The sequence below is a fragment of the Brachyistius frenatus genome, unplaced genomic scaffold (assembly GCF_029030835.1).
Source record: "Brachyistius frenatus isolate BFR_SWC_R1_liver_20210118 unplaced genomic scaffold, ASM2903083v1 Contig_12, whole genome shotgun sequence".
In the NCBI taxonomy this organism is placed as follows: domain Eukaryota; kingdom Metazoa; phylum Chordata; class Actinopteri; family Embiotocidae; genus Brachyistius; species Brachyistius frenatus.
In genome coordinates this window covers 4,993,880-5,065,463 of record NW_027210611.1, presented here as the reverse complement: position 1 = coordinate 5,065,463, position 71,584 = coordinate 4,993,880, and the positions used below count along the sequence as shown (strand labels likewise).

Below are 71,584 nucleotides of genomic sequence, written 5' to 3'. Positions count from 1 at the left end.
CCTGCATCTGTAGATGAGGTCAATCTAATTTCACTCTGAACCGAACCCCCATTGAGAGGAGATTATTCCATTTCCTGAGGAGCCACCATCACCGTGAAATAGCAAGTGAAAATTTCCATCTGGCCTTGAAATGAGATGACGTTTTTTTTATGCTAGGAAACAGAGTGGCCAATGGTCTGTGTAAGATACCAAAAAACGGTCACAATTCACACTTAATCATGCCGATTCACCTTCAGTGTCTCCTTAAATGTGTTTAAATGTCCAAAATCCTATTAAGCAGGATTGAACTCTCTTAGACACGAGAAAGTGGCTTGAAAAACTGCAGTCAGGAGTGATATCTCCACCGTGGGATAGTGACAGTGTCAAACATATTTTACAGAAGACCACGTTCGATCTAACACCCATTAGGTCATGTCTTATATAGGTGTTCGGTGTGTTCGAACACGTCCTGCTTTTAAGGGAACACAATGGTTACGTTGTTCCAAAGAAGATTATGAAACAATTCCTTTTTCCAAGCCAGGAAACCTGATTGCATCACGTTGCCACAAAATGCTGTGTCATGCAATTCATTCATATGATAAGTTATTCTAGGTTTTAGGCTGACACTGTGTTCTTGCTTTAAAGGACTCATAAGAACACCACAAAACAAATCACAGATTTCCTTTCTTTGTGCAGGGCTAGGAAATGATGGTCAGAAAGGGGAAAATTAGTCCATGTATTTTCATTTCCTGTATTAAAATTATAATCGAATTCCTTGCTTCAAGTCCTTGGGATGACTGAACATGGTCAGTCATTCTTTCATGTGACTTATTTCACAATACACTATACAGATAGTGAATCTGCACAGACCATAAAGGTCCTCAGGGTGCTGTAGCTAATTTTGCTTTATGCATCTAGCATCAAGGACATAAGAAAAAGCCTCAAATCCAAATGACAACAGCACAAAGCACTAATGGACAGGATAATGACGGGGGAGAGCATGTGTTGCCTTGAGAAGTACAGCTGAGATGGCTCACAGGAAGCTGTTGCCATGGCTGAGAGTATGAAAATGGGAATGAGATGATTCATTTTGCTGTGTTAGCATGAGACTGCAATTGCCGTGGGGAAAAGGACAGGGGAGAAAAAAAAAACTACAAAAAAAAGTTTGTTTACCTGTCTCTTGAATGGTGACAAGGGGGAGAAAGAGAGATGGATGGTGTGAACAGGAGGGAAGTTTTATCAGCTTTGCACTGACAGCACTAAAGAACACGTTACTGTGAATGCAAGGCCATGTTCGTGGTGAAGACGGCCTCAGATCGGTGGAAGACAAATCTAAGACCGGATCCATGTGAGTGGAAGAGAAACCACGTGAAGAATAACCTGGTGTGAACAGACCCAAATTCACATCGTGAACATATGGACCTGGCCACATACCACTGGGCATCGTTTCCAGACGTTGCATCCTAATGTGCGTAGACCTCGAGGTAATTATCACACTACTGGAGCAGCCTTTAACCAATCAGCAGTGACCACCATATGACTTATGTTGTGTGACAAAACTCATTAAGCTGTAAACAACAGAGAGCCTTGCCTAATGTTAACCGAGTGCAACGCCGTGTTGGTAAATGACCATTGCAGACTTAAAATCTTCTTTTTTAAAGTCAGGTATTGTTCTTTCTCCGGCTTCAGTTCCTCGATATTTGCTGGCGTTGCTACAACTGTTCGTATCGCTATATTTAGCTCTTGCACCGCTGCCATTGTTGGAACTACATTTTGAAACTTGGGTGCAATGACTTACCCACTCCTACTGTTCGCCAATTGATGTGACCCTCAGACTGCTTCAGCAAACCTTTATGTGAACAGGGTTTCTAGACTGTAATCACAACAAACACTGAAGCTGTGAGCCATAGTCAGGCTACGAGCTAATTAAAATTAAACACAAGGTACAGCTAGTGCTGCAGGCGTTGTTCTTTGTTTTGTTAGTTGTAAACCAAGGATCAACAAAGTAATTAAAATGATCCTGAGGTGAATTTTTATTCCAAGCTTGTTTATTGGCTGTAGAGATATCACACTCCTAACCACAAATGTATAGCTCCCGTTGGTGTTACAGTTCAGAGGGATTCATCCTCAGAGGACTATTAATGTACGTACAAAATTTCACTGCTGAAATTTCTATTCGGCAAGAGACCGACCAAGTGCCTGACATGAGCATCATAAAGGCACACTGCTAGCATGGCTAAAAGGTCATGTGAAGAACCAGAAATGTCCTCTGGTCCAAGTCCTGTCTTACAGATATAAGGTCAAGATGTCAGCGTCAGTGTTTACAGTCACTGCAGCCCTGACTAAAACATGACATAAGAAATAAAAATGAAAACATCCCCATTGAAACGTCTGGCTTTTACCATCACAAAATTTGATCTGGGAAGTAAACAGTGTGTCACGTGGCCTGGCGGCGTCTCGCGACGTATAAAAGCGGAGCAGACAGTCAGACCTCTTTTCACTCAGACCTGAGCTGCAGCAGCAACATACAGTATTCTGACCCAGATAAGCCCACATCACATTGTTCATGAAACAGTATGACGCCACAGCCGTCGGCCATTAGTCCACAGCTGCAGATTTGAAATGACTTCTGCCAAATCCATTGACTGTATGTATAGAACATTTTTCAAATGGTGGAAGAAGTATTCGGATCTTTTACTCAAGATTATGTAAAAACACTCAATTACAAGTAAAAGTCCTGGAAATAAAAAGTATTAAAGTATTAACACTAAAATGCAGTTGAAGTATAAAATCTAGTTTTTATTATTCAAAAAAAATTAACCCATACTTGAGTACATGTGCTTAAACTAAGAATCAAGTAACTGCTCTATATCAATACTACATATAAATTATGATTTATTATATCCTACAAGTGACACAACAGTTACTAGCCAGTGTTCCATGTAAAATTGTAATCCAAATTTGGTGTATTTCTGAACATTTTACAACATTTAACTGACAGAAGCAGATTTTACGGTGTCGCCGTGCAGAATTTTTTTTCCCCTCGGGGATTAATAAAGTAAATACCTACCTACCTACCTACCTTAATATTTAGAGAAATGCTCCCTCAGAGGCAACAGTGTGAAGGTCAGAATAGTACAGACAGATGTTCAAAGATCCAGCTGTTAAGGAGAAGCTCAAGCGAAGACCTTTGAAATTGTTCCATAAAAATGGTCCTAATTTTCAACATTTACATAAGTGGAAGCAATTTATTCTCTGCTCCTTTAGTGGCAGAAAGCACTTTTAAAACAGTGAAGAAAAGGAATACTACACCCTTTTTTACCTATAATATCTGCATCAATCTAAAACTGGTACAGGTGAATATTGTCTTCATCAGCTACAGTGTCTGTTGAAAATATTCATATATTTTTTTGTGACGGTAGGGGTGGATGTCACAACACTGTAAGAGTCGATTTAAAAGAGAGACGATCTGCAGCCATGACAGCGGCTCTGTGAGGCTGTACCTGGGGACAAAGCTACTTTGAGCTCAATGCTAACATGAGCATGCTAACTATGCCACAGGCTCTGGAGGTATAACGCTTATTATGTTTACCCTCTAAAAGCAGAATGCAATCATCTCGAGTCTCTATGATTTGGCCTCTGGGAACCATGAATATCTAAAGAAATGTGTTGTGCTTTTTCAGAGGATAGTTAGTGGAGCTCAGATCCACACAAAACCTGCAAATCATTAGAAGCTCTGTTCATTAAACTCTGTACCCAACTTGTTCAGATTTGATTGACTCATTCTCCAGTGCAGACTGCACCGGAGAATCAAATTTTTGTGTCTGTGCCTGTTGTAATGATTATTTTCCAGGGTTCCTGCAGCTCTCTCCATTTTGCCATTCCACTGACGTTCAAGTTCACGGCCGCCCCTTCGATTCTTAGGTAGTGATCTCATGTTTTCCCACAAATGCTTGTTGAATCTTTTCATTCGGCTGACCGAATACAATATGAGTGGAGTTCTTTTGTGGATGCCAAGTAGCTCTCAGGGTCTATTATTTTGAAGATAATGGGAATGTACAGCAGATGCTTAAGAAAAATCATCATCTGATGTACTCAAGAGCTTCTTGAGAGCAATAGTTTCTTGCCTTGGAGACCGCTACTTGGTTAACATCTAATCAGAGGGGAAACGTGCCAAGACGGATCGAGCATCATTAAAAAGACTGGTGACCTCATTTGGAGGAAGTTTGCAAAGACGTCCTCATCTAGTCCAAGAGTTAGAAGAGCTACTGATGGTGAGCGGAGGTGTTGAGAGGGCTTTTATGCTTCGTAAACAGCCATTAAAGAAAGATGGGCATTCCTGAAAGACCTGGGCTAAACCAGCTCCTCGTGCAGCCAAGCCTGGGAGTGTGGTTTCACACACTGTGCTGACACAACGTTCAATCTTGGCTCCGCCTGCGCGACCTCTCTTATTTTCCTAAGTGGTAGTGTCTTATTTAGTGCCGCAGCTCGTATATAGCATTGTCTGTGAGCACTGAGACTTTTTTTGTCCTGTAAATCACTGACAAAACTGGAGGGGAAGATCCTGTGAGGAACTTTTAAGTAAAATGGTTTAGCTCAGAATTAAAAAAATAGTTCTTTACTAAAAGTAAAGATAAGACATGTGTATGAATAGAGCAGGAATAACCAATCTGAGACTTTATCAGGTGTTTCCCTCCAGCTGGACAACTTTTCTCAATGATATTGTATGATATTCTCAAAATGTATATATGATTTATCTTTTTGTAAAGCATATCTAATTGAGTGAAATCTTTCATCTTTAATATCCATTAGGAAATAATGTGTGAAATTAAAAACAATCTCATGTACTTACAAAATAAAAATAAAGCAACGAAATAGGAAAATAAAATATAAAAACAAACTAATACAGGGAAGAAATTCTCCTGCTGCTAGTAAATGAGGTACATCAAAGAAAACATCTAACAAGGGAAATTTACTAATTCAATGAATGAACCTTTAAAGGAAAGCAAAACTAATGTTTTTCTTTGCAGTCTCTGAAATTGTTATTGATGCCAAACTTGCCAAACTTTCTCAAACTATCCAAAATATTGTGTCTTATATCAGGAACATGGTCAGAAATAGAATATTATACATTCTGCTTGTCTGTAGAAGAAAGAGAATAAAAATGCTAAGCGTAAAAACAAAAGTGTGCTTCTGTGCCATTTGAGAGCATAATTTCACGTAAATAAAACCCTCTCTCTTTCTGCCATTGTCTACCAGTGGCTGGCGTCAGTCAGAACAATGCTCGCACTAAAAGAGCTTTTGGATGACGAGCATCAGATTCATCAAACATGTTGGATGAAAGCACCTAGTAGTTACCGTAGCATTTTCTGAAGCATCACAAAAACACTTGGGTATGAGGTTTTCAGACTCATGGCTATTTCTTCTTTCGACATGCATTTCTTTTTAAAAAGAAGATATTTCAGTTTTGACGTTACAGATCCGGTATTTAATGTATTATTTCTGCAAAAGTGTCAAAATTAAGTATACTTTATTTAACATACATGCAAAAAATGCTTGATTTTCTTTTGGAGAATGCTGAACACATTTATGTAATGCAGGTTAGTGAGGTGGTGACCAAAGCACCAAAATGGTGTTTAGATAGCTACAGATCAATCTCTGGACAAAAAAATACATATATCATATACAGTATTGCAAATAAAATGTGTTATATATTAAAAAAAAGTGGAAATCCATTTATTCACTTTTTGTCCAGTTTAATCAATGGTGGCATTGCCATTAAATGGTGCAAGTATTCCTGTATTTCCTGTTAGGGAAATGATAAAGTATGTGTTAGGGCTAAAATTTAGTGCACTGAGTTAGTATGTAGTAATTATTATGCAATTATTAGCGGATTGATCAATTAAACTGACTGATATTTTTGGACTTTTTTTTGGAAATTTTCCACTATTTTCTGATGTTTTTCCAACCAAATAATTTATAAAAACAGAGATTATGTGATTATGAAAATAATTGTTAGTTACGGGCCTAATTGTGAGAAATTGTGAGACAGCTATGATATTATTGAAGATATTCCCCCGACTTCAGTTGTAGTTGTTGTAGTAGTAAAAACTCAGCTCAGATTTTTATTCAAGAGGGAGACATCCACCCTTTTTTTTTTTCCTGGATGATACTTTATTTGCCTTTAAACTGAAACTCTTTAAGGTTTCACTTGAAATCCACTGACTGTACATAGCTCGTCTTCATTTCCTGTGTGACACCACTTGAACCACAGAGAGGAGCCTTGCTTGCAGCCGACTTGACAGCTCGGTATGCAGAAGTGTCACTGTGTCCCACAAACGACTGCGAGGGCCAAAGGTCACCCAGCCATTTTCACAGATGTTGTTTTCCTATTATAGGCAACAGGATATCTACTGATCCCTCTGAGAGTGCAGGGTATCAGGATGTTGGATTCGTGTTGCACATTCTGCAGCTGCCTACGAAGTATATAATTTTGCTTGTAGAACACTTTTAAATAGTTCACATTTTTATCCATTTTTTAACCAGACAGCCATGAAATGTATTGAAATGATCTCCTGTGCCTCTGAAATATATTCTCATCATGATCAATAGGTGGCACTCACGGCTGTTGACAGTTTTGCAAGGTCATCTGCTTTCAGGAATAAATTTGAGCTGCAAACAATGAGACACTAACAAATTAGTTTATTTCTTCACAAGATTTTACCATTTTTGAGACTGTTTCATTTAAATCATGAATAACACTTCCGTGATGTTTGTTATATCCTAAATAATTCAATATAACCAAAGTTCAAACACAGATATTCTGTTGTTCAACTGTTTTATGTTTGTCTGAATAATCCCTTTGAGTGAATCAACATTCTCTGTCTCTGTCCTTCATTTTAATTCTCATTCTTGGCAGGTGAAACTCTTATTCAGGCATTTATCACCTCCAGATTTGATTAATGCAACAGCACCCTCTACGGCACATCCTCCAAAGTCCTGCACTACATCCAAAAACCCTCCGCCTGAGTGCTCTCTCTCACTCCAGCTCTATTACATTACTCCCTCCCTCCAAAATGCTTGTTGGCTCTGCATGCAGCAAAGCATGCAGATCAGTCCTCTTCTCTAAAGAGCTGTTCAATGTCAGTGGCCTTTTTAACTATCACACACCTTCTTCTAGAGCTGTGCCAAAGTTCTGAACCTCACTGCAAGGACAGAAACCAGACAAGTGTCTCAATTTCTGACCTTTAGTCAAGCTGTTAGCGGTCCTCTTTTCTGTCACACAGGGATCATTTCAGTCTTTAAGGGCTAGTCTGATTCATCCAGACATTTCTGCGAGTGTTATATGTAAGTAATTAAAATGACTTACTGGAATGTGTTTAGTATAGACAGACAGACAAAATGCTGTTATCAATTGCAAATCTTGAAATGAAAACACTGACCTGCCAGAGGCGCAATGAAAAGTTGGAGATCATAAAATACAAATTGCTGTTGAGGCATTTAATTTTGGATCGAAGTAGTGGACCAACCAACCAACCAACCAGCAGACCAACACTGCTATCCCTAGAGCCATGTGGTTATAGCTTGGTTAAAAAACACAACAGCTCAACAGAAATTAAATAATGTAAACAGAGTGCCAATACAAAATCTGTGTGCAGCAGAAATTACACAATTTTAAATCAGCATCACTTCATGGTATGAGACTTGTGGGGTTTGTTGGACATCAAAACAGTCAAAAAGCAGTTTACTTTTAAACTCCTCCAGCCGTAGCTGCACATAATGGACAGGCAGGCTTCTCTGAGCCAGCTAGCCCATTAGCCTGGGCTAATGCATCCAGGACTCCCTGCCATGCGCTGCCCATCACTCCAGCCTGGATCTGGTTTCACACAGAAGCCGCCTCATCTCTTTGTGCTCGGAGCAACGATCGCTCCAAAACTATGACCCCTGAGAATCCACACAGATCAGAGAACGTGCTGTTTCTCTCTCGTAATAATACGTTTGTGTGTTTAGTAGCTGAGGTGAAGGTCAAATAAAGGTCTTGCAGGGGATTTAAAGTAACCGGCAAAACGATCAACTTTTTCAGGGTTGTTACAGACAAATATGTTGTGAAACGACCGGACCAGTTTAGGATATGCTCGTATTATGAAAAGCAGAACTTGTACATGTACAGTAGCACATATCAGGTTTCTGTTTCTCCTCAAAATGTAAAGTGGATATTGGCTCAATCAGAGGGTGAAATTGTTTTTGACCATGCCTGTGATCTTGGGTTTCACAGCTCTGAGTTGCTAAATGGACCGGGTGCATTAGGGGCCATGAGGAGCGCGCTGCAGAGTGCTCTTAAAAGGCGAGGGGAGAAAAACAACTCGAGACAGCCTCCCTGTTTTTCTCAGCCCCGCCGTGGAGGGACGGCGACCACCCATGTATGGGAGCGCGGCGTGTCGGGTTGCGGCCATCAAATCAAAACAATCATCCTGATGGAGAGAGGGCAGAATGTACATGGAGGGTATGTTGACTGACACGAGGGCCCTCGCGAGTAGGACGGTGAAAGTTTTCCAATTCCTCGGCTTTGTTACAACTGCATGAAGATCAAAAAGAGCTTCCAAGTACCAGACACGTTTTGTTTGCCACATGAGGAAAAAAAAAAGGGATTTTTGATCTTAGGTTTCCTGTGTTTTGGCCATATGGAATATAAAGAACATCCCCAGACTTAACCTTTAAAGTCCAGTTGAACATTTTTAAAAGGACTTTAAATTCAGTTTTCAGTCAGCATCTTTGACATTATATGCTATTTCCAAACTCATTAATCAATATCTATGCCCACATTTTGAATATTATTTGATTTACTGAGATAATGAAAAAAAAAAAAAACATTTGGAAGCTTTTTCTCCACACATTTCATGCATAGTAAAAGCCATTTTGGGGATTTTTTATTTTTTTTTCACGCTTTAATTAAATACTGCTCTCAAAAAGCTAATTTATTAAAGTTTAATATTTTTGATTCTTGCACCCACTACCTTGGGATATAATGCTTTAGTAAGTGTTTGAATTTACTTTGAATTGAATCTTTATTCATAGTTTTCAGTTTAAGGAAAAGACATAAAACAAAACCACCAGAAATCAGAAACCTTAAATGTTCAGTGGGACCAATAATGAGAAATTAGTTGAGCTTGGATCCTTTTTCTGCGATTGCTTAGATTCATGCAAATTGCATGTTAATTCCCCAAACAGTCTTAATGTTGCACACTTAAATCAAAAGGAAAAAAAAACGTCATTTAAAACTTAAAACTCAAAGAACATGGTCGGACAAACGATCCTGCACATCCTGCAGACTTTACCCCACATTATTTCACAGTAAGTGTCTCCCTCTCACTCAGAAACCCACATTTTCTCTCACTTCCACCATAACAAAGGTGACTCATCACACTGAAGCAAATATGCCAATAGTGCACGCTACCAGCAGGGTGTGTAAATTCCACACCTGTCCCATCATCCTCGCTCCTTTCCTCCCCTCGTGCCTCCCTTCCCCTCTCCCCTCCCCTTCCTCTTTTGTGCCTTCTCTCTTTTCACACATGCTCCCCCCTCTCGATCACCCACACCTCACACCGAACAGCTTGAGGAGCAGAAAGCAGCGCTGTCTTGCAAAGAACATGCAACAGCAAGCAGAGAAACCAGCCGAGTGGCCGCGGTTTGAAGGCGCCGAGGGCCTCTCTCTATTTCACCATCCCGCTTTTTTTTTTTTTTTTTTTTCCTTACAAACAGGTAAGTTGCAGATTCACATCTTTAACAGGTACTTTTAGGAGTAGATCTGCAAAGGTTGGTGGAGGAGGAATCAGTCAAGATCGGATGCAACAAACAAATCTATATTATGTGTTGGAATTGCAGTTCAGAGCATTTTTCTTTTCTAATTATGGGAGTATTTTTTTCAGAGTGCTGCCAATTACAGGATCGACTGTTTTTGACCGCACACGCTCTTTCCGTCTTTCCGTCTTTCCATCCTCCTCTTCCACCCACTTTTTCCATAACAACTCTTAAATGTGTTGCTTGGTTCACCCCTCTGGGAGAGACCATTAACCAGGGCAGAACCAGTCAGGAGAAGCTGAATAAACTCACGTGTAAAGGTGATAGCGGAGGCTTTGTTGTCCTGCTTATTTAATACATCATCACACTTTTTCTCCACAGGAGAGGAGGAGGAGGAGGTGGTGGGATGACAAAGGCTGCAGCTGCCTTTTCTTCTCCTAAAGCAGGGTGAAAAATGACATAATGGCACTCAAGCTCAGGTAACTTCCCTCAGATACTGATATCCTTGAAACTAATCCAACTATTGGGTTGTTTACACGATTTGTGCCACTGTGAGAGTAAAATCCTAGTGATTTAGAAGGCACAGTCTGCGATGACAACTTATTTGGGTATAAACAATAAAGAAGTGATGAAGAATTTTAAGAATTCTCTCATTAATACTTACATCTAGTTGTATTTTCCTTAATTTACTGTGATTAAACAGGTGAATTTTTGGGTAGTGGAGAGACAAAACATGATTATTTGACCCTTCCAGTCAAATTTTGCCATTTCATTTGCAGAATTAAGTCAATAGTAGAATATCAGGACAGAACTGATGCTTCTCTTTGTGACAAGTTTCAGAGTAAGGTTCCAGATCGAGACGGCAACATCATGAGAGTAAGTTGTTTTCCACTGAGCGGTGATGTCATGACACCACTATCTGGGCGGACTAAGAGTTTATTCTGAAAACTGAGACTGTGTCCCGAGGCTCAGACAAACTATACGAGTACAAACGATGCAGGTAGAGACTCCTCACAGGAGAGGAGGGAAAAATTATACCCATTGTGTGAAAAGAGAAAGCTGATATCTGCATTTTTAAGTTTATAAAACACTTAGTCGTCACTACATTTATCTGTATTGAAGTAATAGTTAGTAATTACTTAGTCTTAACATTTTATAAAACATAATGAAGTGTTGAACATTAACCTTCCCAATGAAAGTGGTTAAAATATTTTCCTCTTCGATCAGCTGCAACGTTAAAGTGCAGCTAAACATGTTTCTGCAGTAGAACTAAAAATCCACCAAAATCTGACATACTATAAGACTGTTGCCTGATGCCTAATGTTAATTTTTATATCATAAGTGCATTCTGCTGTTGACTGTCTGTACTTAAGGTAGATTTTCTGTGAGGAACTTTTATTTGTAGTGAAGTATTTTTACATTATTTTAATCATTTTATTTACTCTAAGGACTGAATTATTTTTCCACAGCTGCTTTTAAGGATTGATGTGAAGCTATTTTTCTCATTGACATGCAAGTCATGAACACAGCTGTTCTCTTATTGTATTTGAAAGTAAACTCTGGTCTAAATCTTCAGCGTCCCACTCATCTTATGACATATTAGTGGCCAGCGTAATTTATTAAACAAATACAGTTTGTTTTTATGAAAATTACCTGCTTTTTTGTTTTGCTGGCAGTGAAGCTGGATTTTTCATTTAGATAAATGAAACAACCACCGGATTACACAGCAGGTATTATACTTTTTAGAGGACTGTAACATAAATCCAACCCATGAGGTCCATTACAAAATCTATTTATAAATCGTACAAAGTTCTTTATTTTGCAGAAAGACGCACGCAAATCTCAGACTTTCTGCCCCGAATGTCACTCCGGGATGACTTTTCTGAAGGTGCAGAATTTAGCTCATTAGTGAGCATTGACCCAAACAGGAATTGTTCACAGTGGCTAAGTTCAGTGTCTGACATGAAAGAATGAGCTACTGCATACCTGAGAGTCATGGCCGTCCCCAAACAGACAGCCGAGGGAAGGAGGAAGCACGGGATGAAAAAGCACCTGTACTGTGAAACAAGGAGGAATGCTGTAAACAGTCTTTGCATGTCCAGACAAATATAGCTTCTTCTGATTTATGAGGGTTTCACAAAGTAGAAGAAAAAAGAGCAACGATGGATGACGGAAGGTCTCGTCAGTGTGATTTGTGAAGCACAGCTCTCAGTTTTAGAGTTTTGTTTTTTTCAACACTATATGTCTATTTCAGATGAGTGTGTCACTTGTGTTTGTAATATTTGACTAAAAATACAAAAATGTTATTGGTGTGTCGAATCTGCCCTTTCTCTGTTTTGCAGAGTTTAAAATCGAATGACGGCTTATTAAAAACCTGTCCTTTCAATCATTTCAAGAAGTGCGATAATGAGGCATTTTGCTGGTTGTGTACTCATGTGCCTACTGAACTGGATTCAGTGTGTCTTTGCAGAACTGGCTCAGTCCAGCAGGAACAAGAGTGACACCTAATAAGACCACGTCAGTGTTAACAAAGCCGTCATCTGCGTCCCCATTAAGATGATCACAACCAACTCACCAGAAATTACCACAAACATGTTTATCACCACACTGAGCAGCAAATGTTTGTGTGTGTGTGTGTGTGTGTGTGTGTGTGTGTGTGTGTGTGTGTGTGTGTGTGTGTGTGTGTGTGTGTGTGTGTGTGTGTGTGTGTGTGTGTGTGTGTGTGTGTGTGTGTGTGTGTGTGTGTGTGTTCCAATTTGGCTTCCTGTGTGGGTGAATCTGGCTGCCTCTGCAGGTAGTCATTATCAACAGCAGCTGATTTGTGCTGAGTAACACTTTATGTCGCCGCTCTTCATTCCTCACTCTATAATAAGCTGTCAGTGTGTCTGCAAGCGTCTTCACCAAATTGGGATACACCGGCTCCACACCTCTGCAGTCATTATATAGCTGAATGGACAGGCGCTGCATTAGCATAAGCAAAACTAGTCATCATAAGGCATGTTATTGATTTTGGATGTCCTCAGTTGTTCAGGTGTCGTGTGAACAATTACTTTTCACCTTTGGGCCATCTTCCCGTGGACTCCTTCATTAAAAAAAAATCTGCAAAGATGTGCAAAAATGAGTATTGCCTGCTCGAAAAGAAAAGAAAAAAAAATCTGCTGTCATAAAATTTCATATTGATTTTCTTTAAATTCAGCTCACTGTACATATCTGTGGTTCACAACTAAACTGCAAGAGAGCATTAAAAACTGGACATTTTTTTTATTTAATCACTGTGTGGTGACTTTTACTTTCACATTGTAATCTATGTCATTATTTATGTCACCTGATGGTGTAAAGTGCATCTAAAAAAGGGCACAAACTCTGTTTTCTCTTCCTGTAAAACTGTGGTTAACAAGCTGAAGAAAAAACTGGTGCATATTTGTCAAGGTGAGATAAAAACAGGCCGTCACAGAGCAGCCGTAGCACCAGTGATTCATTAACTTGTATTGAGATGTAATGTGGATAACATGATGATAAAACTTTGCAAAGACAGATCTTGTATGAACTCTGTGCAAACATTCTTTTGCATAATGCCGACACGTCCGCACCTCACAGGCAAATTTGGGTTTAGTTGAATGAACATATCTTACCTAAAACACAATGAGCCTCAGAAAACACAACAACCTTAGTTCTAGTCTTCATTTTTAGTTTAAGATGAAAAAGAAGCCACATTTATGTTTTTATACTTAACATAAAGTGTCAAAAATTGTGTCAAAAGTAATTAACTAGTAGACATCTGAAATGTAGCCCCAACAAGACACCGCTGCATCAAATATATCAAAAGTGTCAATTTATTGATTTAAAAGAAAATTAATCTTTGGCCATATTAAGTTAAATCACATCACATATTTCTAGAGCACATTTAAAAACAACAGAGTGTCGGCCAATGTGGTTTACAGATCATTTGGATTAATGTAGGGCAAAAACCAAACCATGACGAAGAAGACAAAAATAATAATGATATGCTGATTTATATTATGTAATCTTAATCAATCCAGGATTTGAAAGGTTGAGATAGTATTTGTTAAATGGGATTACAGTTTAGAAAAAAAAAGAAATAAATATTTAATAAGAAGCCTAATAGAGGTAGATGTACTACAAAATTTGTTTTTTAAATCTAAAAGTGAGTGTACCTGGGCTGGAAACCGGTTTCAATACCTAAACTCTCCACTGGGGGGCGCTCGAACCATTTGGCTCACCTGTAGCAACAAATTGAAGCAATTAAACTACTCACTATTAACTTCTCGTCGGTAGTGTTGAAAGTGTCACCATCTCTCGTTCCTGTCTGTGTTTTTTTCTCAGCAGTTTGTATTTCCTGTTGTCGGAAGGGGGACATCCTTCAGACCTGAAGTCTGTGAGTGGGGGGGGGGGGGAAACCATCTATTTATTTCCACCTCGTCGACGGGTGTGTTCTGCGGAGAAATGTAGGAAGTAACGTTAACCTAAACACTTCCCGACTAGGGACGACGAGGACGCGTAAAAATCTTCCAATTCCTCAAAGAAGCTGTGACTTATAAGAGCCATGACGACGCCCAACTGTCGGGAAATTACCTTTTCATCATTTTAAACTCGCTATAAGCAGTTTCTTGGCTCACCTTTTTTTTTTGGGGGGGGGGGGAGCTCAGGTGAATCAACTTTTTTTTTTTTCCCTCGGAAGTTGTGTGATCGGAGTTTGCAACGCCAGCCGGAGGAGCAGAGATCTTATTCCTCTCTTCATTGTCAGCGGTTTTTCGGATTTTTAAGATGAAATGAAAAAGTTTCCTTCGATAGGTGAGACTTGTTTTGACATTTTGGTCCTGTTTGACACTTATTACTGTTTATCATTTGTCACCTGGGCGGTTGTAAATGTGGGAATTTTTTGATGGGAATAGCAATAAATGTGGATTATCGTTGATACTGTGGGTGGTAATGAAGCTTTCAAACAAATTCATTTTCTTTTAACGTAATTTTCGATGTCTTTTCTTGATTTCTAAACTGTATTTGGTTTCATTGTGTGTGTGTGTGTGTGTGTGTGTGTGTGTGTGTGTGTGTGTGTGTGTGTGTGTGTTTTGTTTCTGCAGTGGATGCTGGCAGAGAGTTAGGGCAGTAAGTTATGCTGAAGCCTGTCCCAGAGTATCAGGATGAGCACCACAGATGGAGCCGGGGCCCCTGAACAAGATGGAGAGGCCCGTGTTGTGCAGATCTACCCCAGGCTGTCCCAGGACACGCCTACCTACTGTCCCCTGCAGGTCAGCGCTGCGGACACGGCGAGGGCGGTCATCCACAACTCCATGGTCACGCTGGGCCTGGACTCCAGCCTGACGTACAGCTTGCTGGAGGTCAGGCAGAGCGGCGGAGAGGAGAGGCTGCTGGAGGCCGGGGACTGCCCTCTGGAGAGAGTCCTGCAGTGGCCCCCACAGACGCAGAAGTGGCACCCGAAGAGTCACGGGTACTACTTCATCCTGCAGCAGGCCAACGGCGGAGTAGAAACCAGCAAAAAGGACTACGATGACCTCTGCGGCCTCTCCGCTGTGACTGAGGAGCGTGTTCTGCAGGCTTTACGCCAACGCTTCTCCAAACGCAAGATCTACACCTACGCCGGCAGCATCCTCATCGCCATCAATCCCAATAAGTTCCTGCCGGTTTACTACAACCCTAAGTATGTCAAGATGTACGAGAACCAGCCGCTGGGCAAACTCAGCCCTCACATATTTGCCATAGCCGACGTTGCCTACCGTGCCATGCTGAACAGGCAGGCCAACCAGTGCATTGTGATATCAGGTGAGAGTGGCTCGGGGAAGACTGAAAGCAGCAGTTATCTCATCCACTGCCTGACTGCACTCAGCCAGAAGACGTACTCCGGCGGGCTGGAACGGACCGTCCTCGGAGCCGGGCCGGTGTTAGAGGTAGGTCACGTTGACATGAAACCACTGACATCAAAGTCTGTTGTGGCTGTCCACAGCGTGACGCAACCTCAAAGGGTCTGACAGATCGCCTCACATCATCAGTGGGTTTGACTTTGAAGGTCTAGAAACACTGTGAAAAATGCCCATTACAACAATTGTATACTACCAAATGTCCAAAACAACAAATTTTAACATCAAAGAAGCCAACTGGAGTTCTTTAGTTTCTTGAAGACGTTTTGCCTCTCAAGAAGCCTTTAGGATGAAAATTCAAACATCTTTAAAAAACTAAAGAAGTCCAGTTGCTTTTTGGATAAACTTATCAAAGTAGTTACTGATGAATGTAATGTCAGGTCACCAAGTTAATGGGTTGGGCTCTAATTTTGGTAAATAATTCTGAGCAAATTGAATGTTTTTCATTTTGGCCCATTGGTTGTTCAAAACGAGCAGTTTAAAGATTTGTTCTTCTTTCAACACATGACTACACATGTAATCAAACAGCAAATGACCAACTTCCTGTCATGAGAAATGCAGCCGCACTCCGATAGTAGGAGGTGTTGCGCTGTATAGAGGGCATCATAGTCTGCCTTCTAATTTGATTCATTTATTGAAAACATTTTTGCAATATTTCCAATATTATTTTTTTTCAACCTCCAGGAACTCGCATGTATTAGAAACCCTCAAATAATACAAGTGTTTTTCAGTTGAGTTGACACAATGAGCTCCTTGGTTGGTTTAGAGGAAGATTATCTTGCTGTCAGATCATCTGCTTCTGCTGCTGTGGTCTGTGAGGTCAGGACATCAGCTCCTTTCTCATGCTCATAGGAGTTTGCTGATCACCAGATGGATCTGGGTGATGTTTTTTTGTTTTTTTCCTCATTTTGTGGCTGTAGTTTGGGGTGCACCTCCAAACTGCCCATTTTCTCATACCTCTCATCCTCTTTCTACATGCAAATCACTTCTGTTTAAAAACAGAAAGCTGAAAATAATCAAACCCCTCCCGTGTGTTTTAGACTTCCTGCAATAAAAACATGACCGTAATTGACCATAACCATAAAAACCCTGTGATCTAAATCGTGACAGCTGTTTTGCCAATCGTAGATTTCTGATAAACCGCATCAAATGACAGGAAATGAAGAGCCATTCACATGTACGAGTTTGACTCAGAAGGCAGCAATCATGTGCTGACAATGCGGCATTTTTATTCATCTCTAATATATCTAAATATCAGTGTTTTCATCATTTGTTTTCCACAATTCCTCTCACATTTGGATTTATATATAGCTCAGATGTTTCCTCAAATGAAAAAGCACTAAATTACAAAACAGGGTATGTCAGTCGGGAATTCATTTTCTTTTACACATAACGTCAGTTTCACAGACATCTTTCTTTGTTTCTGTTGTGTATAAGTCGTCGTGTCAATGAGTAACAGGACGCCACATTTCCCCACGCTTTCAGTTTCAGGTGTCTGTTTCCCAATGTGTATCAATGACAACAGACGTGAAATACAGACGGTTTTAAGGGAAATACCCGCCTCTTTGAAACTTCTCTTACACTTAAGACTTAAGTTTGTGTTTTATGGGGGAAAACCCTGTTCAATTTATCTAAAGAGTCCGTTTTTAGTGCTCAGGGCCTTGGAACAGATCGGTAAAGTTGGCATTATTGAGTTTCACTTCGTTTAAAAAGTTGTGTTTTTCATGTTGCGTTGGAAAAGTGCTGCCTGTGGCTTTTCACTTTGCACCATTTTAAATCCGTTCCAGCTACCAAAATGTGCTCGAACACTCGGTGTGGAGATTGAATTCTTCTGCACGTTTTATCTTTCTATCAATAAGGCAAATCGCCTTTTCCACGGAAGATCTTGGCTCGCTTTGTTGCTGTTGACACCCACCCACCCACACACCCACACACACACACACACACACACACACACACACACACACACACACACACACACACACACACACACACACACACACACAGTCCCAAAGGACCAGCCTTTTGTGAGACAGCGACTAAATATGGATTCTTTTCCTCTCTGAACGAGTTCAGCAAGTTTCTCCTTGAAATAATCAACAGATTAAGCATTTTTACTGTGAACTGATCTCTCTGGCATTTTATTGCTTTGTGCTCTGCTTCCATTTGGCTTTTAAGGAACCACAGATTCAGCTTGAGGAAAGAGAGTGACTTGCTGACCTTGTGTGTTTTTTTTGTGTGTTTTTTTTTAAACTAAACTTACACAAGACTGAGATTTCACAATGGAACAAACAGCCCTCAGCTATATCCAGAGAAGGCCAAGTGTTTACACCTGGCCCCGTAGTTAAGCTGCTTTTTGCCATCTTGGGATTTCCTTTGTAGTCATGAGTCACAAGTTGTTAATTTGTATCTGAAATCATAAACACTCCCTTTTCGTCCTTCCTAACGTTTAATTCAGTGTTATCTGACCTGCCATCAGTACATAAAGGACGCTACACTTGATTTAGATTTCACTGGCGCTCTAAAACAGCCACTGACTGGTGTATTCAGTGCCCATTTTAAAGTATTGAAGATATCTTAAAATACGTTGTTGTGAATCTGCGGTCAGTAGCCGGCAGGTGATGGCACCTTGCTCTCATCAGGAGCGGTGAATGACGGAGTGGTTGCTGCTCGAGGTTCGTGTCGGGTGTTGGGTGATCAGGAACCAGGAGGGAATGTGCAGGGCGTTGTCTGCGAGGGAACACCAGCGAGAGAGAAGTGAAACGGGAACGTGTCAGAACAGGCTGAGCGAGGTCGGCTGACAAAACCCCACGCAGCAAAGTCTAAATTTCCTCCTTTTTCTCTCTGCTCAAATCCCTCCCACTTTGTTCAGATGGGTTTATTCTGAGAATCATGGATCTTCATAGGTCTGCGTTTGAAGCCAGATTTCAGTCTCATGTTTCAAATCTGACCCCAATCTTCATCCCATGTCAACATTTTGTGATCTGAATCTTTTTTTAGTTTCCCATAATCCACCTGTTGCATCATTTCTGCTACGCAACTCGCAAAATCAGAAAATATGGCATGATTACATCATTAGTGTGGTCATTGATCACTGGTAAATATATTCAACATAAAATAAGACCAGTGTTTTCCAATCTGGACCTTGTGACCAATTTCAAGAAGTTGCAAGATGAAATCTGAGGAACCACAAAACAAAAACAAACCTTTTTTCATATTTGCTGTCATATTGTTGCCTTTTTTTTTCTTGTAAATTATAGGGTTTTTGTTCAAATTTCATCCTCTGTGAATGTATTGAAATATGAAAAGGGAAACGTTACTCTGTGGTTGATATGGTAAAAAACCCAATATCCAAATTCAAACCAGGGGCAAGCTGTTTTTCATACAAGTTGGGAAACCACCAAACTTGATGACGCAAAGAGCAGCTGCCAGATGTTTTTTATTAATTGAATAATCACGAAATACATTTTTCGAGTGATGGCAGAAAATGGTGAAAAAAGTAGCGATGGCTTCAAATCGCTTGTAACACTTCAATTACTGCCATATAAAGCAGAACATAGTCATCATGTTTGAACCAACGATTGGACACGCTTGCTTGATCGTTAAGTGAAATGTCGCAGCTCATTCGTTTAACTCATCAAACTTGTCTGACTTCAGGTGTTTCCAACTTTCTTGATAGTTTTTTATAAATTTTACAAGGGGTCCTGAATTTATTGTAAGATTTGTGTCTGGAAGAGCAGGTTCTTCTAGGGCTTATAGTAAGAAGTCTGAAGGGCCGTCCATCATCACCATCATCATCATCGTGTCCTTCCGCACTTACCGGACATCACATTTGAATGCATCACCCGCCGATATATCTGCGGCTTGAATTATTTCACCAAGAATTGAATGTTTTTTTTCGTGCCCTCTCTTTTTTATACACGCACAATAAACATAACAACTTCAGTCCAGCAGCTGTATGGTGGTAAAAAAAAAATTTTTTTTTAAATTGTGTGGTGTTCTGCAACAGCTGCTGCAGCTTCCTCAGACATGTAATTTCAAAAATACTTTACGTCGGCGCTCCCTACCTTTCCGCTACGTAACCAAGATGGCGACCGCTGAATGTGAAAGGAGACCATCGTTTCACGCTCTGCGGTTTTTCTTTTTGGTCGCGTTCAAACTGTTTTTAAGTGCATCGTCGGGTTGTTGTAGTGCTCTGCATGTTTCCATCCTGGACAGAGTGAATGCACTTATGCACTCAGAATAGTGAGTGTTAGTACATGCGTAAGCCTTTTTGAACACAACACGGGTATAAGCTGCGTTTCCCTCTCTGTGCCACGTACAGTACCATCTGCACTTTCCTCTGTTTGTGTCTTTCATTTCTGTCCTGCTGCGTCCAGGTTTTTTTTTTTTTTTTTTGCAATATGATTTTGACTGATGTGGAATTTGAAGGGAGACGTGTGCGTGTTTGAGAAACCCTCCACTGTGTTTACAGAGGCTCACTGGGTAGAAACAGTCCAGTGATTTAAAGCTGTTCCTGCCAGCGTGTGATCAGTGCAGTGCAGCTTGGTGTCTGCGCAGACAAAGCTCTGGCCCGCTAGCACACAACCCTCGCGTTGGAATGAAGCACAACCTTTTCTTTTACAGGCTGACGTGAGTTCAGTTTGGTTTTTTTTTCTTTTTCTTTGAGGAGGGTTAATTCTTAAAAAGTAGAAGCTGATCTTCAGTCAGCAGCAGCTGAGAAGTGTTCATGATCATGTGCAAGTCATTTTGGCCTGTGACTTCACCTGTGGAGTCTGTTTTGTGTCTGGAGGGGAGGCCATAAATACTGTACAACTATTAGATGAATCAAAAAGTTTCCTCTACGGCCGCAAATAACGATTATCTTCATAACCAATTAGTCTAGTAGTTTCTTCTTTTTTTTTTATTCCCTTTGTAATATGCTGTGATTGGTTGTTCAACTGTCAATCAACTGGTCTTTAACTCTAAACTTGACTCTCAGACATCGTAGTAACCAGGCACAGGCAAGACGTCCCCCCCCCCCCTCTCTCCCCGCGCTGATCCAATGTAGCACCCCAAAGTGTCTTTAAGTTTCTTACTTTGTCCAATCAACAGTTGAAAACATTAAATTTATATTCACATGAAACTGTTTACGAGCAGTTGAGTTGTGGGAGCAGATGATGAAATGATAAATTAAAAATGCTTATGGCCACTTAATCATGTGCACAACAGATGTGAGTCTCCTCCTCAACTGTGTTTAGATGATGATGATGATGATGCTGTGATTGAATTGTAACTTGCTGTATGTGACAATTAGGAGTAAAACAACTTCAATAAATGCAGGAAAAAAACACACAAACACATAAAAGTACTTTATTCTAATCCCTTAAGAGATTTTTATTTTTTTTATTTAATAATTTAGATTATTATTATTATTATTATTATTATTATTATTGTACTAACTTTATTGTTTAATTTTTCTTCATTGTGATTCATAAGACAGAAAATTTGTTTACATTCAAACCTACTAATTCACTTTCAGTGTCCTGCCATCCACAAACCGCAGTGATTTATTCGCTCGCTTCTCTTTGCAGAAAACATTACCATTGTTTACGTATGGGTGCCAGTGTCCGAGGGAAAGATGCCTGCAAATTTGTCTGTTTATTTTAGTGAAAAATGATGTTCCTCGTGTTTTAAACAGGCCTTTGGCAACGCGAAGACAGCAGAGAATAACAACTCCAGTCGCTTCGGGAAGTTTATCCAGCTCAACTACCTGGAAAGTGGTGTCATCAGAGGGTGAGGCGTCACGTTTTAGTTTCATTCTCGACTTGTTTAGTGACAATTAATGGCTTCAGCAGCACAGATTTATTTGTTTTGTGTTACAGCTCATTTTTCTTTCAGTGTCAGAACTGGTCAGTGTTGTCGACCCGCTCGAAACCTTCGCCGGTTTTATTAATATTCTCTTCTTGAACTTTTCTTGCAGGGCAGTTATTGAGAAGTATCTACTGGAAAAGTGCCGCCTGGTGTCCAGAGATAAGAGTGAGAGGTATGATTAAGACTCAAATATATGACACTTAAAATACTCACGGGAACAGTTCTGATTCATATTTTAATCCATAATCCGGGCATAGAAAGGAGTCTGTGCCGACATCAACGCTACTGACAATGTCACCCATTTGTACCTGAGCTCTGACCTCTAATACGAGCCAGTTAAAGCGGACCGCACTCACAGTTCAGAGAAATGTTCAGTCAATAACAAAGTTGAATTGAAACTTGCATATGCCCCGATTAACTGTTTCAGCGCTCTGTGACCTCTGACCCCTCAGGAACTACCATGTGTTCTACTATCTGCTGATGGGTGCGTCCAAAGACGAGCGCGATGAGTTTTCCCTGTTAAAGCCACGGGATTATCTCTACCTCAAGCAGGTACCTTTGATCGACACACTTTACAGCAGCGGTGAAGGAGAAACAGGGGGACTAGCATGAGATGAGTCATTTCATCTTATCAAATGGGGACAAATCGGTAGTAGATGTTTAATAGAAACACACAGGATCTAGAAACTAGTCAATGCTAGTCCAGCATGTCAAAGCGGCTGCTGTGAAGCAAATAAATGGACTCTTAAATAAATTGTACCTGCTTTCAGTCGAAATCATTTTACCGTATTATGTGGAGAAGTTAAGAACGTGTCGACCATGTTTACTAAGCTTTCAGTGAACACAATGATACACTTACCCGTTTCATCTTGTTTATGTGTGCCTGGTGTGTTTCTGTTTACTGTCACAGTTCAAGTATTACCAACCAACAATTTCTTCCATCATATTCCGCTTTCTCTTTTAGCATTTTTTTTTGTTGTTGTTTTTTTTGTTCTTCTTCAATATTTATAACAGATGCAATCCCGTTCCGATTCACAGTTAATTTGCCTGCGCGGACGCGCATAAAGAAAGCATGAGAACTCCGTCAGGCGCGGCACGATTTCCTCACTCTTTCTCTTCTCTGCCTGTTCTGCAGGAAGACCTCCATTTAGACGATGAGGAGAAACTCAGGAAGGAGTACAAGCGGCTGCATCAAGCTATGGAGATGGTTGGCTTCCTGGCCTCCACTAAGAAACAGTACGTGTCTGTCTGAAAAATGTGTGTCTGCTTGGAAATATCTATAATTTAAGGCTTTCTTCCTGAGATTTAACAGAATTAATACAACAGCTTCTACCATAAGGTTTAGACTGTTTCATGACATACATTATTAAAGTGAAGCTCCCTCGTTAGCTCTTCTGTAAGGGTAAAGAAAACTCGGATTTACCGAAATATTTTGAGTGAGAAAGTGTTTCCAGCGATATTGTGATGTTTCCCAGCTCTCAGTTGCAGCAGCTCTACAGTTGTAGAAGTGCCCGATAATTTAACACTATTGAAGAGCTTCTGACTTCAATATTGGTGTCAGTAACAGGTCAGAGCTTGTCAAGTCAAGCAGAGGGAAAAATGCAGCAACTATGTTGGCAAGCATCAGACAGCCTCAGGGCACAGCGCTCAACATAAAAGCCCTAGCACTATTGTTTGTAACCTGTTCAGGTCTGCTTCCCTGGTGAAGAACCACACACAACAACATACAGGTGGAAACAGAACTGGAATAAAGTCAAAGAAGAGAATCATTTCTTCAGTAATAAAAGGTTTCATAGAATATTTACCAAGCAACTCAACTGCAAACTGTTAGAGAACCTCTAAAAACTTTTCCTCCATGTACTGTCGGTTGGAACAGCTCCTGACCTGCGTATCCGGCTTGTTTTAAGGCTTTGTTTCCCAATGAGACATCAGTGTAGAAACCCAGATCATGTTAATATTAACTATCAGCTGCTGTTAGCTTCTACATGTCCTTGAAGGCACTGCTGGTGTTTACATCAACACAGCAATGTTTGACCTTGCTCACACTGTTATCCGGCTGCAGATGCACAGGTCTCACATTAACTTTGACCTACTGATGAACGAGTTGTAAGGTTTGAAAAAAAAAAAAAAAAAAACAGGGAAAGAGACGTAAAGGAGACACACAAATGTCAGTTTATATCATAAATACATGAGAGAATTATCAATCAGTGTTACACTGGCGCCTCATTTGAAAGGAAAACAGTAAACATTATTCAGTGTCATAAAGACTAGACAGACTTTTATTTTTCTTGTTTGAAATGAATATTTCTCTTCTCAAGTAAAACTCCACAGTTCCACTGAACGCAAATAAAAATCCAGTTTTTGTTCTGCTGCCTCCTGAAGCTGCCAAATAAACTTTAGATACATTTGACTCATCTTGTGTTTAAATATCGGAGAAAAAATGTCAGTCAAAAGCGTTTTATTGAACTTTAATGAGGTGACCTCTGTGGACATTTAGCTCTCATCTCTATTATGGCTGCCAAACCACTTAATGCCATCTCTGTGTGTGTCTGTGTGTTTCCACTGTGCAGTATATTTTCCATCCTCTCTGCCATCCTGCTTTTGGGTAACGTGACGTTCACACTGTCAGAGGAAACTCAGGTCCTGGAGGCCGGACCTGCTGAAGTCTTGTCTACACTGTCAGACCTGCTGAAGGTACGTTTGTGCTAACCAGTGATAACACTACACGCTGCTGCATTTATAGTGTTCACAATTGGCATTAAGATTACTGATGACTGCAAAATGAACCGTATTGTCTTCGTGGCTTAGAAAAGAACATGTTTCAGCCTGTTCTTTATGTCTAATAAAGTTGATAGTCGTGTTCTTTTGTTTTTGAGGAGGAATAATTTGTTGTAAAATTTTCTTAACAGTTTTTTTATTTCTTCTTATTTCTAGGTGAAACAGAAACTTCTGGTGAAGACTCTGACGAAGAAGAGAGTAGTGACTGCCAACTCCACCGCAGTTTCACAGTACACATTAGAACAGGTATAAAGTTTAAATTTACTATTACGGCTGCTGAAGTTAAATTTTTCAAATTTCAATTGTTCTATTAAGCTTTTAAATTTGATTTGTGGAAATTATGAGTCAGTTATGTTTGGTATTTTGGTCTTGTTGTGCATTATATGTAGAGTTCTGTTCTATTTGCGTTGTTTTATTTTCTGGTGTTTTCAGGCCACCACCATGCGGGACTCCATGGCCAAGTTTTTATACAGCGCTCTGTTTGACTGGATCGTCCTTCACATCAACCACGCGATGCTCAACAGACGAGACATGGAGGAGTCCGTCTCTGTGAGTCACGACATTCAATTTGGTGTTGGAATTTTTAATAAAAACAACAATACTGTCTGCAGAGCGCCTGACACATCCTCCAAAAATGTGTCTTGTTTTCCAGCTTTCACATGTGACTTGATGTAGCTCAAAGGTTTTATTATCAGTTTTCCAGGATGCTGCCTTTTAAAGTGTCCCGATTGCTGTTCTGTTTTCAGTGTTTGTCCATCGGCGTCCTGGACATGTTTGGGTTTGAGAACCTGCAGACAAACAGTTTTGAGCAGCTGTGCATCAACTACACCAACGAGACGCTGCAGTGTTACATCAAACAGGACATCTTCAAGCGTGAACAAGTGCGTCACTTTTCATTATATTTGCATACATTTTACATCACTGACATCTCACATTTTCTGAAATGATTTTATCTAAAGTCAACATGGATACTATATGAACTGTTTTGCAACTACTAATACAGTCCCGCATCCATGCCACAGAGACAAGTTGATTTAAATCGAATTACTGGAGTAACGTGATTATGTAATTGTGATTTAACTAAATTCCAGGAAGACTACGTGTCTGAGGGCATCGCCTGGCAAAACATTGACTTCACTGACAACAGTGGCTGCATTCAGCTCATCAGTGAGAAGTCGGTCGGAGTCTTCGACCTGCTGGATAAAGAGAGCAGGTAGGTGAACCGTGTTCACAGCATGGTTGCTATGATCATTTCTGTCATTAAACATTTGATGGGAATCTTACACACGTAAAAGTAAAGGACCCCTTCACTTAGTGTTTCTAGGCACCATATAACCAATTAATTAAACGTCAATAACATTATGTAGTTGTAAGATAAAATAGCATTCTATACTCTTTGTCAACAATTATAAATTCTCCAGTGAGGTCTTTTTTTTTAAAATATATATTGTTATAGATCACACTTTACTTGTTGGTGCCTACTGGCAAAATTATGATCACTTGTTCTGTATTAGCGGATCAGTTAAACTCTGTTTTGTTGGATTTCAGCTTCAATATTTCATCTGGTTGCTTCAGACAAATACACTTAAAAAAAATAACTGCAGCGTCCGTCCTGGGTTTCTGTAACGCTGATTAAAACAAAATAGTGACTCAGGTTTTTCAGGAAAATCAGAGCCAGACAGGACAAACTCACAGCAGGATCCAGTTCATGATCCAGAAATCATTATAACATTTAAATATAATGTCAAACACAATTCTCTATCTCTGAATAGCATCACCTTAATCAGTACAATACATTAAACTCATCTACCTTTACAGTTTGTCAGAATGTTTAGCTGACACGTGTCATTTCTGCTGGTGTTGGGTCAGTCTCATGTTCTTTCCATGACATTGTATGTTGAACCTGACAGTGTGCCCTTCTCCCTGTGTCTCTTCAGCCTCCATCAGGCCACAGATGAAACCATGTTGGACAGGTTAAAGAAGCAGCATGAGTACAACCCATTCTTTGTCCCGTCTCTAAATAAAGAGCTGACGTTTGTCGTTCGGCACTTTGCTGGGAGGGTTGAATACCACATCAAGGTGGAGTATAATTCCCACACTGTTCTAAAGTTTTCCCTCCTGCATTTGAAATGAGGTAAATGTCCTCTCCATCATGCAGCTTGACCTCTGTAACATATTGTGGATCTGCAGTAGCCTTGTTAGATAAGCCAGTGTGGGAAAAATCTCTTAACTTAGTGAATGATTAATTCCCTCCACTAAGAAGACAGTGGATGTGTTGTGAGTGCATGTAAATACATAAGAAAAGATCTGATGAATGCCGGAAACTGCAGCTTCTCTCTGTTGTATAAATGCAGCGTGAATATATACACCATACTAATCATAATTATTTTGTTTTTTTCAGGATTTCCAAAAGAAAAACACAGAGCACATGCGTCCTGAAGTAATATCACTTCTCCGGAGCAGCGAGCGCTCGTTCCTGCATCACTTGGTTGCATCGAGCCCAGAAGCTTTGTTCAGATGGGGCATCCTCCGGGCAACCATCCGCATCCTCACAATATTTAAGAGCATGGGACGCCAGCGGGCAGAAATGAGTAGGTATTTTTAATGGGTTAGTGAGCTGCGTTTTTAAATTCCTCAGTAGGTTTCTCAGTCCTAAAAACATTTTTAAAAGATAGTACATATTTCTTTGGTGGACAAGAAGGTCACATCTTATCATGAATGACTCAGTCTGTCTCTGTCTTCACCCCTCATATAAGAAATGCTCTGATTATTATATAAAACTGACTTTCTGTTCTGTCACCACAGTGGCTGCAAAACGAAGCTCCTTCAAGTCCCTCAAAGAGATGAAACAGCGCAGCAGTCCTTTGGGCAAGCTGTCCAGGTAAATATAATGTAGCAGATGTTTGGGGTCGTAGTTGGGCTGCATGATACATTTAGCACTGATTAGACTTCTCAATGATGGTACTGCGTGATGTAATTGAAACCAAACATCTTCAGTCCTAAAACATTTGCACAATACTCTACTTTAAATGTATTTATTTTTTAAACCTGCTGTTTGCTGATTAAAATTAAAGCACCTCTCTGACTCTTACAGCACCAGCCTCACTCTGGATTTCTCCTTTGATCGTTCTGATGAACATCCTCTTGATGTGTTTGAGGACATCTTCGCCAATTACGAACAGACGAAGTAAGATAGATAAGATAGATAGATAGATAGATAGTTACTTTATTAATCCCCAAGGGAAATTTTTTTTTTTTCGCTACAGCATCATTATAGGTACAGGAAGCAATAAAACAACAGTAAAATATTAACTATAAAAATGCACAGTATATACAATAAATAAAATAAAATAGAATAATTTAATTAAATTAAAACTAACTAAACAATAGTGCAAAGTTTAAAAAAAAAAATATTTAAACAAACAAGAAAAACAGACAGCGGTGTTATTGTTGTGTGATGGATTTTGCCAGAGGTGAGTTATTGTACAGTCTTATTGCAGTAAGTGGGCTATATTCCTTTTGTTTAATCACACTCGCATCTTCTGTTATGCAACTTTTCACTTTTTATGTTCAGACCTCTGTGTTTTATGGAGCCTCATTTTTGTCTCTGTTTTCTGCAGGAAAAGTCGAGGCGGTCGACAGAAGCAGCTAATTCCAAAGGTAGAGTTTGGATGCGGCGTTGATAAAGCTCAGTGTCATCAAAACACTTAAAAAGCAGATACGCATCTTGATTGAATGATTTTATAATACACCTGCACAGTCCCATTGTTTTAATAGTCTGAAAGCTCGTGGCCTTATTTGTTTTCTTCAAACAGAACCTCATGGATTTGCGTTCACTCCAACACATTGTTGGTCTTATGGCGCACGACCGGACCAGCAAATCCATCTTCCACCCTCACCGGACATCAAAACCCCCGACAGTTAGTGCTCAGTTTCAGGTTTGTCTCCGGTGTAACTTTGCTAAATATAATTATTGTATTTCATCAGCATCGCAACTGCTTTCCAGATTAATAGGTATTTTAAAGACATGAAAATGTATCTACATTTCTCACATCATTTTCTTTCTGTTTTCTTATTCTCTAACAGTGGATATTTAAGCTTTTACACGTTTTTTTTTTTAATATTGTGCTACTAGTGGTAGTTTGACCGTCGTCTTAACGATTGATATTGTTTGGAATTTACAAAGGCTGTCCCCTTTTTATGCTGACTGTACTCATGTTGGACATGATTACTGCAGGTCTCAGGGTCATACACCAGGAGTTTAATGTGTTTGGTGGGAAAATATAACAACAACTAACACTCGTATGCGTGTAACTTCTGGGGTGGTAATTTAGTGAAGCAGGCTGAGCACAGGCATTAAACTACCGTGCTTGTCTTACCTCGTTAAATGATGACCTACAAATGAGAATCAGAAAGCCTTCAAAATAGTCCGAAGTATTCAGTTTGTTGATAAAAAAAAATTATAATGCAGGTTTTTAGTCTAAAATGTTAGTCACTCAAATTCAAATCTGCTCACTGCATGTTATGTGTCTCACAGGCGTCACTCAGGAAACTGATGGAGACGATTGAAAAATCCGAACCTTTCTTCATTTTTTGTGTTTGCTCTAATGCTGAAAAGGTAACGTCATCTATGAATCTGTAGCTTCATCCTGGCAAATTTAGTCCCACACATATAACATACACGTGTATAACGCAAGTATATCACTTCGGAAATGTTTTCTTTGTTCTTACAGAAGGAGCTGCACTTTGACGATGAATTTGTGCTAAAACAAATCAAATACACCGGCATCCTGCAGATGGTTCACATCCAGAAGTCTGGCTACAGTGCCAAATACACATTTAAGGTGGGCACTCCTTTTAGAATGATGTTGAATATTGTACATATACAACTATATACATATATACATAGATGTCCTACTTTAAGATATGTTTAAGGGACGTCCTATTCTTGTCAATGAGATAATTTGCACCTTTTGATCATGTTGATGACAGGAATTTGTGGAGAAGTTCAAGATATTGCTCCCAAAAGGAACCACTGCGACTGTGGAGCACATAACTCAGCTGTTTGAGAGGATGAAGTTGGATACGACCACCTACCAAATAGGAAAAACCAAGGTTACCATATAACTAACTATACCAGTATCAGTGCCCACATTTACTACTCATGTTTCTGTTAGTCTTTGAATTCAGTTGTTGACATGCGGCAATTTTGTAAATTTATATGTCTTCTAAGGTAATGTTTATTAATTAAACAAACTGTCACTTACTAATAACACACTGCAGATTTCGGTTATGTATAAAGTAATATTTCATGCTCTGTACGCCATCCTTTTCTCCACTCAGGTTTTCCTCAAAGAAAAGGAACGACAGCTGCTTCAAGACACGCTCAACAAAGAAGTGATGCGTCACATCGTCATCCTGCAGCGCTGGTTCCGCGTCTGCTTGATGAGGCTGCACTTTCTGCAAAAAAGAGACGCCACACTGATCATACAGGTGTAGCTCATTTCCTGCTCATCACTTCTAGATAAGAAAGCTCCAAAGGTTTCCAAAGATGTCTTAGATAATGTGACATCAACAATCCACCCTCACAACTAAATAACAGCTCACGACTGAAATGTGTAACATGAACTAATCATTTGCACACCGTCTCAGACTTATGGCTGTGTAAAAACAACCAGCCATTTCCCAGATTCTCTGAATCCATATCTCGCTCACGTGTTGTTCAACGTTGGGGGATCAGTCAGTGAGAGACATTCAGTCACTTGTGTGCCTGTTTATTGCCTCAGCAAAGGAAATGTTCCCAAAGTCAAAAAAATAAAATAAAGAGCCTAACAACGGAATAAAGCTGAAAGAACATTTCTGGTTTTTCAGAGGAGCTGGCGTGAGTTTTATGAGAACGAAAACCGAGCTGCTACAGTGATCCAGATGGCGTGGAAGAGTTCCCTGAAGAGGTCAAAGCAACAACAGGAGAAGGGCGATGGGAAGTCCAACACGCGGCCTGGAAGAGACAGGTAAACACACAACTGTAGCTGTGTTTACTTTGTAGGAGCACCATCTCTGCTAATTAGAAATATACCAGTTTCATAGAGTTCAATTTGTTTAAAAGTGTGTAAGTGTGCTGTCTCTACCCAACCTGACCAAAAAACAGGACTCAGAGACGCTGCATTATGATCATAGTTGAATGAATGGTGTTTGTGTAAAGCCACAGAAACAGTTGGATATAATTAAACATCTATGAGTTGTTGCAGCGTTAAAATCAAACCTGCATGAAAGGCTTTTTCTCAAATCCCACACACTGCAATGATAGATTTAAAAAAAAAAAAAATTTGCATCAGACTTGCCTATCTGGTAGTAAGTGTTGTGTTCAGGGTCATGTATGCAACAACACATGTTTTTAACCACATGTTAATTTTTTTTAACATTTTTATTAAGGATACCTTAGAGTTAAGAGCTTTACTTGCCAGTGCTCTCTGGTGGCCAAATATAGAGGAAATGTGCTGTATCTTTTCAGCATTTCTGTTCTGGTATTTCTTGCTACCTGTAGGCCAACATATGACACCAATAAGCTTTAATGGGGATATATCATCTCTGGTTTTATTCAGTGGTTTTGAAAAACTAGAATCCAAACAGAAAACACTTATTAGTATTTATGCTATGAGTACAGTTGCTGCCATACCAGTCTGATTTAAAGCTTTTCACACAACAGCTTGACAAAAAAAGAGTTGAAGCGGCAGCCCAAAGTGGAGCTCAGCCCCAACAGGATCCCGCAGCCTGGCCCGGTCCACAGCCAGTCGGCGCCGAGGGACAGGAGCAGGGGATCCCCTCCCCCTCTCAACAGACCCCTTTCTCTGCCTCTGGACCCCAAAGTTGGCAGTGGAGATCTCTCCATTAGCCCCACGAGTAGCAGCTCGCTTCAGCGCTACAAAGACATGGGCGGCATCAAGGAGAAGGCCGTGAGGTGGAAGGAAAGACAGAGTGAAGGGGAACCGACGGACGAATCAAGTCCGGAAATACGGCGGCGAAAAGATAACAAGAAAGAGGAGTTTCAGTATGTTGTTTTTTTTTATTTCCGCATCCATCTGCCACGATAAACTCATAAACTTTTGCCACTTAATAGCTCTTCTGGTAAGGTCTCAGCCAGCTATTTTGATAATATGTTAAACATCCTTTTTGTCAATAATTTGAATCCATTGAATCTACTCAATGATAAAATGTTTACCAGTGATTTTAGTTCCACAATAGTCCACAGCCCTGCTCTTATATCTCTCTACAAAACAGGCGCAAAGGGAAGTCCATGTCTGCTGATGAACTGTCCAAGATCAGCTCATCAGGCTCTGACAGCTCTCCTTCTACCAATGAGGTAACTTTTATCCACGTTATTACATCATCTAAAGCATAATTCAAAACAGTGCGGATGCAACGAGAACAATGAATCTTTGAATCTTTATTTTTGCCTCTTATAAAGAGTTGCCATTGTCCTTTACAACATAAATGTTGGTGTTGGTGCTGTATGTGTGTGTACTGTAAGCTTATGTTGTGCTGATAAACACATGTATGGAGGCTCCTCACACATGAATTAAAGAAGGCCTCCCAATCTGTGCCTCATCACTTTTCCCGGCCCAAATCAGGTCAGGGTGCGTATCCGCAAGCTGAACAAACGCAAGCGGCGTTTAGCCTACGCCCGCAGCGGTTTGGTGATTAACTTTGCGGCCTCCAAGGAAAACGATTACTGGAGCTTTCCGCTGCCTCCCATCAGCCCCCACGTACCCGGCCTGAAGAGCTCGGCAAGTAACATGGACATCCAGTCCTTCAAATCCCAGGTCAAGGTACTGACCGGAGGGATGCTTTGCCTGAACGACCACAACTTTCCTCTGCATGCAAGCCTTGCATGCGTATGTCCCAGATAGACAGCTTGCATTGTTTTGGGACTTCTGGTTTGTGCTCTGCAGCCCCGGACGATGAGCAAATGAGCTGCTGCTTGCAAACAGAGAGGAAATATTAAAAGCCCATTTCCAAAGCTCAGTTATGATCTTTCTATTCTCTTCGCCCCCAAATGAGCAGCAGGTCCCAAGGTACAGAATAAATCAACAGAATTAAGATCAGTAGCTTCGATGATCACACATGGAACGAAAGCTAACCGTATATCTTATCATACCAGGTATTGTTTAAAAGAGTTTTATTAAACATCTATGTAGTCTTTTGATTTATAAAGGCATAAACACACTTTCATGTCCTTTTAATTACAACTTGCATAGATCTTAAACTACATGGAGTCATACATACAAACCTACCACTAAATTAACTTGTTTCCCAGGTTATGACCAAAGTATTTCCTGTAAGACTTCAAATAATGTAAATATCACTTTGGATGGGCGACACCCAAAAATGATATCACGATAATTCGGGCAAAATACTGAAAACATATTGTTAATGATTTCAAGAACACTGAATTGCAACAAAACAAGTTTAATGGTTTTCATGACGGCATAATCGTAACTGTTTTTCTTCAAATACTGACTAACAACTGACATACCGCTGTGGTTTATTGAACATCTGATCTTTTTTAACACACCTCTCTTTCAAACTAACGTCTTCACCTTTGAGCTGCTTTCAGCTGTGCTGGTTGTTGCCGTGTGTCAGTTATGCATACATACCGTACATCGTGCATAACAGTAGGACCATATTACATTAGGTTGTAATATGGCCATTATCACAATATGAATTTTATTTAATATATTAGAAAAGTATTACAATATCATTGTGGACAATATGAAATGGCGCAGCCTTAAATATTCACTGCCGTATTGTTGATTACAGAAACAGTATAAACACACATTTCAAATCCTACTAACCTTTGTCAAATAACACATTTTCATAAGGACAGTCAAATAAACTAATTAAAACAAAACGGAAAGTCAACTGGTGGGAGGAGATAGTGTAACTTTGCATGAGAAGTAAAAATGGTGAAGGACCATTAGTATTGTGGTATTATTTTCTCATGTTTATATGGGGTGTGGATTGGTGGTGGAGGAGCTGTGGGGAAGTTTTTTGGAAGAGACGGGTGCGACCGCTGCAGGGGAACTTGGTGGGGAAACGGCACTAACTCTCACTCAGGAACATGTTTGGTTCTCATATGGAAGTTGTTTTTTGGAGTTGCTATATCACAAGTTTAATAGTTTCACTTGCAGAAAGTTTTAATACAAGTTACTACTGTTTCAGATGCCACCAGAACCTGATGGCTTCAGGTTCAGCCTTCCAGCCACGTCCACCATCGATGACTCGGGACAACGAGGATCTAACCAATCACAACCGTCAACGCCTGAGAGGTATCACACGCAGTTAATTCATGAGGGAATTATTTTGAAATTCTGAACCAAACTTTATGTTTATAACTTCCTTCAATCTTTTTGATATCCTGCTGCATGGAGTTTATATGGATTGTCTTTTCTACAGAGTTTGGTTTCTCAGTAAATTCCTGAAGAAACGGGCGCCCAAATATTCCCCGGTCAATGACTCCTCGTCAGATAAAATGGGTAACCTAAAGTTTTAAAGTTCTGATTCCTTTTTTGATTGAACAGTGCTGATACTTTAATATTACACATACAATTAACTTTAAATAGGCTGAAGGAGGTACCTGATGTCAGGGAGTCTTTAGGACAGATTGTAGGTCGTTTGAAGTAAATGTTAATTGTTTTAGGACTGTGTGTGGAGGAAAGAGGGAAAAAGGAAAATGTATATATTCTTATACAATGACACAACTTTTTGTATGTTCATGTATTTTTTCTTAATATGATGGTTTACCTCCTGATGACACACTTCCTCTCTTTACTGCCATCTGTAGGTTAAATGCTCATCATGTCCAAGGTCTTCATAAAATCCTTATTTTAGTGTTGTTGTTGTTGTTGTTTTTTATGTCATGTGATTAATACTACTGTCCGTCCCTCTGCTGCCTGCAGTCACCTTGTCCGGCTACACTCCACATCCTTACCACGTGAAAAATCAAAACAGTGGGAAGACCAGGAGTAACCCCTCTATTCGAATCAGCCGGGCCACACGGGTATTGCAGTGGGACGCATCTCTGGACCGGGAGATCACCGACCCCAAGGAGCTACGAAACCTCGACGAGTTCCTCGGGAATCAGGTGGGCAAACTCGGGTCTTAATGTACATATGACTCTCACTTGTTTGCACTGTGCATGTGCAGTTTTGTGGTCTTCATTTTCAGATGACTGGTCCGTGTAAGTTGGCCCTGTAACTGTAGCTTTTGATGCATAGACAAATGGGGTGACATGAAAGTGGTTAATATAGTGCAATTATTGGACACAAACGTCAAACCATGTCGGAGGGATGCTTGAGGTGGTCTTGGCTTTTTAACTGCAGACGTCCTCAGTCTGAGTAGCGGGGATTGCAGACAAAGACTGGGTGTATGAAAAGTGACATAATGAAATAAGTATAGAAGCACATTACTGGGAAATAAAATAAGCTTATGCAAAAGGTCATATCCAAATGAACAATCCTTCATTAAAATAATTATTTTTCTACAATTTATTGTCATATTTTAGTACCTAATCAAAATGTTTTTCATTAAACGTTCTCATAATTGTTTAATTATTTTGTAATGCCTTATTTATGCATTAGCTTTATTTTTTGGCCATTTTGGTGTTTTATAGTGTATTTATTTTATAATTATTGTCGTTTCTCAAGTGGAGTTTTAACATTTTTAAAAAGAAGTCATGCACAGGTTTACAGAATTGACAGTAGATACTTGTTTATTGATCATGTATTCTTGGTTCTCTCTGGTAGGGACCCTCTCTCTATCTCCTATACCTCTACCCCTGTATCTCTCTCCCCCTTTTTCCCTGCCTCCTTCTTCAAGATCAACTGTCCAGTTTAAGGCAAATATGAATAAAATGCTTTTCAAAAATGTCCTGTGTTCCACTTGTTCTGTCATCAGGTGAATGACCTGCAAACAAGAATAAAAGAGCTGTCGGCAACGGAGAGTATTTTCCTCACAGCCACCATGCAGTTCAGAGAGACCATCAAAGGCATGTACTCTCTCCAGGTCAGTCAGCGTCTTTCACTGCACCAGCAAGTAATTCACAACATCATATAGCAGGCAAAAAATTAGGACTTTTTTTCCTTTATTATGTCGTCATATTGAAATCACTTACAGAAAAGCTGCCACTAAGTCTTACAATCAAGCATGATTAAAGTGCTTAGAAATAAAAATGGTGAATAACTACATTACTCTGACATTTTTTGACCAACAGAAGCCCCAAATTGGCTACAAGTATCTGATGAAGGGCTACCACAACCAAGTGAACATACTAGCGGCACCGAAGGAGAAGGCAGAAGTCTCACTCGTGGTCAACCTGTTCCAGTCGGTGCTGGACGGCTTTATCAGGGGACAAATAAAACGAGTGGAGTCCGAACCAGCGAAGGTAAATCTGATACTGTCAGCCGATCATCAGTCCCCAAACCACTGAGAAAATATGTCACTCATAAATCTCACTTCTGGCTTATCTCAGGCTACCAAGACGACAAAGAAGAGGAGGAAAAAGGACAAATGTGTAAATTGAATATCTTTTTCTTTTATGTTTCCTCATTATGAATATGAATAAATGAAGATGAATAATCACGGTTTATTTCTCCACTTCCTATGTCCACAGCCTGATAGTCCTCTGGATCACCTGTTCAGCACATACCAGGTGAACATCATGCAGTCATGTGACCTGTGTGGCTCCTACATCTGGGGGATGGAGAAAGCCTACATGTGCAGTGGTGAGTACAAAGAGCTGCAACACGTAACAGCATTTTAAGAAATACACAGAGATACACAGTAAAATTCTGTTGTACATTTTAGCGTGCAAGTTGATATGTCACAAGAAATGCCTGGACAAAATCATCACAGACTGTTCAACACGGTGTGCCAGGCAGGTGAGAAGTGACATAAACACCACAGTATGATCGACTAACTTTAAAAACATTCACATGAATTCCTCTGCGTAAATCTCCCATTATCCCTCTTGTCTTTCCACGTGATAGGACAACAGTGTACCAGGCTCCCTTCACTTCGGGGTGCAGGTGTGTGTCCTCACCAGTAAAGCCAACCCCGTGCCCAAAGTGGTGGAGCTGCTGCTGATGCACGTGGAGCTCAACGGCCTCTACACTGAGGGCATCTACCGCAAGTCGGGCTCGGCCTGTCGAGCGAGGGAGCTCCACCAGATTCTGGAGACGGGTGAGAAGTTCTTTACACCCAAGCTGATACTTGAAATGCAAAAGAAATTGTCGTAGGTCCACCACAGTCTACATGACAATTCAGGGTTCCACTTAATGGGATGTTGCTTGTATTATAAAATGGTATGACTGGTGTGGCGCTAACAATAGATTATAAAAGTTCATTTTGAATTTAAAGATGGAGAAAAACTGTCTTTCCTTTATTTTTTTCCCGCTTAATACTTCTCGTTCCAATCAAGGAACTTGGATCAAGAAAGTAACTTATGACAATAAATACTGTATGATAACAACATCTGATAACTTGCATGCTGTATTTTTTTTGAGTAATTTTAATGTCGCATTCATAAGCGACTCGGAAGTGAGAGAGTTCCAACCTCCGGGTAGGAAAATTCACCTGAACACCTGTTTTTCTATACTGACATCCTTTGATGATCAAATCACATTCTTGATCATCTGACTGCATACACTCACAGTTTATTTCAAATACTGTTAAAAAAAAATTTGAAGTTAATTTCTCATCTGTGTGTTGTGTCTCGTGCCATCAGATCCTGAGGGAGTGACTTTAGAGAACTACCCCATCCACACCGTCACAGGCCTCGTTAAACGCTGGCTCAGAGAACTGCCTGACCCGCTCATGACCTTCTCCCTCTACAATGACTTCCTGCAAGCAGTGGGTGAGAAATCATCGGTAGTATTTACATTTTTAGCACGTAGGCCCTTGTTTCCATTTGCATAAGTGCATTCCTGATGAACAGGCTTATTAATTTTGTTGAGTAGAAAGGGACTGATACAGCCAATCACACTCAGTGGGTTAGATATTTTATTTTAGTTTGCAAACTAAATGGAGCTGTGTATCTGTTAATGGTTAGGAGGGATTATACATCATATCATGATATATATATGTGGGTATTCTAGTAATGCTGAGATGCTATGTATATGACAGAAATCCATGTACTCCTTTTCGCACAGTAAAGGCAACACATAGTGTACTTGTCATAAATCTGCTACTTTAATTCGTTATGTAAGATTATAACAATGTGTGATATAAAAGTTTAAAATGTATTAATCCCATGTTTGTTCCCCCTCAGAGCTGCCAGAGAAAGCTGAGAGAATACGAGCTGTATACCAGAAAGTTGATGAACTTCCTCCTGCTAATTACAACACGTTAGAGCGTGTTATCTTCCACCTGGTCAGGTAGGAGAATTTTTTTTTTTTTTTTTTTGTGTCTTTTATTCGTGCATTAAAAGTGCCATGAGATTTTGACCTGTGTTGTCTCTCAGGGTTGCAAAGAAAGAAAAGCACAATAAGATGACGCCGAGCTCTCTCGCTATCGTGTTTGCCCCCTGCGTCCTGCGGTCACCTGACGCTGATGACCCTTTCCTCGGTATGAAGGACGTGTCCAAGACCACACGGTGAGTCATCATACTGAACACTACTGTTAACTCTACATCGTCTTCAGGAAGTTTTATTTGTTTCTCGTGCGCTGAAAAAGCCTCGTTTTAAAATACTGCTCTCGTACACATTGTGAGTGTATTTCTAAAGCTGGATCGTGTTGTCTGCAGGTGTGTGGAGATCCTGATTTCCGAGCAGTTCAGGCGCTACAACGAGAAGATGCAGAATATCCAGGAGCTGGAGTACGCAGAGGCGCTGGCTGTCAATCAGCTCAAACTGAAGAGACAAAACACGGTGAGAACGCACCAGTACGAAATAACTCCATGTGGCATCTGTCAATACTTAAAAAGTTTTTTTTTTTTAAGTCTGTCAATCTGGCTGGAGTTTGCGAGGATACATAATGCATGAAGGCAGCACAGACGATGCCAAAGGGAAGGAGACCAACTCACGGAAACATTTTAAATTCACCGTCAAAACTTTCCCGATTATTTCCTCTGCTCACAGCTGTTGTCTAATGTCCGTACGTCTGCCTGTGCCCTGCGGGGTTTACTTGTACACAAACTTAAGTTCCTTTTACATTTTTTGTTATTTAATTGAAGGTAGCAAAAATTACACACGTTCTTTTTAGTATTTTTTTTTTACCAAATCACACTGTTCATCCTCGAGGTCTATGTTGAGTCCTGCCTGGTAAAACATTTTGCAAAGCTGACTTTTTCGAAGTTTAACCCATTAGCTGCAGTGTATCTGCACAGAATGGGGCCCCACTCACTGACAACATCTTGATAGCACTACTATCTCTATACTATATTGGTCAGAGACTCCACAAGATGCCTCTAAACTCATCGGACTCATCAGATATAGTTACCATTTTTACAATCCCCTCTGCTACAAGAAACCAAAACAACAACCTAAACGCTAAAACTGGCCCATTTTGATCATGCATTGAGGCAAGTTTGCTTGGTTCTTTGCGGTTTTTAGAGATTTAGCCATTTTAAAGCCCGAGCTCACTTCCCCACATGCAAATGTTTTACCAAAACAACTTCCCTCCCAACACTGTTTTACAAGGGCACCGCGCTGCGTCCTCAGCTTAGCATGAGTGTGAATGGTTTAAAGTAATACAAACAAGCCACAGTGTTTTTCCACTACAGTATGCCAGGATGATATATACTGTAGGTGCAGCCAGACCATATTCCAGGTCTGGCACAGTGCTGCGGAGATAGGTCTGGCCCCATGAGACCGCGTCGAAATAACTTTTCCTTTTAGTGTCTGAATTACTAGATAGAAATACTACTGACACAAACACTGCTCTACTCTCGGTGCAGGTCGTTGAACAGCCCTCAGAGCTGGATGCTCCACAGCAAACACACCCTGACGAATCCGAGAAGACCCTCATTGAAAGGATCAAGTCCATCAAGCAAGAGAAGTGAGCTGACATAGTTTGATCGCAGTTCTCCTCACCGTGCATTTAAACTCATATGTTTGAATGATGATATCTTGTTTTTGTCGTTTACAGGGTGGACTTGGCGTGCAGGCTACCTGACCTGGAGCAGGAGCAGTCTGACAATGACAACCTGGACTCGTCGTCATCGATAAGCACAGAGAGCCTGGAGGACCAGCTGGGGAGCCTGGAATCCGAAGGTCAGTAAGGAGGTACGGTACTTTCACCTTCCTCTGGGTTTAAGAACAGACCAATAAACTTAATGTCATTTTTACTGTCCCACCACTATGGTACCATGGTGTACCATGACAGTATGTTATCATGATATCTGTGTAACTGTAAGAAATACGTCTAGACCAATGCATGATAAAAACATCATAAACTATTAACAACTTCTTATGTGTACTACAAACCTCGTACTAAATATTGTTAAAATATATTTTTTTAAATGTGTCTGTTACCAGGAAATGCCACCACACAGTTGAAAACCCAGAAACCCGCCTGCCCACACAAACCTCCTGACCTGGCGCAGAGATTCAGAAGTCTGATGGCTCAGACAGACGATGAATGTAGAAAGCTCACGTCAGAGCAAAGGACAGACGTTACCCAATCTATGTGCTTCCTTCCCAGCCAAGAAACTCCCTCGTCAAACAACAAGACTCTAAACGGAAACTTTGACGACCTGGACATCCCTTTCATCGATGAGGAGGAAGAGCCAAGCTGATAACAACACCACAAGTTGTAACAATTTGAATATTCCCAAGTATGTGTTCATAGAAGCACAAAAAAAAGATGTGCACATTGTTTTATAGACTTTTCCATTTGTCAGTGCTGCTATGGAAACAAAGTTTTTTGAGAAGCTATATGTATTTAAGGGGAGATTATGCTGACTGTTTCTTCAGGGTTTTCAAACCAGATCTGGAGAACTTCTCAACACTTCATATCAATATGATGTGTGATTTTTTAAAACATATTCCAGGATTGTACGGGTGGATATTTTGGACCTGTTCTGTGTGTCAATCTGTGTAGAAAAACTGAGACAACATGATGAGGAGCGACCGAGTTCACAAGAGTCTCTTTACTAATGGACAATACTCAGAGCTCAACCACTGTGGTACTAATGGGAGTTTAATGTCTTTGTGGGGAAAAAAAATATTGTAATTACCAGAGAAGTTCTCACATTGTAGATAGTGGGATTCATCATTGTACAGTGTGATGCTGCATTTTGGGGTCTCGCTGACTGCACTGTTGTGCACCTGGAACAATTAAGCTATGTTGTTGTTGTTTTTTCCATTTCCTGTGGTATACATACTCCTGTGACCAATTCACTGATTCAGTATAGCTGTAAAAGAACTGCTGTCTTTTAGATTGACTAACTATTTTTGTTATTGCAAGGCTGTGCAGATTTGCCAAGTAGGCTTCAGTCTGTACATTACTTTTTTATTTGCACGCCTTTACATTTTACAAGGGGTAGAAATGATGCATATAGTGGTGAACGTCCTCCAAGGCTGGCTAGTGTCACCTTCTGAAATAAACAGACACGTTTTAAGTAGCTCTTGCTGTTGTTTTAGTAAGAAATTAGGTTAAATAGTTGTCAAACAAACTTGTTTGTGGTAGAGAGAGCATACAAACAATGCTCAAAATAAATAAAGTAAAAAATTGAAGTACAACCTTTATATTACAATTTTAAAACATATAATCTAAAACAGTCTTTTTATATTCTAAACAAATTGTATTAACTGTAAAACAATGTATTGAGAATATGTTGTCACTAATTTGAGCAAACAGTAAACTAAATAGTTGAAATTGCAACTCCAGAACCACCAAATAAAGCCCACAAAAATATGATTAGGTCTTTGAGGTCAGAAATGAAAATCATACCTATAGCATATAATTCTTGGTAAAATACAGATTTACAGTTTAATGCAGTTTAATGTTCCAAAATGTTTAACTTTTGGAGGTTGGATTATTAAAATATATATCACAAAAATGTTATAAAATTGGTTCATAAAGTCATGAAACCTAATAAAATATGATCCCCAGACTGTAAAAAAATTCTGCAATGAGAACCTTTTAGACTTCAGGTAGTCAGGAACATGTTCAGTCTTGCTGAAATTACTCCCTCTTGATCACAAAAAGATAAATTCATCTCATTTTTGATACGACTCCCTAAGTTGACCTTTATCGACATGTTCTTCAGACGCTCCCACGTTTTGAATCGCTATCCAACACATCCATTTCCCAGAACTCTGAAACTCTTTGTCCACTCTCTATGAAATGTTAGGTTAAGATGTGATCTGAGCATTTTAATGTTCCTGGTTCCTGGGGAAAAGTATATCTGTTGCTGCACAACACAGTGAGATTTTGTCAGTACTTAACCAATTTGTATAAGTAGGTTTTCCCCTAGCTTTTGTTAGGGTATCTATTGTTTTTTGTTACGTAAATGTAATTACTCTATTCAAACAGGTCTCTAATAACAATACCTATTGTACCTATAGGTACGGTGGTGCAGTGGTTAGCACTGTCACCTCACAGCAAAAAAGGTTCTGGGTTCGAATCCGGTCCTGGGCCTTTCTGTGCGGAGTTTGCATGTTCTCCCTGTGCTTGCGTGGGTTCTCTCCGGGTTCTCCGGCTTCCTCCCATCATCCAAAAACATGCACCTCAGGTCAGGTTACCTGGCGCCGTGCTAGTGGCAGCCTGCTGCAGCATCTCCCCCCTGAGAGCCCCCCTGCTGTAGTGAAGAAATTTCCCCTCGGGGATTAATAAAGTGTATAAAATCAAAAAAATATATATATATATATGTTATTACAATACATAACATGTTTTCAACCAAATAAAATGCTTAAAACGATAACACAGGCAAAAAAGTAACTTCAAGACTTAAAAAAAAAAAAAAAGTTAACAGAGGAAGATATATACATTAAGGTAAACTATATAATTTACCTTAGTATTTAAAGTTAATTTAGAGGAGTTGTGAAGCTCCAAAGTGAACAAGCTGTGCATATATTTGGTTTGGACTCCTGGAAAAAAAAAAAAAAAACAACCTTTTTTTATGTTCATGCTTTTACTGTATCCAGTTGTGTTAACTATGTCGGTGGAAGAAGCCGAACATCTCGTCCACTTTCTTCATAAACACAGCCGCTCTCCATATAAGGGATTTCCTCTTTGTTAGCCGCGATATGATGTTCACAAATCACCATTGCGAAGATCAATCGCGCCGACGTTTCGTCAACCAATCAGATGCGCAGTTTGGTTTTTTTTGCTCTTTTATTCGCCAGCCAATCGTTGAACGGTATTCCATTAGAGGGGCGGGTCAATATTTCGTCCAGGAAGACGGGCTGAAAGTGAGGCGGGGATGAGAAATCATCATTTAGTTAGCTCGCTGCTAGCCGCCCGGAGCCCAAGTGTGATGAGCTCAGTAGCCGAAACCGTCACATTATTTCACTTTTGTTAGTCGCGACGATGACCCTTTGACATCAAGAATGGACATAAGTTAACGATGACGGGGGAGAAAAAGAAGAAGAAGCGGCTGAACCGCAGCATTCTTCTTGCAAAGAAAATTATAATAAAAGATGGAGGAAGTGTGAGTTAAATATTTATTTATCTTCGTTAACTTCGCTCGCCGCTGAGCTCAACGGCATCTTGACCGCTCACGTTTAACCCCGTAGTTTGTTTTTGTTTATTATTATTTCGGGGGGGGGAGGAAACAGCCGTGAAAACGGTGTTTTTGTGTGTGTGTGTGTGTGTTTTTGTTTGTTGTTTACGGTCGTCAGCCCCCTCGACGTTAACCGTTAACGGTCGCCGGCTAACGCAGCTAGCTGGTTGAACTTAGCATCGGCCTGCTAGTCCGCTTTACACGTCAGCTCAGGTAACGCTAGCTGGCTAAACGCTTCAACGCCAGCTTGTGCTTTTCTTTCTCGATTATCCCCCCCCCCCCCTCTCCTGCAGTTACCTTGAATATTACCGGACCTGAACTGAGTATTTACGGTGAACGGGTACGTCGCCGTTGGTCTCACATCCTGTGTTAAAAAAAAAAAAAAAAAAACCTCAACCGCATCACTCGACTTCAAAAAAACTGGTGGCTCGCTAAACATTAGCTCACCAGCATATGTTTTGAGTTGGGTCTTTTATTTTCGCCGCGTTGCGATCAGTGGTGGGAAAGTATTTGAATTGTTATTTACTAGTGTGTAAATATTTGAGGTACTCGTGCTTTTTACTTACGTTGTTTCTGTGTGATGATACTTTTCACGCCGCTTCATTTATAGAAGAAGAAATCTTGTACTTTCTACTCCCGCTGTATTTATTTGACTGCTTTACTTCATTTTTTTTTTTTTTTTTTTTTTGACACGGTAGAAAATATAAGAGGCTTTTAAAATCCAACGCATTGTTAAATAGTGAACCGGTGGTTTCTGACCTCTCACAACAAGCGGTGTGTTGTGGGTTGTGTTTTTTTTTTTTTTTTTTTTGCCCTCTTCTCGCATGGTTTCGTTTCCACAAATGTAAGAAATGTTCTCACTGAAAATTAAAGATCAGAGATAAAGTCCAAAAGAAAAAAAACAAACTGCAAACAGTCTCTTGTCTCCCAGTCATCATGTGATAACTACTATAAATGTCTTCTGCCCCTGTTTATAAAACTATAGAGATAAAGTAGTTCAGACTAGCTCCACCTGCAGAAGCAGGCCAAGAAGAGACAAACCTTGTGTTGGGTGATAAAGCTGACTATTCAAGGCCTTACTTCAACGTCGGTTTTTTTTTTTTTTTTGGAGACATTTATACTCCTTTCTCCGGTTTATTGGCACCTGTGAAACCGTTAGGAGGCAGCCGTACCGTAGTCTGCATGAATTTCCCTTCACACTTCCTCAGGAGTCCCGTCAAACAGCCTCCTCAACCATCCTATCAGCGATTCTGGTTATTTTGATCATTCAGGTGGTGGAAGTGATGATTGTCCTAAATTAGGCTGTTGGCACAGAGTGAGTATGGTTGGACTGTAAATGCAGTGAGGCATCAGCACTGGTTACGTAATCGGTCGGACAGTTAATGCCGAACGTGCTGGAAATCCATATGAAGAAACGGAGCTACAATCATAATAAGGAGAACAACAAACCGGGTTAACCTGAGAGATTGTTGTGTCATCCTGACAACAGCATTTTAGCCATAAACATCTCTACATCTGACATGATGTGGCTCTTTTCCAATCGAGCTCTTGGTTCATATAGTTGTTATTGCTTTATTGTGTTACCGCAGCTGCTTCTGACCACTCAGCCATTAAGATTTTACTTTCAGCATCTAGCAGCCCTTGATCCAGCAAATAAAAGCTTCTGATGCACGCCAGTGAAAAGAAATATGGCTTCTATTAATGTGTAGCTGCTCAACATCTCAGTGGAGAGGAAGTTGCAACATCCATATAATGAGGCCTTTACAAATTGGTTCCTCGTTTTTTTTTTTTGTTTGTTTGTTTTTTTCAGTAAAGCAGGTCGGTGGTTTGGTTAAACACTCATGGAACAACGGGGTCTTATTTGCACACCAAGCAGGTCTGTGGAATGTTTTTTCTGTGATGGGAAATGGCAAACCACACCAAGAGGGAGTTAACTAGCAGCCAGTTGTGGCTTAAAGTTTGCTCTGGCCTACTTTGTAGTATCACACATTATCACAAGTCATTGCATTTCCTGTGAAAGATCACGCTCAGCCTCCTTGACGACGATATCCCATCATCTTAAAAGATTCGTATTAATTTTATTGAGCTTCAGTGATGTCACTTCCTGTCCAGAGAGCAGGGTTTTTGAGCTGTTTGTGTTTTACTCATTGCAGATGTCAGGTCTGCATTTAGTAAGCTAATAAACTATAGCAAGGAAAATGTCACTGTTCTTTTCAATTTTAAAGGTAATTATAGAAATTCAGGACTTGTTAAATTGGTAACACAATAACAAGTGACATCATACTATGCATAAATGAATTTCTTGTTGACATGAATCCTCTTCTCTTACTTTGCGTACTGGTAATTTACTTGCGCTTAAATTAAAATCATCATCCGAGTAAGGCAAAATGGAAGATAGTACACATGTCGTCTCACCCTCATCCGTGTCGTAATTAGAGTTAAGCTTGACTGGATTAATGGAGCCACTGTGCTTGCCATGTTTTTTCAATTATTCTGGTCAGGTTTGCAATTTAGATTTTAATACAGTATATGCTGCAAACCTCATGTTGTAAAATATACACAAAGCAGTGTTTTGGAGACAAAATAATAACACGTAACTTTGGCTACTGGTGGCAGAAGCAATTTAACAAAGTTATATGACAGTTTTAAGTTTGTGATGAGGTTCTCTCTCGAAAACAACTTTAGTGCGGTAACTGTCAATTTTGTAAACGCCTCTACTCAAAATTGCCCTGTGTCTGTTTATTTACAGTATTCAAATTATCGGTGTGGATGTAAATCTACGAATCAGTGTCTCAAAAGGATTTGAGTCGTTTTATGCAGGAAATACAAGTCTAAAATGTTTGTTGGCTTGTTTAAGCACCGTATTGGCCACGTCCAGAATAAGACTCTCTTACCAACTGTGGGTTGTCTCACAGGACTACGTAATGCAGGGTCCTTATATTATTACAGAAATGCTGCCTTGAAATAAATTCCATTTTCTAATGTGTAACCGTGAACAGGCACTTTGATACATGTGGATGTCTTTGTTCCCTGTCGGCTAACCACCTTTCTACCTGCGTGTGTGTCTCCGTCTAGCCTCAAGGAATCGGTGAGCCCAGTGTTTACCATGCCGTGGTGGTCATCTTCCTGGAGTTTTTTGCATGGGGTCTCCTCACCACCCCGATGCTCACGGTAAGCTCGGACACGTGGAAGCACACGCACGGCTTGTGTAAACTGACAAAACCGCTCGTAATGTGTTTATACACCTACTCTCTCTTCTTTGAAAACCTAACCGAAGCGTGTCATTTCAGACCACCAATAATTGAATCCCTAATCAATTGAACGAGACCCGCGGTGACGCTGGTTTTTTGTTTTGTGTGCGCCGGCAGATGTATTGCTAGGCGCTAATGAACTGAGAAATATGAAAAGGGCATCAAAGTCGTATTGTCTACGCACCAGCTCTTTGTTGAAAAGGCTTATCGTGGGGTCACCGGTTTGTGTTGTCGGCCTGCAGCACAGATTCTAGCCAGGCAAACCGCAGCGCACATTCAGGATAGCAGCGTGGAGCGACGTGGTTCGTGTGTTTGCTACCGGCAACTGGAAGAGCATTACTGTTCCCACCAGAAAGTCTTTTCAAAACACAGAAGGAAATGACTTGTTACAGTGATATGCTTTATCAATAGTGTATTAATAGGTTTTGTCCTTTTCACAGTCGCTCTTTATATTTCATCCAAGCTCCGCATTTACTGAGTACCTCCGCCCTTTTCCCTCACGGCGTAAATTACTTCGAGGAGAAACTGGTATGTCAAACAAATGATGAGTAAACATCTGCGAGCCACATGATGTGAACCAGACAGCTTAATGCAATGGCTGCTTCTCAGCAGTCGCCTGTTTGAAGAGGTGGTTGTATGTGTAACTGTTAGGCATTAATTACTGGGGGGGGGTTGTTGCCCTCACGCTCCCTGGGCGGAGGCAGGATTTGCATTTTGGACTAATCAGAGGCCGCCTGAAGATGAGAGGGACTGCTTCACTGCTCCCAATGAGCGCACTGCTTCATTAGTATCCAGCAGCAACAGTCTTCACTGAGCATTGAAAGTCTTGTGTGTGTTGGGAAACTGACTCCCAGAGGAAGAGAGGCGATTCTTTGCTATGCCATGAGCTTTCCCTCTGTACCCCTCAACAATAACCAGATCCTGTTGTTCAGTCCCAGTCAAGCTCCACGTGTCCTAAATTAAACCAAAGCTTGTTGTTCCCACAACACGGTCAATGACACTCGCACGCAATACCTGCTGCAGATTGACGTTATGGACTTTGAGCTCAACATCCTGTGGATTTGAACTATCTGAACACCCTCTGGCACTGTTTCTTTTCTGCATTTCCACAAAGACAGGGCATTTTTGAAATACAACGCCTGGCTGCGCTTATCTTTAAACACTTTATGATGTCTCTTTTTTTAATTATTATTATTATTTGTGAGACAGCAGCTATAAACCAACCCATACCAAAAGCAGAAAGGTTGTCTGTATTTTTGTTTTATGTCTATAATAAAAGCCTAACAAATACATTTGTTTTTAAAGACATCAATACACTAAGAAAACTTTGTTGTTGTTTTGATGAATCTCCATATCCAACTCTGCCAATGTCCAACTTTGGAAAATTCTCCACATTTTATACAATTACAATTGTGAAGAATTGTTGATCCTTGAAAAAGTATGAGCTCCGAGTACTTCTTACTATGCAAAGAATGTTTTTAACAGCGGTTTTCCAGCAAAACTGTATAAAAACCCTGAAACTGATGTCACAGTGATGTCAAATATTGTAAAACTGTTTCAATCGCTCAGTTGTATTTAGTTATCCGGTCTCTAACGATGAATGACTCCGGTAACCATGACAACACTTTGCACAGACCAAAATTGGCCACTTCATCGGTTTTGGAAACTATTTAGGTCACTTGACGGCTCAAACAACGGAGAGCGTGACTTTATCAGCCCAGCGTAAACAAAACAACACGACTTTATGGATTAGTTAAACATGTTTAGGACAGCACCTGTGGACAGACAGTTACTGGAGCTCATAATGAGTCAAAAATCGGATTTATTTTTGTGGCCACTGAGGAAAGCTTTGTCTGATCATAGTACGTGTGTAAATTCAGCAACCTTCAGTCATGTTGGAGCAAGCCATGCCTAACGCACCAAGCAGCGTACTATTTTAACAGGTGTTTGTACACACTGAGGATTAGTGTAGAAATACTACAAATATTGTCGAAATTTAACATGTGGTACTTATGGGTGACGTGGCTAAAGTTTGGACCAGCCTTTCAGCTAGAGGGACAAAACCATAATATCTGTCACTGTTAATTTGTACTGTCCAAATATGTGATAACGTTGCGTTTTTTTTTTTTGTTGTTGTTTTTTTAAGCTTCTTCAAATTGAATTTCAGATCTTTAGGGGCTTTTATAGCTTTTAAGATTGTGTTTAAAAAAAATTATAAAATGAAAAGCAAAGAAATGGGGGACTTTATGTAGTATAGTAAATATATACAGGATTTGTCAGTAATTAGGAATCTATGGTCTCATGACCTCTAATGGAAATAAGTTGTTTGAACTGTATCTCTAACTATATGAACTATCCTGTGCCTTGTTTGAGTTTTATGGATCATACTTGATCATTCTTTGCGGTTTTTCTTTTTAATTTTGTTTCTCTGTATGTCCGTGTCTTATGTTAATTTAAAATGCTGTGACTTTTGAGTTTTTCTGACGGAAAATGTAAAAAGGTGTGTTTTTTTTTGTTTGTGCTGTTTTATGATGGAATAAAACCAAACCAGTGTAATGTTTTATCAACATGTGGGTCATAGACTTGTGAAAGCTCTTAGCTAAACACAACAGATGATTTTTTTGTTGTTGTTAAAAGCATCATGTGTGCAATATTTTCCATTATTTTAATTTCATTGCAGTGAAAAATTGTGGCATCTCGTCTTCTGCCATAGACTACAGTAGTTCAATTTAAGGTTTATTTTCTTAATTTCAGCCCTTCATTATTTGGTCAATTTTTATACAATGGGGTCATCACACTTGTTCTGCTCGTTAGCTGTAGTTGAACTCTGATAAGTACATAAACCAGTGTAGGTCACAGTTCCCAGACTGTGTGGCTAAAGCGGTTTCATCTGTGTTTGTTCTCCAGGTATTACACCAGACATTCCCCCAACACACATTCCTGATGAATGGACTCATTCATGGTGTGAAGGTAAGAGACAGCACCACACGCCAACAGAACAAATAGGTTCTATGTTCTGTCTCATTGTCGTGGTGCCAATGTGACGGCGGAATGCGCAAATGGAACAGAACACAGTCCTGCGTGTGAACATGTTACCGCTCTTCTTTTCCTTTTACAGGATCTCAATATATTTCTGTTTTGAAATGACTTTGAATGTAAGGTGATTGCATGTGTTGTGGAGATGAATTGTAATTGTTCACGTTATTATTGATGAGCAATTTTCCATCTGTATACTTCTGCAGTTTGTGACACTAATCGTGTAAATTACAATAGTGGATTTTGTTAATAATATTAAATACATTTATTTTGTCACATAAAGCCACAGAGACACACCATCAGCAGAGTGCTTTGTGTTTTTACAACTGCAGCTGTTGCTACCTAACGTCCCTCTTCAGCACCGCGAGTTTGTCCCGCTTCTATTGGCCCATGGCAGATTTGCCGAGCATGTGTGCTCTTGTTCAGTGATGCCACCGATGCGGTTACACGTTAACACCTGCGAGCTGTCCAGTAACCGTAGCAGGTTCCCCTGCTGGCCAAAGAAAAGCTCCGTTTAAGCACCTTTTTAAAGGGTGAAGTGCTTCAAATCTACCCTGACAGGAGGTCTTTAGTTCAGGGACGGGAGAATGTCTAAAGATAGGCCGAGTTTAACGGGGTCAATAAATCTATTAGTAACCATTGATTTTGAGGGGGGGAAAAAACCCACACGTCTTCTATTATCAGGATAACGGCTTTTGTCAAAGATCCTTTCTGTTCTCGCCGTGCCAGTATGTCTCTGAGGTTTTACTTCAGTCATCACACCAGCCGGCCTTACGTGCTCCATTGTAAAGTTTTCTCAGGTTTCACGTCTTTATTGAGAGTTGCCGCTGATCGAGAACAAACCCGCAGCTAAAATTGATGTTTTAAATGTGTCATTGGTGTTAAATTATCCACTTGAGAGTGTCGGTCATATCGTGCTTAGATTATTTTCTAAGCTGGCTGTGTTGACAGTGTTGATCCTTGTACTCGACCCTCAGTCCCTGTGAATTTATGAGCGGCAACTTCCGTCTCTCTGACACCTCCTCCATCCTGTGTCCTCCTCACACCTCTCTTTCTATCCTTTCAGGGCCTATTATCATTTCTGAGTGCTCCGCTGATCGGGGCATTGTCAGACGTATGGGGACGCAAGTCCTTCTTGCTGCTAACGGTCTTCTTCACGTGTGCGCCCATTCCCCTGATGAAGATCAGCCCATGGTGAGTGCAAAATACTCACAGCCCTGTTCAGTTATTCACTATAATGCAGTCCATTACAACGACAGGTTAAACTACAGCTGCTGCTTTGCCAATTATCGACATTAAACACTTCTCTAAGATCAAATTTACAATAATAAAATGGTTTAGTTCGAGTCATTTTAGTTCCTGTGCTCAGAAACCAAACTGTGTTCTTCTCTCAGGTGGTACTTTGCAGTCATCTCCATGTCTGGAGTCTTTGCTGTCACCTTCTCTGTGATCTTTGCTTATGTGGCGGACATCACGCAGGAGCACGAGAGGAGCACAGCATATGGCTTGGTGAGGAGATGGTTGAATAAAACAGTTTATGAATTCACAGCTTCACAGACAGAGCAGTCGGCTGTTTTGAAAGAAACGGTAGATCCCTTCTTGTTTCGCTCACGTCGGCTCTCTTTCGCCCTCAGGTATCGGCCACCTTCGCGGCCAGCCTGGTCACCAGCCCGGCCATCGGAGCCTACCTGTCTGTGGCCTACGGCGACACCTTGGTGGTGATCTTGGCCACAGCCATCGCCCTGCTCGACATCTGCTTCATCCTGGTGGCCGTACCGGAGTCGCTGCCGGAGAAGATGAGGCCAGCGTCGTGGGGAGCACCAATCTCCTGGGAACAGGCCGACCCCTTTGCTGTGAGTCACAACAGGATACTCTTTATCGATACATTTGTTTCCAACCAGACAGCTGCATCATTTCTTATCTATTATTCATTGGTTTGGGAATTCTTTTTTTTTTTTTTTTTTACCCTGATGATAATTTAAAGGTGGAGCTAATGGGTGAAAGCCTTCACATTAAAATGTATCTGCATATTATTGTGTAAGGGCGAGTTGCACACACACAAATTCTTTTAATCACAAACAAATTAAAGCAATCTTTATATTTAGTCATTGGTGACTGCGTGGCGACACAATGACGCACATCCAGAACGCCTCAATCATTTGATTGGATAATAATGCTGCAGCGAGAGTGAGATCTGGTTTCTTTGTATGGAACAGCAACTGCAGATTACTTTTTGTTATTGTCTGTTATAGTAAAAAAAAATTGTGTAGATTCGACAGATTTTGGTCCTCAGTGCTGCCGACAAGCAACTGATTTATTTTGTCTTTTTCCCACAAAATGTCCCCTTTTTGTCATTTTCTGTCCACTGAAGCTCAGCGCAGAAAATTGTACTATAAAATGGTAATTTTGGAGGACACACACTTGATTTGATTAACACTAATTAACTGTCATAAGAACATCATATAAACTTTGTGATATACAGTCCTATCACTTCCACCGGATACTTTAGAAATGGATATTTTAATGGCCGATAAAATCAGGAGGAACAAATTATTGCCAGCAGAATCTTTTTAAGTGTACATGCATAAATCTTGTTTGAAGGAAAAATGTCCTTTAACGCAGAGTTAATATCAGTACCACTCATGGTATTGAAAGAGAATTTTACTGCTATATAAATACAGAGTATATTCAAGTAAAACTTTTGGCATACTTAACCTCATCACCTCGTCACAATTATCATGGTGACTGTGGCAGTACAGTGGACTCTGCTTACTGAATAAGGGAACTTGGTTAACTCACCATGTCAGAAAGTTCACTGACGGTTCTCGTGTTTTGAATTCCTCGTAACAAGTGAAACTCTTCCTGCTGTTCTCTCGGTCAGTCTCTGCGTAAAGTGGGCCAGGACTCCACGGTGCTCCTCATCTGCATCACAGTGTTTCTCTCCTACCTCCCCGAGGCCGGCCAGTACTCCAGCTTCTTCCTCTATCTCAGACAGGTAACACTCTGCTTCATGACAGAACTCAGAAACACGATTCAGACAGATTTTACACACACACACACACACACACTGCGCACAACATTATTACCACCTGGAAAGCACCAGCTCATCCAGATGTGACTGAATTGTTGAATAACAATAACGGGTATTACACAGATGATTGTGGAGCGTGAAAATGGACAAAGACTTGTTTTAATATTCAGAATCTTGGATATTTCTTCTTTTTTTTTTAGGTTTTGCTTTATTAACAGGGACAAAACAGTCTGTATTAATGTGTGTGTGTTTTTTTTTTTTTTTATGTGATAGCTTCATATGGTTGCCATTTGTGTTGCTAATTAGAGGATGAAACTGCTACGGGAAAGCTCAGGGAATAATCCTAGTACAGCTGGTGGGGGGACTGCCGACCACACACTTCCCCCTTACGTTTCTCCAAGATTAAATGAGCAGGTTTGCTGAGTCGCCTGTTTCAGATCGTGAATAAATGGAGCAGATTCATTATGTGTCTCAACAAAATGCTACCGCCGAAAACCAAAGCATTTTTACCCACAAGTGGCCAGAAATGGGCAGCTCCGGCCGTAATGCTGTGGTGGCATCTGGGGGGGGGGAATCGCCTCCTTTAAAAAAAATTTTTTTTTAAACAAACTACTTGATCTGAGGATTGTTAAATTTGTGTAAACAGTGTCGGATGAACCAGTCAGGCAGATCTCTCACACAGAGGCTCATACTTTGCTGTTACTGCCTTTTAAAAGGAAAAGAAAGTAATTCTGGAGCATCGTGGCTAAAGTTTCTCACCGTGCCTTACTTCCTCTTTTATGCCAGAATTGCTTTATCGTATATCTCTACGCGCTCATTGTCATTAATTCTACACACCTTGCCTCAGCAGGTTGCTGCTTCCTGTATTGTGGCAGATAAAGTGCAGCGTATTTGACCCAAATACACCAGGATGATAACGCGAAGCACTTTTTTTCCCGAGAATAGAGTAGTAACCAAAATGGGATTGTAAAAGAACACAAACAAACCCCCTTCCTCCATTCTACTTCGGTGTGAAACGGTGAGGGGGGGGGGAGCTTTGTGTTAATGTGTGTGCTCGTCTCTGACTGTCGTGTCCTAACCTGTGTTATCTGAACGCTCTCGCACCCTCAGGTCATAGGCTTCTCCTCAGAGACAGTGGCTGCCTTTATCGCTGTTGTGGGGATCCTCTCAATACTAGCTCAGGTACTCCAAAAATGCTGATGTAGTGTTTGATCTATGTGGAATATTGAGCCTTCTCATGTTTCATTTTTACTGTGATTATTTACATTACAGGTTGATTATTGTCTCAATCAGTTAAATGTTTTGTTTACAAAATGTGATGACATTTTGAAATATGACACGATGTCCCAGAACCCAAGTTAATGCGCTCAAATTGCATCCTTTTTTAAAAAAATTATTATTCATAAAATAGTCCAAAATGAAAAGTTATTCTTTCATTTAGGTTATTATTTAATATCATAGAAGACAAAGGAAATTGATTAATTAATAATTCATTGTTAATTCCGTATCCATATTTGTCTGGTATGACTTGTGTTTCCGTAGACGGTGGTGTTGGGGATACTGATGCGTTCCATCGGGAATAAGAACACGATCCTGCTCGGCCTCGGCTTCCAGATTCTTCAGCTGGCCTGGTACGGCTTCGGCTCCCAGCCCTGGTTAGTAACTCTTTATTTTAAAGTATACACACACACACACACACACACACACACACACACACACACACACACACACACACACACACACACACACACACACACACACACACACACACACACACAGACTCAATTCAACAGGACTCGGGGACAACAAGACCTTTCAGGTGGAACAATGTGTGAAAAATGAGGGGTTCTGAATTGGTTTGAGTTTTCTCAGATCAAGAGATCTATTTAGAGTGATACAGTAAAAGTATAATCACACAATGAATATGATTTCAAGCAAGGAAGGAAGTTTGTCCTGACAAATTGTTTCTAGCAGCATAGTGCAGGACCATCGTCATAATGCCTAAGGGTCAGTGTGGGTGTATTCAACTCAAGAAAAGAGCAAATGTTTAACATTTGAGCCAACTGAAAGCTCTTTATTTTCAACAAGAACACCATTGTTTACTTGAATATTAATATTCCGAGAAATGTAAGGGGGATCTGATGAGATCAAATCTACAAGCGTAATTGAATTCTGAATCATTGAGATGCTCGACATCCTTGTGTAGTTCAGGCCTCTGGCAAATAGTGGTGGTTACTGTGGTTATTCCTGCTGTTCCGTTATTGACATGTATGTTCTGCACACGTAGCATTATATCCTGTTGTTGTTTCACTACCCTGACAGGCCACTAGAGGGGAGCATAGCCTTAATTAACGGTGACACTGAGTCTCATTTAAAGTCATCAAATAGTGTCAGAGCTTAAACATAAAGATTTTCTTGGATTCAAACACTGGACTGGTTTGCTTGTGAGTAGGTCAAACAAAAGTGCAGTTATTTTATCATTTTGGAAATCACGTTTTTTTTTTTTAAATCAGTGCTTTTCAAAATGTTTTTTCAAAGCGAAAATCAATACAACTGTTTTTTTTTGTGTGTGTTCATTCGTTTTAACCCTGTGAATGTGAAGAAAACCGTTGCCGAACAACCACGACCCGGAAACCTCGTTCCCACTCTGCGGTTCATTTCTCTGGAAGTGAGATCACAGCAGCTTCAGCTACTCTTGTTGTTTTGGCCCGGAGGAGAAGGCAGTGCGGCCGTAATATCTATCGATTCTGAAAGAAAACATTCACAGCATGTCTCCTTACTGCGCCGCTCTGCTTTGATCAGTCCCGTAAATTAAGTTAAATAAAGGTCAAGTTAGCGGTATTATATATTTAGAGGAGAATCCTGTCCTTGTTCACAAAAGGGTGAAATCCATCTATTTTCCACTCGGTGTCTCTACCTCCTGAAATTCAAATAAAAGTGACCAGATTTTTTTTGGAAGTTGTCCCTTCGTAATGAAAAGCACACACAGTGCTCATTGTTGTTGTGGCTTGGATGGAACAGGAAGTGCAGCTTCATCCAAAATTTGCTCCATTATTTTTGCTTCTTTTGTACGTATTTAATAATCCGACTTTTACATTTTTTTTTTTTTTAACACTGTAGGTTTTAGCAATAGTCATCTTAACGAGCTTTCACTCTCCTTCGGGGGGGGGCATGTCTTAATGTTTGCGAGGCTAAATAATATTTTGTTTGTGTCTGTAAATAAACGCGTGATGTCGATTGTAGGATGATGTGGGCAGCTGGAGCCGTTGCAGCCATGTCCAGCATCACTTTCCCCGCCATCAGCGCCATCGTTTCCCGTAACGCAGACCCTGACCAGCAAGGTGAGTCTCTACTGTTTTGTTTTCCATTTATTTGTGAGAGTCAAATACACAAGACAAAACCTGCCGCTAAATACCAAAACAATACATGTTTGGTGTCTTCTGCTTTTTAATTAAACAAAGCATCAGTATTTTCCTAAAAATACGTAAGTATTGTTTTGATTAATATATATATATATATATTCTCGCATATGTAAACAATACTAAGAATCTGTTGAAGCCTTTCAAGGTTTTCGATGCTGGCTAGACTTTTTAATCTGCTTACAAACTGGGGGGGGGGGGGGGGGGGGGGGGGGGGGGGGGGGGGGGGGGGGGGGGGGGGGGGGGGGGGGGGGGGGGGGGGGGGGGGGGGGGGGGGGGGGGGGGGGGGGGGGGGGGGGGGTCTGTTCTCGAGCATTGCACACTCACATTTGTGTTTCGGAGGTGGGAAGCTCTGAAGTCCACGCAGCCGAGCTCCACGCGGCCATCGCTCGCAGCGAAGTATGAAGCTGTGATTAGAGTCTGGGTACCCTGTTTGCATGAAGGTTCACTCGGCGGCTGTTTGGGTGCACCAGTCGGCGACTGGTGGTGGTTAAACGCGATGATGTCGAAGTCCATTGTTTGTTTCTAAATGTAGTTCCAACAATGGTGACTTTGTTCGAGCCAGATGACGTGATATGAACAGTTGGAGCAACAATAATACCTTCAACTTGAAAACCCCCAAAAAGTTGGACACGGAAGCGAATGTCAGTTATTTAAAGGCCGCTCCAACAGCTGCATCCAAAGAGTCTTCGACCGTCAGGACGCAACGACTGGAAGCGATGGCCGATGGGGTGTGGTTGTGTTGTAATATCAGGCTTAAAGTAAACGTGTCTCAGTATAAAATGTACTGATTCCCTGTATATGAGGAAAAACTGCCTCCCTGCTGCAGAGCAGCGACACACTCAGCTCGTGTTGTGTGTTTCACCCGAATAAGTCCCAGCAGTTCTCACTCCGGTTCGACACTAAAGCGCTGATGGGATGTTCCATGTTTCTGTCTCATGTTCAGGCGTTGTCCAGGGCATGATTACTGGAATCCGGGGCCTCTGTAACGGTTTGGGTCCTGCCCTTTACGGCTTCGTCTTCTACTTGTTCCACGTGGAGCTGACCGACACCGATGGCTCTGAGAAAGGTGCCAAACTCAACATGGCCAACCCCACCGACGAGGTGAGCGTTGATTTCAAAATACCATCTACAAAACATTTCCTATTTTGTTTTTGCCCAGTCGGACCTTTTCCGATTCGCGTCTTCTACTTTGCCACCGACTCTTGTTTTATTGTCCCTTAGAGTGCCATCATCCCCGGTCCTCCCTTCCTGTTTGGCGCATGCTCAGTGCTGCTGTCTCTGCTGGTGGCCCTGTTCATCCCGGAGCACACGGGGCCCGGCGTGAGGCCCGGCGCCTACAAGAAGCACAGCAACGGGGCGCAGAGTCACTCCCACAGCCCTCAGGGCAGCGGGGCGGAGGGCAAGGAGCCGCTGCTGGAGGACAGCAGTGTATAACCTCAGCTACGGGGGGCAGACTCCCTCGCTCCTCCCCCGAAAGCCCCCGCACACATGGACAGACACACACGCGTTTCACCACATGGACACACATGCACCTCAGGCACACATCAGACTGGAGTGCCATGGAGAGGTGTTTGTGTCTGTGTGTCTGCGTCCACGGCACAAAAGTGGGCACTCGCTCCTCGGCAGCACTTTTCTTTTTAAAAGCAGGGTATTGGGAGGACTCTCTGAAGACCCTGCATGAAGAGAGAGAGTGTGTGTGTGTGTGTGTGTGGAGTATTTTTCAGGCTGCAGTGGGAAGGTGTGTGTGTGTTTGTGTGTGTGTGTCTGTGTGTGTGTGTGTGTGTGTGTCTGTCTGTCTGTCTGACTTTGCTGAGCTGGACTCCGATCTTTGGTCCCTAAAGCTGGAACGGAGTGGAGCGAACAGCAGCTCGCCCTCCTCCGGGTGCGAAACACAACTGAAGTGGTTTTTAGTTCAGAGTGCGAGTGGGTTATATCTCAACTGTTACTAAATTCCTGTGTGACTCTTGATATTTTAGTTAGTCAAGTGGCAACTTTGTTTGTCCAGCGAGAGAGTAACAACCAGTTAGCAGGGCACTTGTTTGATGCTCTTTCACTAACGTCCGCTCCGATGCTACAGCTCCGTTGAAGCATCCAAGAAGGGAACACAGTTCTTCCTCTGTGTGCACAGCGACGAAGCACAGCAACCTGTGAGAGGAGGTCTCTGCAAACCAGTGTTGGGAGAGTCGACCAGTTCAGATTTCCAAAAGCTTCGTTCGGACCACACTTTGTTTAAATGTCGCACCTCTTACAGAGAGGAGCGTCGACGAGAGACCACTTTATTAGCGGAAACTGTTTTTCAATGTTTACTTGCCATTCTCTAGAGTAGTACAGTTTGGGTTGTATATTTTTCTCTGTTCAAACTGAAGGCTAGTTGTGCTTCAAGTTTTTATTCAAGAAACAAATGTTGCCTTGAAGTGACTTAAGATAAATATATATCTATATATATATATATATATATATATATACGTGTATATATGTATATATATATATATATATATATATATATATATATATATATATATGTATATATATATATATATATACATATAGACATTACGTAACCTGTATGAAGACCGATGTCTGAGAAGGCTCTGTAATCTTACGCTATTGCTCCCATCGGAGCCGTTACACACTTTTTATTCCTTTGTATTCATGCCCTTCCCGTTACTTTTGTTTCCTGACCTTTATCACCATCAGGGTTAAGGCTTACAGAACCATGGTTTTATTTTTAAAGCCTCTGGACCATTTGGAGCGAGAGCGTCGCTATCAGCACGTCGGTGTTTCCGCTGGCCTGTCAACACGGGAGTCTTTTGGATGAATATCATTTCGGTTCAAACAGAATATCAGTCACGCTGCTGCAGTAGAACATTTAAAGGTTAAGTGCGATGTAGTGTGGTGGATAATGTTTTCTTCAGTTGTAATTGGATAAGAACGACGGCCGTTTCGTATAACCCCTTGACATTTAAGAAGATGCCGTAACAAACGGTTAAAAATGAGGCGCGGCACATTTCTCAAACAATAACGACACATAATCAAAAATGTTTGACGTGAAGCACCTCGTGGACCCGTCTGATGACTTGTGTTTCGTCAGGCTGCAGATTCTCTCCACAAAGAGGGGGCCGTTCGCTCGTGTCTGTAAGAGCCGACCTCCGCCACCTGCCGGAGCGAAAGCAACAGCAGCGGTTGCCCTGAGGAAATGGTGATGTCGCCCTCTACAGGCAAGGAAAGTCAAATCTGCTCCAGTTTTAGGAAATGTTTAATATCTGCAGATTTTCCACTTTAAAAACCGATGGTATCGTTTTTTGTTTTTTTCCCTAAGGATTCCCATTTTTCTCGGAATACAAATAATTAATACTATTAGGTTGTTAAAACACCTATTACCACAACATCACTTACAATATAAATCTTAATAAATAGTTTCTTTAAAAAAACAACAATAAGGAACCATTTAAAGTACAATATATGAACAAACTGGAATTTAAAAGAATTAGAATAACAGATTACATCCTTCCTTCTCACCTTCAGTCATCTACATCGAATACAGGAGAGCACTCGGTCATCTCAAACCCTTAAAACACACCTACGTAATGCCCTGTAAAATGTCGAGCAGCAGACTGTATTATCTTTCTTGCCTGTAGGTGGCGCGCCTGTATTTCTGCAGGTCTTGAACTGCTGCTGTTATATTTTTTTTCCTGCCAATAGGTGGCGCAGTTTGGACTGTAACTGCTGGTGCTGCTCCTGGTTTTGGTATCAGTGACACTGTGTTCCCTTTGTTCACATACTGTGTTAGCAAGTGTAACAAGTTCGTTTAAAAATGCCTCTTCTCGCTACCAGCAGGTTTCATGCTGTTTAACATCTCTGAAATGTGCGTCTCATATTTTGTGCCAAATTTTTTTTTTTGGTTTGCTTTTCTTTTTGTACCGTGTGTTTATGTGTGCTTGTACTCTTGAGTGATTTGGATTGTTTTTTTTTGTGTTGTTTTTTTTTTGTTTCTGTTTTTCTCTTGTCTTAATTTTTTTTATTTTTATTTTTGGCTGAAGATTTAAGTTTTAATGCTATTTTTTGTTTTGATAGCTTTTTTTTTTTTTAAACTTCAGTCAGTTTTAGGACTCTTCTCAACATTGTTGCCAGATGGTTAAATTATCGAATGTCCATCTGTCTCGGTCTCTGTTTAATAACAAGCATTTCTTCGTGGTTCGCTGCATTTGTTGGATCTTATTTTTTTCCCCCCAGATTTACCAGTAGATCGCAAGTCACTGAATGTTCCCAGTCCAGCTGTACACGTTGACCACGCTGCGCCCGCGACATTTCGACTGAACCCGTCGACAGTTTTTAATTCTTTCAGAGGGGGTGTTGCTGCACGGGAGGCCGCAAGTGTTGATTTGATCGCTTGCTTTTAATTTGTATCAATTGTTGGACCGACGCCGAAGTGAAACGCATAAATTCAGACCCCACGTCAATTGGTAAGATCCTGCACCAGCCCCCGCGTGCGCTCGTACAGCCTCCAAGCAGACGACTGTAAATGTACAAACAAAAACAAAAAATCACATGTACGTACAGAAAATGTATATATTTATCGCTCAAGGAGATGGCCACCTCTTGGTCTATTTGGTCGTATGGTGCAATTATTATTATTATTATTATTATTATTATATTTCTCAAGACTTACCTGCTAGCCACTCCTGTTTTTAGTACGATGTGGTTTGTGGCCTGAACCCCTCCACCCCCCACCCCCACCCCTCCTCCTCTCTCTGTGTGCCTAAAATTAGCCAAGAAATGAGTATGGCAACATAAGTAAATGGTGGTTATTAATGTAAATATGGGAAACTAATGACAAACTATTTATTAAAGGTTTATTGTACAATGAAACGCTTCAGCTTGCCTCTTTGGGTGGAGCGCGGCGTGTTTTCAGACCCGAAGTTTGCCGAGCAGCGAGGGGCGCGCGCGCGCCCGAGCAACGATGATCGCTGGGTTTGTTGGAAGTGTCGCGTTTAAGACGAGGATCCGGCGTTCAACGGCTGCTAAATCCCACTAGATCTTATTATAAACAGTTGGCACACCTGTCGGCTTCTGTTTACTGTTAATAACGCCGGTCTTTGTGTTCAGTAATCCCGCCGTTTAAAGGTACGCGGCAGCTCTAATGCTTCCCCCCCCCCACCACCACCACCCCCCTCCGCACTGCATGCGCTCCTGCACCGACCTAAGCTCATTTGACTTTGTTTGTTTTGAGCCTTTCTTTATTAAAGCCACATGGAGGCAGCAGCCCCCGTCTGGCAGGAGTCCCGAGAAGGCTTTCCGTCCCAGCAAGGTGCGCGCCGCGGACGGAAGACGCCGCAAACGTTTGGTCTCAAACCGGTGTGCGGAACGAGGCCGGCGATAATTCGCGATGGTTTTTAAATCGGTAAAATCTGCAACGCGTTCTAAATCCACGACGCCGAACGCGTCGACGGTTCTGAGTGTAGTTCGGTGGCCAGATATTAATCTGCCTCGTGTTTGGCGTTTCTTATAATCAATCCCGACTCTCTTGTCGCGGTAAATATACACATTTGTACACGCGAGTGTTCGCGAGGTCAAAACGTGACCCAAGACGAGAGAAATTCGATCGGTTATCGCTTCCGTTGACGCTGTTATCGGCGTTACCTGTCCATTCCCGGCGTGCGCCGCGCTAAAATGTTCGGCGCGAACGGTGCACAGTAACCTTCACTTCTTCTATTAGGACTTGTGTAATGTAGATCTGAAAATGTGCCTTATTTATAGAGATTTGTTGATGGAAGGATTCATTTCGCTTGTTTGTATGTTGTCTTGAGCTTCTGTTGAGTGTGTTGCAACAAAAAAAACAAAACCAAAACAAAAAAATCAGCTGCGTAACGTGACTGTGACCGAGGATTGAAAGCGTTTTGATCGTGCTGACACCGGATCCGATTTCTTTTTAGATTTTTCGAGCGTCGTCGGGAACGGAGCTTTTTTCTTCTTCTTCTTCTTCTTCCATTTCCATAAATGCCGGCACATTACGGCCCCCCCCCCCCACCTCCCGTCTTCACACTCTTCACGTGTTCCTACGTGAGCTCGGCAGTTCCTTTTTGCAAGGCGAACATTGAGAACCTGTCGGCTACCGTCTTGTTTTTTTAACGGAACATCCCCCCCCCCCTTTTTTTTTTTTTTTTTTTACATTCGCAGAATAACGGTCCTCCGTCTCGCCGGCGTTTCCCTCGTCTCAGCAGGAATATGATGACGTACGCGCAAGTGTCCCAAGTGGAGCAGCAGGTGTTAACGTGGTCTTAACCTGGGATAGAAGAGATAATAATAAAACTCTTAATCCATAATCCATTGCCATTGTTTTCTAATGAGCCCTCTGACAGCACCGGGCGCTGCGGCGGATTTCAGTTATGACGGGACTCGCCGGCACAATTGGGGGGGGGGGGGGGTGTCGTATCGAGCATCGATAATCACCGAGCAGTAAACCAGCGGGTTGCGTAAGAAACAACCCCGTCGCCGCTGTCGTTTTGTTTATTGCGCAATGATTTTTGGTTTCCTCTACGTCTTAACGACACGTAACCTTCTCCCGCGTGAAAATGCCGGCGGCGCTGAAAAAAGAAGCGGGGGAACAACGCGTTAAACGTGCGGCCTCCGGTGCCCGTCAGCTGCGCATCGACAAACGGCGGGTTCCAGCTTTTCCAGGAATTAGGGGGCACCGGGGCCTCGTCGGGACCGACAGCTCTCTGGCAGGGAAAAGGGTTGGGCGTGTTTTAACAAGAGCGACTTCGCCGAGCGCTTTAGAGGGAGCTGCCCCCGATGACTTCCGAGGCCCGAGCGAGGAGCCCCCTCCGGTGTCTCCCCGTCGTGTATTCGCGCTGGTGTTGTGCAATGAAAGAGAGGCCACGTGACCGTTCGCGGGGAGCTGCTGGAATGTATTGTGATGCAGAGTCGCTGTCGTTGCACATTTACTTTCCAGGCTTCAGTTGGGCGCACGAGAGTGGAAGAAGCGCGTACATGTTTGAAAAAAAAACGGCCCTCCCGCACTCGGCCCCGGGCCGCGACGCCATCGCTGTAAATGCGAGCGTCCACTAACCTCGGACGGGCGAGCGCGTCCCGTCAAACCGGGCCTCTGAACTTAAAAAGCATTGTCTTTGCAGGCAGGAAGAAATCTTTCTTCGGAGCCGCGTGTCTCGCCCCCCCCCCCCCCCCCCCCCGGGCGCGCCGGCGGAAGGGGAAGCGGCGAAAGGTCCCGCTCCGGTCCCGACACGAGGGCAAGCGCGCTGGCGTCCAGGAAGAACCCCGGGACGGATCACGCGTGAACTTCATTGTTCCTCCAGTCGAACCGGCCTGCGTCACCCGGAGTCTGTCTCTAACCCTCTGCCACAGCGCCTGATTTCCCATGTTCTGTAAGCAAGAGACCACCGACGTGTTCTCACATGACTTCCTGGCACTTGTGGTTGACGATTAACTCGGGGGGGGGGGGGATAGGTGAGGGCCTCTGGGTGCCGCTGCGTTTCCCGCACCTCCGAGCACGACGCCGACTTTCTCCTCCGAGGCTTAAAAATAGCTATTCGCATTTTTTAAACTCATTGTTTTTTTTGTTGTTTTTTTAACCTCTCGGATATCTCGCGGCACCTTTTTACAGATAGCGTGTTCTGAGGGGGGGGAAAAAATAAATAAATAACCTCAGTATGTCGTAGTCGCAGACTGACTCACCCTTATCGTCCTGAACCCCGACCCCGTTGTTTTCGCTGTCACGTTCAAACCGAGCGCCGCCTGCCTACATACCAATATGTCTCTGGAATCAGGTAAAAAAAAAAAAAAAAAAGGTAGAAAGTGCAGCTTCAGCTTTTATGTAAGAGCACTTTAATCCCTCCCTGCAGTAAGATGATCATTTCAAGCAGATTTATGTCATTACGGAGAGAGGACGCCGCACAACGCAAACCGGTGCACCTGTGCTGTGAGCGACGGCTTCGGTGCCTCTGTGAAGCTTTTAACCACGGATCACATCCGTTATGTTGCTTCCCACCAGTTTCCACAGCACACCATGAGCTGTATTCAACAGAGCGCTCTCAGCTGTCCCCGACTCTCAATTAAAACCTGATGATAAAAAGTACTTTGTTGATTTAACTCCCGAGCTGTCACGCTTTCATTTATTTTTAGACATATTTAGAAGCTTTTTATTCTTTTCTCTTTTTTTTTTTTTTTATATACAGAGTCAGATTCCTTAATTGTAATGTTTCTTGGAATGATGAACCCAGGGATATTAGTCTGACTGATCTGATTTGTTATAACTAAAAAGAAATCTGATAAACCGCCTGTAAAATAACCTGCCCAGCATCAAACAGTAGCTAGAGAAAGACGGTCTGACATTAGCGAGACCAAAACAAAGCTAAAGGGTGGATTTGTGTTCATCAAACACTAATCTGCCAGGACGATAATGTTGTTCTCTGCTGTATGTATAAATAGCAAAACAAATGCGCTCTCTCGGTTTGATGCTTCTCTCCTCTGGTGGTCCAAAAATATCCCTTTCATTTCCCTTACAAATACTTTTTATATCATTCGGAGTTTTATTGTTTATTTTATTTTAATTCTCGACCCGTACTTAAAAACACAGTTTCCACATGTTATGTGTTGTTTGTCATTTGTCAGCCCAGTGACTTTTTTTTTTTTTTTTTTTTCAATGCTCGAGCAAGAATCTTTTTTATAATTATTATTCATAGTTTTTTCCAGGACATCCATGTTTCCCTATTGTTTTTGCCTTCCGGGACAGATTTCCAGACAATGCGGCTGGTGAAAGCAATGCCTTTCGACAGCCAACATGTAAATACTGGATGTTGAAGTTTCCTTGAAGGCAGCGCGGAAGAGGACTTATTGCCACAAGTGGGATTACAACACAAAGCAACTTCAGGTCGCTCTGACAGGAAACTCTGCAGCTGTGACTTGTTCCAGTCTTACCAAAATGGTTTGAAATCGTTGGCGTAAATTCAGCATTAGGATTGTTTGATGGTTTGAAATATTTTAGGGTTCTAGTTTTTAGATTTTTTTTTTTTTTTGGATTCCATTTTTTTTTTTATGCAGTTTAAAAAGCTATTGGAGATAAAGATTGTTGTCATTTTTTCCAGCGTGTATTTTATTTTACACACTACGTATTTTACTTGAATATTTCCATTTATGTAACTTTATTTTTCTACTCCATTGCATTTCATATGTAAATAATGAACTTTTCGTTATAATTGATCCAAAGCAAAGTACTCCGCACTGCCTAAAAACTTTTCAGATTAACAGTATTATCCTACAAAAGATTATGCATTTATAGAGATCAACTTCCATTTTTAACTAAATACAAAAAAGTTAACAGAACTCAAAATGATTAAGTTAATGGATTACTCTAAAGTTTTTTTAGTTGAACTGAAAAGTGTAATGTTTTGAGAATTTAAATATTAGGATTACATGTACCCTTTGATCGCAGCTACATTCAAGTGCTTATTAAATCTACTCAAATATAATTAGTTACCATGACTCCCGAGTTTTCATTCACCTCAAATAAAATATTTAATCATCTTCTCAGTTATGTGACATAATGAGTCATTAAAAAGTCCAAATCTTTTTACTCAAAACTTAAAACATTTAGTGTAGTTTAGGGCAATTTATTCTGACATATTTTTGGGGTTGATCGTTGGTGTGCTTTTACTTAAGTGGAATTTGAAATACTATTCTTACACTATGGTTTTGTTCCATTTCAGTCAACTCAAGTATCACCAAGAATATGTGACTTATATTAAACTGTCAAAAAAAAACAAAAAAAAAACGTTGTTTTGGTCCTTTTAAGCGTTACAGCAGCATCGATCCTCGGATTTGGACTTTAAACCGCCCGTCCATTAAAAGACGGTGGCGGCCACCTTTTGCAGCCATGTTTATGCATTGTTTCTGCTCCAGTCTCATCGGGCTGACCCAGTGGTTTGACCTGACCCGAGAGGTCGGGATTAGGAGGCTGTCAGATTTGTAACAGCTCAAAAACAACTATTTTAGTCTCCAGCAGCATTTCACATCACGTGTCCATGAGTCATTTGTTTTTTTGTTCATCTCGGCTTCAATAACACGTCAATGGTTCGAAGCCATAATGATCCTAATCGGGACAAAATAGCAAAGCAGGGTACGTACGCTGCTGCTGGTTACTGCTTTTAACTGGAGACAACATGTACTGAAAATAATTTCATCCTGCAAAAAGGGTCAGGCATTTTAGTAGTCTTTTTTTTTTTTTTTTTTTTCCACAGAAATAATTTGCGTTTTAATGTTAACTCTATTAAAAGTTTGCCGTTATTCGAACATGCAGAAAAAGTATTGTCATAATAAAAAAAAAAAATAGGCTATATAAACAACTGGCCAAAGATCTTGCAGAAAACTTTCTGTGGCTGTAGACTTTTAACAGAATCGATAATATTCACGAGGAAAAAGTGTAGTTTGGAGGGTTGTAAGACAATCAGAGACAGCTAAAAAAAACAAACAAACTATTCAGGACTTTTTTCAGCATCTGGATGACGATATATTTTTAGAGCTATTATCATTTTTTATTGTTTTGGAGAGCATTTTATTCTATTTAGTTCACTGTTAAACTCTTTTTAAGAGTATTTTTTTTATTAAAATTGTGTGATTACATGTGCCCATGTATCAATAACCCCGTACACAAATCAAATGGACACATCGTTGTTGTTGTTTTTTTTTAAAGGAAATGTCATCTTCTGCAGGACATTCATCAGAAGCTCAAAATACCAGAGAAAAGGTGGAAATCGGACAGAATCGAAACTTCTCCCTGTGATATTTTTTTAAAGCGAGGCAAAAATTAAAAAAAAAAAAAAAAAGGGTCAATGGGAAGTGGGACATGGCTTTATCCAGCCACTCACTATAGGTTTTAATCCCATTAAGTCATCTCACTCCTACAGACTGTACACTCAATACGGGATTATGCTTAAAATACAGAATCCACAGCAGCGCAATTTAGCCGCGCTTCATTTATAGTGCAACCTATTCCTGCGTTACACGACAGTCCAATCAGCTCAGCGGCTAATTACTCCTGTGCTGCTTTCTCTCTCTTGTTGAGGCGTCACCTTTTGACCCCACCGCTTGTTGTAGTGTACATTTGTACATTCCCTCTAAATCTCCCTGTCATCACACACCGTGGTAAATAAATCCTGTTTTTTTTTTCCATAAGATCCCTCTGAATCATCAGCAGACAGTTGTTTGTGGTCGTCGCGCCTGCTTTGCAGAGAACTCTCGGGAAAAATAAAAATAATAATGTTTCAGAATCAACCGATGAAAACAAGAGATGCAGGAATCCTGTAAAAGCAACTCTGAGAAATCCATTAAGTTCTATTTTGGTTCAACAAACAACAGGACATGATTATCTGCTGCTGCTTTGATGGAGGATGGAAACAGGTAGTGAGTTAGAGGTGCTGATGGAGTTGGCATTGTGGCACAAATGCAGCGCACACAAACATGCCAGAAAGAACAATCTCGGATATTTTCAGCCTCTCGGAGCGCAGTTGTGAGTTTAGTGTGAAATACGTAATCCCGGTGTGCGTGTGCGTGTCTTATTTCTATTATTCGGTCTGAGTGTGAGAACATTGCAGGATCAAAAGGAGAATCAAGTTCCTTTTTTTTTTTTTTTTTTAAACAATGGTTGGATTGCACGCAGATTTTCCTCACTCGTTTTTTTCCCCCTCCGTTTCCTAAAATAACAGAATCTTCTTCATTTGAAAACACGCACAGAAGAAAGAACCAGGCAGGATGGAAATGGAGGCTGGATTTTTAGACTACGTCTTTCCTCGTAGCATGTGGTCCTGCATTAAATATGAAGGAAGATAACAAGTCAAATTTATGAATGTACAAAGGAGCTTTATATGTGTGAATATGAAGGATATAACCCCAACTTAAGTTTTCACAGCATTAAAGACACAAACTGCTCTATGCCTTGTTAATTCTTTCTTGTGCAGCCTATCGTGGAAAATAAATGTGTGGTTTGAGATTATTATTTGTCATTAAATGTGTTATCTCAGTCCGGTCAAACAATGAAACTTGTATTCAAAACTGTGAGGTGCTATGTAATAAAATAGTTTAGAGGCGCTCGTGTATGTTATGTTAAAACTTAAAGTCACTCTATGACAACTGAGCGTCTCCTGAGGATGACTTAAAAGCTCTGGAAAAACTGGTAAGTGGACCTTCAGAGTTCAGACTTTTTGGCAAATTTCTGTTTTCAAAATCCAGAATTAATTCTCACACTCACAACTGACTGGATCTAACAGCGGACCTGAGTTTTACTCAGCTACGTGCTGTCATGTGTCTTGTTGATCTGCCTTTGTTTCTGTTCAGGGAGGAGGCGCGGCCGGGAGGAAAGTGTGCGGTCCCTGAAAAATTAGGCCTATATTTTGATGGTAATGATCAGAAACCGTTAACTGAAACAATATAAACATTTATTCCGACTGATTTATTTAAAAAAAAATGTGGAAAATATTCCTTTGCATTGTAATATTCGTTATTGTTTGTGTTTGTTAAGATTAGCAGTTAATTTATCTTTTTTTTATTATCATTATAACATTACTATTATTATTATTAATAATAATAATAATATTAATAATCATCATCATCATAAATGTTACTTTATAAAAGGTTTAGTATTTTCTCAGTAGTTCAGATTATTAATTATTCTGGAGATTATTTTCTCAATTAATGAATGTGTTTGGTCTGTACGAACCGAGTTGACAACTTTAAAAGATTTAAGAAATCTTTTAAAACGCAATTATATTTAGTTTATAAACAAAGAGAGAAATCATCGGTCTTTCTTCTGCATTTTGAGTGCAAACCACTTAAAGAGGAATGAATGGTGCCTAATTATTATTTTTTTTTTTTCCTGTCCACGTTGATTGATTGACAGTTCTCGCGCGCCTCGTGGCGATTTTAGTTTGCACGTGGAGATAAATCGATAGCATCTTTGCGAAACTGACAGATCCGGTGTTTTATAAATCACTTGCAGGAGTTAACCGTGTTGCTTTTGAACGCGTTACCACACGACAGTGGGATCAGTTTGTTGTGTAATCCAATAAGCTCCAGTCCGTATTTCCCCTGAAGCCCATCTGGCTCACCGGCAGGGTTTGTTTACTGGCGGAGAGAGGCTGGAAGAAGGGGGGATCCTACAGGACCTGGGAGACTCTACAATCTACCTCTGTCTCTGGAAGAAGAAGAAAAGGAGCAACCAAAACAACAACAAACAAACAAACAAACAAAAAAAAATCCCCCGGAAACTCCACCTTTTTTTTCTTTCAGCCGCTTTGCAAAACGCAGCTGTCGCGTAGCACACAGCTGTGCAAGAAAGCATGAACACACGCCGGAGCATTTTCTGATTTCCAAACATAGAAGAAAAAAGGAGAGAGGAGATCTGCCGAGTCGCCGGACGAAGTCTTGTCTTGTCAGCTTTTTCGCAGACTGGAGGTCTCACTGAAATATCTGCAGTGACTGGACGCGGAGCTTTTGGAGCAAAAACAAAAACACACCTGGCCGGAGGAAAAAAAAAAAAAAAAAAAAAGCCACGGACTTTTATTTCACGAGTTGAACAGGCTTGTGTTGTTTGGTTTGTCGCTGCTGGACTTGAGAGAGAGAGAGAGAGGTTGTTTTGTTTTTTAAAATTATTATTATTATTTTTTTAATTATTTTTTTACGAAAGACACGCTAACGTTACGCCACGCATGCCACAACCATCGAGTCAGCAGCAAACGGATCCGAAAAAAAAAAAAAAAAAAAAAAAAAAAAACCACAACAACCTCTCCCGATTTAAAAAAAACTAAAGAGCGCTTTTTTTTTTTTTTTTTTTTAACGAAGCTTTTCACGCACGCGTCCCCCCCCCCCCATTTTTTTTTTTTTTTTCTTTCTGACGAGAAGATTGAATTACAGCCGGTGCGGGTACGCGTGACATTTCTTAAAAGTTAAAAATTAATTGAGAGGTTTTTTTGTTTTTTTTTTGCTGAAAGGCAGCGGCCAAACTTCGCGTTGTGGGCCCGACCGGAGCGGCGGAGCCTGGGCTAAAAAAAAAAAAAAAAAAAAAAAAAAGGCTGCTAACGCGAGCTTAGCTTTCACGGCCAACAAAAGTCTCTTTATTTACTCTTCTTTCTTTTTTGTTTTTGTTTTTGTTTTTTTTACGGGCGCGGACAAAAATCAACTGTTCAACTAAGCGAAGGGCTTAAAGCCGCGGAGAGAAAGCCTCCACCGCCTCCACCTCCACCACCACCCTTGTCGCGTCCCCGCGCTGGTGTTTGTTCACGGTGGTTTTGCATGAGGTGGCTAACTTTAGCAGCAGCAGCAGCGTTAGCTTGTGTTTGACTGAACACGTTGGACTCGTTCCTCCGCCCATCTTCCGGGATGTCTTTTATTTATTTTTGTTTACCTGTTGGTCCACGCCGCACAACAAAACCAGTTTCCTGAAGACGTTTTTTTTTTTTTTTTTTTTTTTCTCCTCCCCTCCCAGTCGGACCTCTCCTCCTCCTCCTCCTCCTCTCCGGGATTATTGCGTGTTTTGAAGGGTTTCTCACCCCCCGAGTCAGTGATGTGGCTCCGGACTTTGTGTTTTGTTTTGGCCGCGGTCTTTGCGATGAGCTGTCATCGAGCGGCTGGAGAGAGTAAGTACCCACCGATTATCACCTTTTTTTTATATATATATATATATCTCACTTACGATGAACACGTTTATTATTATTATTATTATTTATTATTATTTTTTTTATTGTGTAACATTGTGCGGTCACATGTGTTTACACAGAATAAAACGAGGAGTTATGCAATAAACGAAGCGGGCAGAAATAATAAAATGACGTTCACGTTTGATCGAAGAAAATACAAATGTTGGTGAAGCCATTGCGCAATATCTTGCCCGATGCAGGTGAGGAGGGGGGGGGGGGTGTAGGTGGGGGAGAGGTGGTGGGGGGGGGGGGTTTGACACCGAAATCGAAAAAAACAAAAACACCTCTGCACGTTCTTTGATTGTGTCGAGATAGCGTCAGATTGATTCAATATATGTTTATTTCTTGTGTTTTAAACAGGGTATGACCTAAATAATGATGACAATAATTCACATGCAACTTTAAAAAAAAAAATTAAAAAAAAAACTCTACACGGCATTCTTTGCGTTTAAAAATGAAATACATATGCAGAGAAAATACTATAGACTTAGTGCAGATGCCTGCTGCAATACTGGCAAACTGATTTTTGGGGTTTTTTTTTTTGTTGGTTTGTTTTGTTTTGTTAGTGATGGTGGATTGATAAAAAAAAAAAAAAAAAACGCGCAGGCAAGCAACGGGGGGGGGGGTGGTGGGGGGGGGGGGGTGTTGCAGACAGCCACTGCGTTGAAGGGACAAAGGTTAACACTTATCGGCAGCGGGAACTGTAAACAAAATGTTTTTGCCCCAATTAAAAGCGAGGAATCCGAGAATGGAGCAGAATTAATGGAGCTGTTATTGTAGATGCGAAAGCCCGGCTTGTTGCTGTGGTCAGTGCAGGAATGTGACAATAAGCCCTCTTTACAGCTCCTGACAATCCCTTTATATTCACCAGCCCGGGTGATAAGAATGAATGAACGCGTTTGCAATCGCCAGGAGACATTCACACATTTCTCAATCACCAGTGGACCCCCCACCACCACCACCACCACCCCCCCCCCCACACACACACACACACACACTCGCTGCTGGGATCTTTACTTTAAGCAAATATTGGTCTTAGTTATGAAGAAACGTGTAGCAAAGCTGTTGGGTTACTTGCTTGTAATCAGATGTACAGCAGGAGTACTTTTTTTTTTT

The 71,584-nt window shown here is 41.0% G+C and overlaps 3 protein-coding genes across 6 annotated transcripts in view; all 3 read left to right on the top strand.

Moving 5' to 3' along the window:
• The first annotated feature begins 14,203 nt into the window (after window positions 1–14,203).
• LOC138617400 (myosin IXb) lies at window positions 14,204–40,923 on the top strand. Of its 4 annotated transcripts, none has more exons than XM_069692387.1 (41): window positions 14,204–14,589; window positions 14,880–15,704; window positions 21,355–21,449; window positions 21,637–21,699; window positions 21,980–22,079; window positions 22,663–22,763; window positions 24,098–24,221; window positions 24,462–24,551; window positions 24,738–24,854; window positions 25,052–25,186; window positions 25,397–25,518; window positions 26,243–26,384; window positions 26,707–26,896; window positions 27,111–27,186; window positions 27,400–27,492; window positions 27,926–27,965; window positions 28,121–28,243; window positions 28,843–28,923; window positions 29,039–29,149; window positions 29,298–29,420; window positions 29,649–29,798; window positions 30,177–30,316; window positions 31,012–31,353; window positions 31,584–31,665; window positions 31,934–32,131; window positions 33,525–33,631; window positions 33,759–33,838; window positions 34,262–34,446; window positions 35,259–35,366; window positions 35,575–35,745; window positions 35,833–35,874; window positions 35,974–36,085; window positions 36,168–36,241; window positions 36,350–36,542; window positions 37,087–37,215; window positions 37,630–37,735; window positions 37,822–37,953; window positions 38,104–38,227; window positions 39,256–39,356; window positions 39,447–39,571; window positions 39,836–40,923. In XM_069692387.1, exons 2-41 carry the CDS (start codon window positions 14,940–14,942, stop codon window positions 40,093–40,095), a joined length of 5,652 nt encoding a protein of 1,883 aa, XP_069548488.1. In that variant the 5' UTR covers window positions 14,204–14,589; window positions 14,880–14,939; the 3' UTR covers window positions 40,096–40,923. The 4 variants fall into 4 exon arrangements, with proteins under 4 accessions (XP_069548488.1, XP_069548490.1, XP_069548489.1 ...); XM_069692389.1 differs by having other exon boundaries at window positions 39,447–39,583; window positions 39,836–39,918; XM_069692388.1 differs by lacking the exon at window positions 31,934–32,131.
• Window positions 40,924–42,711: 1,788 nt separating this feature from the next.
• mfsd14a2 (major facilitator superfamily domain containing 14A2) lies at window positions 42,712–60,653 on the top strand. Its single transcript, XM_069692386.1, has 12 exons — window positions 42,712–42,954; window positions 46,102–46,197; window positions 49,185–49,247; window positions 50,380–50,507; window positions 50,708–50,822; window positions 50,948–51,166; window positions 52,195–52,308; window positions 53,455–53,526; window positions 53,887–53,999; window positions 55,588–55,685; window positions 56,710–56,867; window positions 56,988–60,653. Exons 1-12 carry the CDS (start codon window positions 42,871–42,873, stop codon window positions 57,198–57,200), a joined length of 1,473 nt encoding a protein of 490 aa, XP_069548487.1. The 5' UTR covers window positions 42,712–42,870; the 3' UTR covers window positions 57,201–60,653.
• A 9,618-nt stretch (window positions 60,654–70,271) lies between these two features.
• Window positions 70,272–71,584, top strand: part of insra (insulin receptor a) — a 52,892-nt gene continuing 51,579 nt past the window's right edge. Inside the window, exon 1 of the mRNA XM_069692377.1 lies at window positions 70,272–70,408. Within this exon, the coding sequence (XP_069548478.1) occupies window positions 70,336–70,408 (73 nt within the window). The 5' untranslated portion in view covers window positions 70,272–70,335. The remainder of the gene's footprint in view (window positions 70,409–71,584) is intronic.

What these genes read in the sequence shown, in the direction of transcription:
- mfsd14a2 (XM_069692386.1), top strand. Translation starts at nt 42,871, where the DNA reads ATGACGGGGGAGAAAAAGAAGAAGAAGCGGCTGAACCGCAGCATTCTT. An exon ending in CTGATGAAGATCAGCCCATG is followed by an intron (nt 50,508 to 50,707) that starts GTGAGTGCAAAA and finishes TTCTTCTCTCAG; the next exon opens with GTGGTACTTTGCAGTCATCT. An exon ending in GGAGCACAGCATATGGCTTG is followed by an intron (nt 50,823 to 50,947) that starts GTGAGGAGATGG and finishes TTTCGCCCTCAG; the next exon opens with GTATCGGCCACCTTCGCGGC.
- LOC138617400 (XM_069692387.1), top strand. Translation starts at nt 14,940, where the DNA reads ATGAGCACCACAGATGGAGCCGGGGCCCCTGAACAAGATGGAGAGGCC. An exon ending in GAGCCGGGCCGGTGTTAGAG is followed by an intron (nt 15,705 to 21,354) that starts GTAGGTCACGTT and finishes TGTTTTAAACAG; the next exon opens with GCCTTTGGCAACGCGAAGAC. An exon ending in CCTTCAAATCCCAGGTCAAG is followed by an intron (nt 32,132 to 33,524) that starts GTACTGACCGGA and finishes CTACTGTTTCAG; the next exon opens with ATGCCACCAGAACCTGATGG.